At 43.7% G+C, this 65,443-nt stretch overlaps 2 protein-coding genes across 4 annotated transcripts; one reads left to right on the top strand and one right to left on the bottom strand.

Moving 5' to 3' along the window:
- Positions 1-17,225: 17,225 nt before the first annotated feature.
- Positions 17,226-35,081, bottom strand: CHST10 (carbohydrate sulfotransferase 10). 3 transcript variants are annotated; one of them, XM_084526980.1, is made up of 7 exons: positions 34,754-34,989; positions 31,229-31,322; positions 30,239-30,373; positions 27,490-27,587; positions 24,302-24,536; positions 21,501-21,606; positions 17,226-19,916 (listed from the first exon to the last, which is right to left on the bottom strand). In XM_084526980.1, the coding sequence occupies exons 3-7, from the start codon at positions 30,348-30,350 to the stop codon at positions 19,379-19,381; spliced, it is 1,089 nt and encodes a 362-aa protein (XP_084383106.1). In that variant the 5' UTR covers positions 30,351-30,373; positions 31,229-31,322; positions 34,754-34,989; the 3' UTR covers positions 17,226-19,378. The 3 variants fall into 3 exon arrangements, with proteins under 3 accessions (XP_084383106.1, XP_084383107.1, XP_084383105.1); XM_084526981.1 differs by lacking the exon at positions 31,229-31,322 and having other exon boundaries at positions 34,754-35,081; XM_084526979.1 differs by lacking the exons at positions 31,229-31,322; positions 34,754-34,989 and adding an exon at positions 31,068-31,172.
- Positions 35,082-47,531: 12,450 nt separating this feature from the next.
- On the top strand, positions 47,532-55,701 carry NMS (neuromedin S). Its single transcript, XM_084527009.1, has 8 exons — positions 47,532-47,671; positions 47,773-47,828; positions 47,986-48,036; positions 49,205-49,264; positions 52,812-52,847; positions 53,290-53,331; positions 54,290-54,320; positions 55,550-55,701. Exons 1-8 carry the CDS (start codon positions 47,584-47,586, stop codon positions 55,564-55,566), a joined length of 381 nt encoding a protein of 126 aa, XP_084383135.1. The 5' UTR covers positions 47,532-47,583; the 3' UTR covers positions 55,567-55,701.
- Positions 55,702-65,443: the final 9,742 nt, after the last annotated feature.

Raw genomic sequence — 65,443 nt, 5'->3', positions numbered from 1 at the left:
TCTTTCCCTAATCACTGCCTCATTTATCACAAGCTTTCCAGCTTTCAAAAGAAAAGGTCATTCTGTGATTATTTTTACCACATTTTTTTGTCAGTTTAATGAATTTGCCCTAGCCAAAATAGCAATAGTACTACTCTTATTTATTTCTTTTTTTTTTTTTTTTTTTTTTTTTATGAAAGCCTTTTTTTTCTCAGAAGCATCATTCTTATAAAAGTAGCACAGGGTAGAGCCAGTGATGAAAAAGGTGCTAGCTAAAAGCTACTGATGTAAACATGATGAAGAATCCCCCCACCCACCCCCAGCAGAGGTTAGTGTGTTTAATCCAGATGCTGTGAATCACAGGGGCTGTTTCTGGAGGTTCTCCTCCTTCCTTGCGACACCCCGGGAGACGGATCCTGTCCTTTCAGCGTGACACGCGTGTATCGTGTACGAAAGATATTACTCTTAACTACATCCTGCATGGGCTGATGGGAAGATTAAACAGATTATTAACCGTCCAACAAATCGTTAGCACATCCTATGATGCAGAAGGAGTCAATTAGTCGAAGAGCACTGCTGGACTCCCTTCAGATAGCTGCCATGTGGAGCAAGTGGCTCCTCTCTCCAAGATAAGCGCCCATTTTCCAATGGGGGAGCCACAGGGAAGGGCAATGCCAGCAGCAGCCCCCAGTGGGCTGGGGAGCAGCTGCTGTCCCAAATGCTGTGGCTGTGGTTAGCTCGATTGAAATAGGTCTCTCTCCCCTTCAACTGCTCTGTTATTCCCTAGCATAGAGGCAGGGAATTTTTCAGTCTCATTGGGTAAGCCACGCGTCAGCTTGGATTTTCAGAATATCCCAAATACTTTCCATTGTGCTGGTTCACACGCCTGGTGAAATAGCAGGACCTTTGTTTTGCTCTGCTGCTGGTGCTGTCAGGGCTTTTGGGAGGCACAGGGCTTGAGCAGGACATCTTCTTGTTGTGTTCTCCACCACTGGGTGCACAGGCTCCATTGCAGGGTGCTCTGCAAATGAACCCGCAGTGGAAATGGGTGAAATTACACCAGCATTGCAACCTCTTTTATTTTAAGTGGGGTTTCGCACAGCCCAACCCTGCTCCTGCTCTGCTCCATGTTCTTCAGCTCAGCAGCATCTGGATCCAGCTGGGAGCTAATGGCCCAAACACGTACCTGGCGTGGGTGAAAAGTGCCGCCGCCAGGCTCAGGGCATGCCAGCACATCCTAAAGCTCAGGGAGATTACATACACTGTGGCAAGGGACCCTTTTGGTACCTGGTACCCGGCTTGTTTTAAAAAGCAGGACTGCACATCGTGGTTGGTGGCGTGCCAAATCCCTTCGTGTGCCAACAGCCCAGGGTGGGTGCTCCTGCCCGCAGGCGTTGGGTGGCACAGGGGACATTGAGCATCCTCCAGGGCCTCTCCTGTCACTGCTTCGCAAACAGGTCTCAGGCAGCTGGGCTGCCATGGAAATGCAGATGGGATCCATGCATCTCAAGGTACTGTCCTGCAAGGACGTAATTATCTTCTCAGATGTTTTATCTCAGCACGCTCGACTTTTGTGTACATATAGCCTTACACCCCACTTTTCACTTGGTGTTTTTTTTTTTTGCAATGAAAGACATCTCATTTTCTGACTGTTATTAGCAAAAAAGTGCCCTTGATATGTAGTATTTCACCCCATTTTAGAAGGGGCTCCCCTGTAGCTTGACAATGCAGGTGCGACACCACAGACCATCAAGCCTTCCTTGAGGCCATGTGCTCTGAAACACTTTTCCTAGGAGTCTGCCATGCTCAAGCATCCTATGGCCATGGTTCCCCATGGTTTGTGTGCTGAGGCTCAAGACCTACCCTTGCTAATTAGCAGCATGAGTGTTTTCATGTGAGGAGTGCTCAAAGGCACAGCTGGACCTCGGGCGTGAATTTCTTTCCTCACTTTAATACTCTTAGCTGCTGGTTGCTTGCAATCCAACATGAGCGAGGTGGGTAACGTCAGCTAGACGTGCGCGTGAGACACCGCTCTGCCCGCAAGAAAGTCTCTGGTCCTGTTTTGATCACTTCTTCACTGTGAGTCAGCGTATGACACATTTTCCTGAAACTCCCAGACATTATGCGTACAAAATTAAATGTGGGTCAGATGAGAAATACATTAGGAAGAGCTGACAGTGCCGAGGGAGAAGAGATCACAGTCCTACAGGTGGAAGGAAGCTCAGTGTTTCTTTGCCCCTGGAAACCACTGATCACCCTCCCCACGACCCCAGCTCAGGGAACACCGGGGATCCACGCTACCATGCTACAGCAATCCTATTTTAATCCTAGAGTGATTTCTAGTGGGGTATTCAGCGTAGGCCCTTCACAGATTGCCAGTCACTTTGAACCTCATTGCTATAACCAGCTCAAGCATGAGAGGCCTCCCAGTGTCATCCCTGGCCCTCAAAGCATTGAGCCTACAAAACGCACAGGCAGGTTGGGGGATAAAAACTGGAGAGCACATAGCAAAATAATAACATGCCTGTTACTCTTTGCCAGTCAAGAGCAGACAGGACAAGGCAAGTTTCCACCTCCTGAACAATGACTGTTTGTCTTTTTTTTTTTTCTTTCTTTTTTTTTTTTTTTTTTTTTTGGCAGAGGCAAGCATTGGAAGAAGAGCGTAGTGGCTCTTCAGATTTTGATTAAAGGCTGCCTTTGGGTCACCGTAGCAGAGCAGCTGCTTCAGCTGAAAGGTCAGCCATTTGGTCCTGCAGGGTGCGGCCGAGGGGATAAATTTCCAGGGCATCTCTATTTCTGAGTCAGAGCTTTAGGTTTTTCCATCCAGTGGGCTGGGCCAGGGGTTAGGGTTAGGGTTTTCCATCCAGCGTGTTCAGGGCAGGTCACTGGATGGTCGCTGGGGGGCTTGAAGAAGGAGCTGGCTCCAAGTGTCTCAGCCAAGAAGTTGGTATTTGCTGCCCTGGGGATGAAAACCAGTGCTCTGGGCTTCTCTAGTAGGTGCTGAGATGAAGAGTGAGGTTACGTGGTGAGGGGGTTCCCACCAGGGAAAGGTTCTGTTTGCCCCTGCCTTCAGCCAAGGAAAGCCAAAAAACCTGGCAAAGAGGGATAAATGAAGTTATGGAGGAGACCAAGAGAGGTTTCTGCTTGTGAAGAGGTGAGGCGGTAGGAGGACATGAAGAGGAATAAGAGAATAACCAACAGGGCAGGAGGTTTGAACAGCTTTTTAGTGAATGGGCACCTTAGATAAAGCAGAGCCAGTCCCATGGGAACAGCATTGCTGAGACTGGGAAAATAGCACAGGAGTGTGAACAGATGTGAGGTCTTGTTTAGAAAACAGTGCGGGAAGGAATAAAGAAATAAAGACAAAGTGTGAACATTAGGGCCAAACCCTAGGAAACCAAGGCTACAAGTCTGAATAACAAGAAGCACAATGATACAGGCAATTGTGATGAAGCGTGAAAAGATCTCGCCTGTTGGCCATGGCTAGCTACCCACCAAGGGATGTCAGGAGGACATCAGGGTTTCTCTGAGCTGTGGGGAGAAATAAAATAATAGTCAAAGCTGTGTTTGGGGCTGACAACACCCAGATGTGCTCTGGAGAGGAAAGCTAAGGGCAGCCCTGAGGGACAGCATCCTCCTGCCCAAGCACAGAAAGGACTAGGACCTGAAAGAAATGGCCACAAGGAGACAACGGTCATCAAACTTCCAGAGATGATGATATAATAGCAAAACACATCATAGAGGGGACAGAAACAGATTAGAAGAGACCTGAGAAGAGGAAAGTAAAAGTTGGTGGGTTTATGTAGCACGCTGACCATGCTTGGTGGTGAAGGGCAAGGAGGCAGGAAAGGCAGTGAGTGCCCTACACAGAGGGGCTGGTCAGTCTGTTGTGTGGTGTGTGCAAGAAATGATGTTTTCCACATCGGCTGGTGAGAAGCTGAAGGAAAGAATAAGGCGAAGGATAAGAGAAGGCAGCAGATGAGAGGCTGCAGTTGCTGGGGAAAGAGAGGCTGAAGATATCAAGAAATTATAAGCTCCCATGGCAGGAGCGCCACAGGGGCCGAACCACAACGGAGTCCTTCAAAAAGGGTTGGGAGGTCTTCCTGAATGTCTTTTTGCTTCAAAGAAATTAGCAAGATTCTGAGCAGAGAGGATTGTGAGTAAAAAATACTGAGTTCAGCTTCAAGACCAAAAAGATGGAGGAATGGAAGAGGAGGAGAAGATAAAATGCTTTGTTTTATTTATTTATTTATTTTTTAAACCTGCCTCCACTGGAATAATGTATTACTTACTTAACAAAATTATGTTAGGGAATTGGCAGGCAAAGATAAGGTTGTGTGTGTGTGTGTAGGTTGGCTCAGATGCGCCAAAGATAAATCCCTCATGCTGCTTTACTCAATATCTTCACCCGGATTAATAGGGTGTTATCCAGCCAAGAACTGACCAGGTCTAAGATTGATACAGATTTTAAGGAAGCCAGTAGTAAAACTTCAATCTCTTTAATGAAATAATTGCAAGCAGCTCTGTATATCAGAAGGACAGTGCAAGCAAAACGTAGGTATCAACTCTGTCACGAACAAATGAACACTGGCTATTTTGTGAATCGTGCTGTCTGGTAGCTAAAGAAGAACTCTGGAAAGTGAATGCCAGTGTAATAATAACACTATCACCCCCGTTAAAGCTAACAACTTGGGAAAAAAAAAGTAAAACAAAGAGGGAAAAAGCACTTTTGTGATTAATTTCAATTGCGGTTCATTACCTAGCATACAGCTTTCCCGAACAACAAACCTTCAGAAATTGAAAAAGTACAAAAATGGGGATAGCGAGTTTGGAGCCCTTTTGATTCAAATTAATTTTTAATGAATGCAGGTGTGATCAGGGTGAGTAAAAACATGTCAAGGATCTCTCTTCCACTGAGAATTTTAGTATAAGAACTGTTACAACCATTACGGTTTCCAGTGGAATTTGTTCTTAGCAATGAACGGGTCTAAGCAGAACCAAATATGGCTTTCAAAGGTGTGGGAAGCTCACACATAAAGCTCATTCTTCTACTCACACAACTGGATGAGTAAAAGTCTTGTAGTTTCTCAGTCAGAAGCACGTGGTTCTCACTTTTAAGAACTACCAGGCGATGTACTTTAAATAGTTGCCCCTTTAAAATCATAGTAAGGACTACCTACAGCTGACTGCAAAAGCTGACCGTGAATTTCTATGTTAGCACAAGAATAAACCCTTCTCCAGCTCCTCCTGTGCACGACCTATTGTCTACCTTGATTCTCCTTGAGCACGTACACACATCGATTTTCTGCTTTTATGAATTTTGTAATCTGCAGGCTTCATGACTCTCTTGTCCCTTCTAGCCGCCTCTGCTCCCCAGACTGTTTGGCTCAGATCCTCTACAAACTTTATTTAGACAGTGTCTTTCAACTTCCTTATTTTTCTAGGTGGGGTAGCAAGCCCAACCCTTCAACAAAGCCAGCAGATTTCAAGTACCATGGAATCGGTGTCAGCTAGCCAGGTAACGTAACCCAGACAAACGTCACCACCGAGTTACAGCCACGTTTGTGACTAATTAGTTCCGAGGTGTGCTATAGCCAGCAAAATGGATCATTTCAGCCTGAAATTCAAACTGGGCCCTGAGAAAAAGGCTTGCAGCGTCTGGAAATCTAATCCTCGCATCTCTGTTTTGTGAGGTCAAGGAGAACAAACAACAGTGCCGTTCATGTGAGTAAATGCAGGTGATTTCCAGAAAGATACAAGCTGCTGCCAGACAGCTGCAAAATTAAATGTCTTCTCAATAGCATGCAAGTGGTTTAGATTTATGCCACGAGGGAATAAAATCGCTCCTAATGCTTCTCTTATCCCAGACTCGGCCAACCTGATTTGATTCTTAAAGCAAATTTCTGGAAAGAGGGCTGGAGAAACAACGTTGCAATTCAATTTTTTTTTTTTTTATTATTATTTTTGTCTTTTAAATTTCCCCTTTCCATTTCTCTTGAGCCCATGTATCATGGGGCTGACATATGAGGTCAAAGAAGCTGAAAAGCTGACAATGCGTTTGCAGTCCTTGCCAAGAACAGAGCTTTGCTCCGTGAAAGGTTACATGAGCTGTGACATATGTGAGAAAATTAGGGAAGGCAAAAACCCCACCGTTCAGGTCAGTCCCAGTTCTTCCCACCTCTGATGAGCATTATAGTAATGTCCACAATCCTCCAGAAATGATATCACATCTAGTCTCCTGGCCGTAGCAAACTGAAGCATCCCAAGTTTTGACAGATGAAGGCTGAAGAAAGTGTGGACTAGAAATAATAAACACTTAACTGTGATGATAATTGAAGGTAATTAACTGTGAAGGTAATTAAAACTAAGACATTTTACTAAGGGCTGTGATGAATTCTCCATTAATGGACTTTTGTAAATTCAGGTCAGAATCCTTCCTCCTCCTCCTTCCTAAACGTGCACCCTCAGTCAACACAGAATCATTTCAGGACTATTGATAATGGCTGTGTGATGCAGAAAGTCAGAGCAGATGATTACAGAGTCTCTTTATAATCTCTGTACCAGTTCAGGAGACAAATCCCTAGCACAACTTTTTCCTAGCCCCTCTGCACTCGCTCTGGTTGGATACAATCCGTGCCCATGTTTGGGTGAAGTTTCACTTGGGGCTTGTGCAGCGGCATTAATATTGCCCTGTCTTCACCAGAAATCCCTGAATACATGCCGAAATAGCAAACACTAGGCACAGGAGTGGTGACAACACTTGACTCCCTGCCAGAAGATCTGCAAAAAAGCATTCACAGCAGGACAGCTTAAGAGTATTCTGACTTAATTTAGAACTCAAGCATTTTTCTTAATTAACAAAAATGACTCTTTGTTTCCAGGGTCTGATGCTGGACCTCCTCCCAGCCTGTAAAACAAACAAACAAAAAAAAAAGATCTACCCCATAGGGCCAAATGAGCAATAATGGTAGAAGCTAACCACTACACATTTACAAGGATTTTCTCCATGCATGTTTCATTACCTTCACACCTTCTGTGCAAGTATTATTAACAAACAGAGGGGGTTGCTTTCCTACCACACACTGAACGCCCCAGTTGCTACGTGGGTGCCAAGCGAGAATCAATACAAGCCTTAGCAGCCATCATACGCTCGCTGCGTGCTTCTGAAACGCACAGCACATGCACGGTGAAGCTCAGGTGCACGAGCAGGACTGTCCACGGGTAACACTCGGCCCATAGCAGTGGCTCTCCAGGTGAAAAACCTGCCAGTGAGTCAACAGCGTGAGCTGTCAAGCCGGAGGAACTTCCTGACAAGTGAAATTGCTGTTTGCGTTTTGCTCAGCATGTCACACCCAGTGTATGCCACTTTGAAAACAGCGTGTGAGCAGGAGATCACATTGCCAGGGTAAGGAGGTGCTCATGGAAAAACAAGGTAAGGAGGTCAGGAGAACAGCTAAGCAAGCATTGTTTCGTTTGTGCCTCAAATAGGGGATCTGAGGTCCAGGGGGGCTGGTGAGAGAGGACATTAATCACCTGGAGAGGAAAGGTTAGCAGCAGACAGGACCATGTAAGTCTCCCTAACACACTTGGAATAGATGAAATTTGGCCAGCATTTCATCTTCTGTGTTGACAATGTCACGGAGCTGTAACAGGCATGTTCCATAGGTTCCTCCTCCTCTGTGTAATTCCTGTTTTCAAAAGGAAAAGGAGAGAAAGACAAAGAAAGAAGTAAGAACTGTGCTTCTGCCTCCCCAGGCCATAATCATAAAACCTGTAAGGCTGCAAAGGATTTCTGGAGGTCACATACTCCAAACCCTGCTGAACACAGGGGCAGCCTTACAGTTAGATCAAGAGGCTCAGTCAAGCAGATTACTACATCCAGATTGGTTTTGTATATCCAATAGCCCAGTCCTCAGGCTTTTCAGTGCTGCTCTACCATCCAGGACACCCAATTTAATGCCAGCCACAAAACAGCTGAAGGTGCACACTGCCTCATCACCAGTGACAAACATATCGACCAACACTGACCCTTGTATTGACCCCGCGTGGCTCTGCTTGTTACGCCGTGCCACCTGGACGTCCTGCTGTTGATTACTTACCTCTGAGTCTGGCAGTTCAGCTAACTTCCAACCCACCTTCCAGTTCCTTACTCAGCCCACGTTTCTCAGCTTTCAGATGAGGATCCTGTGTGAGGTCATGTCAGAAGTCATTTTAGAGACGAAACGTATTACGTGCATTGCTATCCCCGTGTCTTCAGAGCCAGTTGTTGCAGCACCGAAGGCAATCAGGCCAACCAGGCATGATTACACACGGCAAATCCGTGCTGACTGATGCTGATTGCCACCTGGCAACTTCATGAGCCTGAAAATGAATCCCTGGGGCACGTGCTGCGCGATCCTCGCTGCCCAAGGCATTGAGGGGAGGCTGGCTGACTGTTGCTCCCTAGATCCTCGGTCATTAGCGTTATCCCTCTACCCACCACGCGGCAGGTCTCCATGATTTTCTGTAGTTGATCGGCAGCAGCCTTGCACTCACGTCGCCCTCTGAATGAATCCCATCCAGCCCCAAGGATTTGTGAGAAAAATGCCTGCAGTACGTTAATACTTCTGCAGTGCACTAATACACATATCATATTGGAACAGAGACAAACTTTTTTTTTTTTCCTGGAATTCAGATTGTAGTAAAGAAATTTGTGTATTGTAGCCTTATTTAGCACGTGCTTTTCACATATTCACCACTAGAGTGAACCAGTGTGACTGTCCCTCAAGAAACACACCGACTCTGTCACTGCACACACTTACCCACACCAACACCTTCCTCCCCAAATTCCCTAAATGCTGAGGCTGCAAAGTCAAGGTCAAGGTCAAGAGTTAAGTAATGCTAAAGTTAGAGCGGTCCAAACAGGTGTGAGCTTACAAAGAGATACTAGGGCTTTATCCTCACTGGCAAGGACAGAGTGACTGGAGTGGATGTGCAGAGGAAGCTGCATCCACGCTCAAGGCATTTCCCTTCAGACTAGCTCTAGCTTGGCATCAAGGGGTTGTTCACAGTAGGACACCTCAGGTGATCTCGGATTCAGTTCAGGAGCCCACCTCTGGTGCCCCAGGACCAAAGCACACGAACCAGAGAATCAAAGCAGGGTCAGTCCTGAGCTTCATTTCAAAGGCGCGCTCCCGACCCAAACTAAAATATTAAATAGACACTCTCTAGAGGGTCAGTGATTTTATACCCTCATAGCCATCATTAATGCAGCAGCACTGGCCTCTAGGGAAATGTGCATGCTGTCACACAATGTGATAATGGTGACTACAAGGTGCCCCACGTAACCCCTGGACTGCCAGCAAGTTTCCCAGCCAGCAATTATGTTCCCAAAATGCCAGTGAGGCGAAGAAACACATATTAACCCAGCTTTATATACAGGTGAAAATCTAACATCAGAAAGCCTAAGGAAATAATGTCCACCCGTTTTGGAGTTTCATCTGAGTTACCTGAAACCTGATTTAATACTGTGTTCAGTCTACAGCCTTGACTGACTTCAGCTGCAGCTGCAGACAGACAGTGCTTGTGCAAGTCACATCCCAAGGTCAGCGAATGAGGAACCTGTCAGTGACCATTTCTGAGAAGTCAGGGTTATATCACTTACTTAGCATCACGCAAAACTTTTGTGACAACTGCTGAGAAGATTGTAAGATTATCTTTGTCCTCTCCCCTCTCTCAGTACCCATCTTCTAGCTTCTGGAAGAGATCAAGCAGAACCACAGGCACCTTACTCTTCTTCACGACAGGAGCACCCATCTCTCTGGTGCAATGAATGAGACGTGGATTCTGTGAAAACAATAGCATGTGACAATGCAACAACTGCGCTAAGAACAGAGAGGGCAGGGGAAAGACACTGCTTGGGTCTAGCACCAGGGGCTGCTGCAGGCTCCTGCAGTGAGGAGCAGTGACTGATGGAAGAGCTTTCTTCACCATTTGCAGGCCGAGACAGGTCATACCCGCTAGGAAGAGTTTAGACACTAGGGCTTTTCCCAGTTTGTGTGGCCTGAATTCTTCAGGCTTGCAACTTCTCCAGTGGCTTTAGCACACAAGCAACAAAAGCACGTTTCAAGCAGTGACCTCACCTTCTCACTGAATGGTAAGTCTTTTATCCCTTGCAAATAAACAAATAATAATAATAATAAAGGATAGCACAGTGAAGTTTGTTTTTGTTTTTTTCTTCCCCTCCATCAAGGGCACAGCACAACCTAAGTAGTTTTCCCAAATGGTATTCCCAGAAATGGCACAACCACTTCAGCCTCTAACAAGCTCGCTTAAGGTAGACACCTGCTACAGGAGATGCCAGCCTGATTACTTGCAAGACTATCTAAATTATAGGCAATCAAAGCCAGAGATTTAAAAAGAAAGTATTTAGAAAACCTAATTACAGCTGGCACTGTCAGCAATGCATCCCATATAGGAAACTGCCTCAGCCAAATGCCTTAAGACCGTCCTAACCTCCTCAGAGTTGCAGACGAGGTGCTCTAGGATCCAGTCCCACTTGCAGGAGTCTCCACAAATAACACATGTACGGAACATAGCAGAACCCAAGTAACCCCACAGAGCCCAAGGTTCCTGACTCTCACCAATTCCTGCACTCTCCTGTGTATTTAAATCATACTGCATTCATGGAGACCACGGGCTAGAAACCAAGAGAGCACAAGAACAGGCAGCAGAAGAAGGATTGCTCAGCTCTTTAAATCTTTCCCCTTTCTTTAGCTCAAGTAAAGTGCAAAGCAGACTTAATACGTTTCAGAATAAAATATTGCAAAGAAAGCCCTCAACTACACGTTAAAGTTTCCAGTGGCTAATGAAAGTATCACTCATCGTCTGGAGCACTAGGTTGCGGCACTGGTTGCAAACACATGCACCTCTGATCATTTGTGTGCCAGGGCGAAATTAAAATAATGCATCAAATTAAGCCCCTGACAGTATTCAGTGTAACCCGCATTAGCGGTAAGCGCTGGCAGCCTACATGCTAAAAATTCACCCTGCGTGATTGAACCCAGAGGTTACAATCGTCTTTTAAAAGTATCTGCTGATAATGGAGCCATTAATATTTTATTCCTGCTCCATCTCCTATAGGAACTTTTCACCTTCTCTAAACACGTTACAAATATCTTTAATACTCATGGCCTCATAGGGAAAGTATTGTTTACAAGGTGCAGTCATCAATAAATCTGATTTGATGTATTGTCCCTCCAGCAACTGCTCCTTCATTTCTGACGACAGCAGCGCCCATCCACAGCAAGTGCTCATCATTCCCCCTGTAAGGGACAGGGAAGAAGAGGAGGACTGAAGCTTTGCGATTCATTTTCAGGAGGCCGTACCTGTCTGAGCAGCATCGGCAGAGCCTGCAGCTGCAGTGCCTCACTGAGGTCCTTCCTACCACAAGGATATCTGCGTGCCTGGACCACGATGAGGGCTGGAGTCAGCCTGGTCAGCCAGGGATGGGATCTGGACTTGGAGCAGAAACCCAGTTTTGGTGTGCTGCCCTACCTCGCCCTTGGATTAGGGAGGGAGGACAGGGGCTCTCAGAAACTTAAAGGGGGCACAGTAGTCGCGAAGGGTGGCACTACATCCCTGACCAAATGAAGGAGTCACTCCATGATGCTCTTCCTTCTCTCATTTCCTACCAAATCACATTTGTTTGTGTCAGACATCCAGCTCAGACAAGGACAGGGTGAAGGACCATAAGATTTACACCACAGAAATAAAGTCAGGCAATTAACTTCATACCACTGTCTCTTTACAAAGCTTCACATTTCTTCCAACATCTCCAGCTACAATTAGCTTGTGCTAAAGAAGTAAAGAGGCAGAGATGACAACAGCTATATCATGGCATATAAGAGTGGGATGAGCGTACACAGCTGTGTGAGATCAGCCCCATCTGCCCCTGCTGACCCTCCTCCTCCTGGTCAGGTCTCCCACCCCTCGCACCCCAACACTGCTCTGCTGTGCTCACAGCCACGGTTCACTGGCTGGAGAGAAGAGATGGGACCTGAAGGATCAGAAGGGATGTGAAATTTGCTGCTTCAACAGGCAGTAGCATAGCACCCCCATGTTATCTTGCTTTCTGTGTGTACACCGAAGTGGTGATGTGGAGCCTCAAGGTCGGAAATGTCCTACTGGTTTCTGGCCAGCTCAGACTAGGTTCTCTTCATGACTGAGTCATCTTTTGGCCCTCAACCTTTTCTGGATATGAGCTTCTCCCATCACTCCTTCATCTTCCCCAGTATGGTTTTAGACAGCAATAAATCCCCCTCTCCTTTCTTAGGCTCAGCAGGCCAGCAGCCCTGCTCTCCATGCAGCAGGTAGGCCCTTCGGCCCACCTGAAGGCTAGCGGCGCCTTTCTGCATCTCTGCTGGATCCCCCGATCACCACTGAGAAGAACTGGAAGCAGGAGGCAAGATGAGGTCTCTCCACAGCCTTATTCACCACATTCACATTCAAGGGACAATACTGGCAATATTTTGCTGGATGCATGCAGTCAGGTGGCAGCTTTCTCAAAGCCCTGTTACACTGCGGGCATACTGCTCTGCATCAAAGTCCACCGTGGCTTCACATTGTCCTTCTGACCTACCTGTGGACCAGCTTACACAATTTCCTTAAATTTCAATGTAAAGTGTTTAAGTCCAAAGCAGTTCTATCAGAAACTACAGAAAGGAGGCCCAAAAACAACAGAAATATAAAAACTCTGCAAATAGTACTCTTGTACAGGAGATGACAGCACAAAGTAAATCTGCTATGCTGTATTTTAAGCCCAAAATCCATCAGTAAGAGGATTACAATAAAAAAAAAAAAAAAAAAAAAAAAAGTATCACTATCTAAGGAAGTGATTTTTCTCTGGCAAGCAAACATACGATAGACCCTTCCTTACCTGGTGATAGCAGTAACACACTGAAGTTGTTTTCCATCAGAATGGTATTTCAAAGAATTTATTAAGTCAATTGTAAGACCACAAAAAAAAAAAAAAAAGCAACTTACTAAAATGACATACGCAGAGATGTATTCAAACAGTGTGTTGAGATTAAAACCTGCCTGAAGTTCTGTTGTTTTCACTGGTCAGTTTCCAGAAAAATGAAATTAACACCGTCTGCTATTCAAGAGGAGCAAAGCAATGCACTGCTACTGCTTTCATTTTCATGAAAAAGGTGGAAAGCCCCTGCCCCAAGCTTCCCCCCCTCCCGTTTCTTACTTCTAGATGCAATTCTAACACTTATAAATCAAGAAAATGACACTGAGACACCAATGGGTCCCAGAAGTATCCAAGCAAGAGCATAAAAAACAGAGCAAATGGGGTGGAACGGTGAAACAGATGTGGAAGACATCTCATGCTTTTTCCTTTTTTCTTGCTGCAACTCTTTCCCTAACCCCTTTACTCCCACATTTCTCAACGTGTAATTTTAATCATAAATACACACCTTGACAGGCTTTCTGGCAAAGAGCTAGACTGAAAAGACAATGAAAGGAGAAGAGATGCTGGCAGATGAAAGCAGCTTGTGAGGCAGACAGAAGCATACACGTACAGACGCACTTTGGCGTCCTGTTTTCTTCAGAATGTTTGCTGCAGCTTCTTGTTCGCTGCCTTTTGAAAGGAACAAAAGGTAGGCAATTTCAAAGAAAGATGGAAATAGGGGAAAGAGAGTAAGCGCAAAGAGTCTACTCTTACTTGAGTCAACACTTAAAGCAGAATGAGAGTAGAACAGGCAGATCCAAAGTGAAGCTGCTGTACGGCACATTTCAGATTTACTTGTAAAACCTTACTGGAACTCATTCAAAACATAAGAACAAAGCTTCCAAATACAGAACAGAACAGCAATAATTTTTCCTTAACTCAATTCCTGACTAACACATGAAAGACCTAATTAGTAGCTCATGCAATCTGGATGTTTCACCACCAGCACCACAAGCGATTGATAACAATTCTCTGCTCTGAATTTCCTCTTTGTCCACCCCAAAAAATTACAGAGAACATTTTGTATTTCCTACAGCTTCTCCCACACAACTGACAGGAGAAGAACGACGTGTCATGCTATTGCGTATCATCCAAAGACCTCCCAGGGCAAGGGAGAGAAAACTGAATAAAAAAGAAAGGCTACAGAAAGGAGGAAGAAAAAAAAAGATCAATAAGACAAAATGTTCTCACTTCTTAAATCCCAGTAGGTGTCTAAATTGTAGTTGTTGAAAGAGCTAGTTATTCCACAAAGGCTTTTTCTTCTTCTTGTAAGCTTCCAGCATAGCCATACACTATTCCTAGATGAGATCCATTTGTTTAGGCATGGCTGGGAGCCTTGGCTGGGTTCTCAGTATTAAATAGCTTTCCAGAGGGTATGCAGGTGCTGCATCATGGTCCATGTACACCCTGTGTGCAAACTTACTTTCGTCCCACGAGCTGTTGAGAAATGATTTACACAATCCCAAAGCAGTGTATATGGCAGCTAGGTGGGTACTGCATTTCCAAGTGTGTGACCTTCAGGATTATTTTTTAATTAATGCTTTCACTGGAAAAGAAGTATGTTTTTTCCCCCTTTTTGTGATTTCATGCAGACATTTACAGCGCATACTTCACGTTTTAGGTCTGCCACGTGCATTTTGTCGGCAGCAGCTTCTCGGGTGTGCAGATACACAAGGCAGGGGAGCACATTGCTTTTCTAACACTTTCTGCAAAGCTTCAGCAAGTTTCACTCAGCGTGGAGCCCAGCACCTCCGGGGGCTTTGAAGCGAGTTTCGCTGCTTTTTTTCAGCATTGCTCATCCAGATGTTGTTTGGGTTTAATAATCAGGAATCTCTACCAGCAGGGTTTCTTTTTATTACACACGGCTTTTTTCCCTTTCACTCCTTCCTGGATTGAAAGGGAAAATAATAACTTTACAGTAGCTAGCCCTGAGAAGCACCATCTCTGATCTTACGCTGGCCTCCTGCCACCAGCAGCATGACTAAAGCTGCTCCCTTCATAGAGGAAACTTCTGCTGCTGCCCAGCAAAACAGGCTGCAGACCTTTCAAAGGCGCTCTGGTGGCGATGAGACAAGGCACCCCAGGCTAGAGCCACACGCAGGAAAACAAACCAAGAGCTCAGTTGCACGCAATTGCATTAAAAGCCCAGAAATAGAGATTTATACGAGGCTGCACCAAAGTCAGCAGAACACATCGGCGTGAAGGAGGGAGCGTTCTGCCCTCACCAGCCTGGGCACGGCAGGCTTTGCTGCTAAGAGGATAATTTAATTCCAAAACCTTCCCCACAGCAGCGGCCCAGGAATGCACACAGCTAACTTAGGCTGAAAGGGAATTTTCCACCACCCACACGCCTCTCTTTACTTTGCAGAGACTTTCTCAAGTGCAAGCCATGAAGGAACCACAGCAGCCTCTGCAGATGATACGTACCAAGCAATTAGCCAAGACAAATCTTCAGGACCCAATTCCTACACCGAGTTTCCTTTACACCCTCACATTTCAAACAAGCACAGGTAGGATTTACACCTCCTTTTGGGCCCCTTCACATTGCCATAATAGGATGGGGCTTCCGTGTAAATCGCTGTAAGACCATGAAGTAGAAAGATCATTTACCCCACTGTTAATTAAGGGGTATCAGATACAGACTCACTGACAAGACATCCTTTTTCATCTAAGAAGTAAGCTTAAGCAATCCCTATATAATCACTCTTTTCTTCACAAACTCTCTGGAGCGCAGATAAGATCAAAGGTGGCTTTCCCAGCCAACAAACGTATTAACACCTGAAGGAAGAAGCGATGTTACAATAAAGCCAGAGCTGTCTGATGGCTTCCTTTATCTGACTACAGAGCAAGTGCGAGCAGCAGGGAACTGTTACCCTCAGCACAAACAGGGCGACATCTGAGGAAATACTGAAGTAATGAATAGAAAAACAACAAGGTTACCTGTGAAAAATATGTATTTTCAGGACACTTTTGAACTGCTCCTTCTTTCAAGGAACAGTTCCCCAAAATAAAAATTTGCATGTGTATGCTGACTACAGAAAAACATCTTCACGGCACGTGATTTACAAAGCACACTTCTGATAATCCGTAGCGTGAAGTTAAAAGAAAAGAGGACAGCATCACCCTTTAAGCTGGTTCACAGGGAAGTAAATTCTGGATCCACTTTTACTGCAAAAAAGAGGAATACACACATTAAAAAAAAAAAAAAAACAAACAGCTTATGTCAAGAAGTATTCTTAATTTTATATGGCACATGAAGACAACGGAGCCACGGAAAACATTTTAATCCACTATTTTGGTCTTTGCTAGCTCAGACCAGAGGGCAGACTCAGAGCATGAGGGAAGGAAAACTGAGAAACAAGGAGTTCAGTGATGAGCAGAAGCAGCAAAGCTCAGTTTCCTGCTTGTACTTTTCCTAAAACTAATATACAGCACGGACTCCGATGTGCAGAGAACACTTCTCTCCTCTCCTGTTTTTGGGAAGATGGCTGCAATTTGTTCTCTCTAAAAACTCAATCTTCCTCCGTAAAGTGCGTTTCCAATTTGCCAAAGGATAGAAAAGCTGCTGAGAGACAACAAAAAGAAACAGGCAGATATTCACAAGGTACGGATGCAAGTTTGTTTTCTGAAGCTGTAACATTAAAAAAAAGAGAGAAGCAACAATCCAGGCCACCAGTTCCAAAAATATGACATAAATACCACCTGCAATTTGAAAGCAGTATGCAAATGATGTCCCAACAGCATTCATACATGCCACTGGGACTAAATTTGTAAGTCTTGAAGAAAGTCCAATTAGGTTGAAACAAACTGCAAGCATTTAATTCATCATAACTAGCAGGGCAAGCACTTCCTCCCTGACCTGCACCAAAGCTGACTAATTACTTCAGCCACATGAGAAAAAAAACAAACCCACAACCGCTTCTAGAAATAAAATACAGCTTGGGAGGGTACCACCGAAAGGAGAAAGTTCATGTCTGAATTGAAGAAAAGGTGAGGAGCACGCCAGGGCCAGCCTGAAAAGCAAAGGAGCACAGATCCAGGGGGAGCAGTGCACAGGACGTTTTGCCAGAGCTTGTTGCATCATGTGGAGCTCTGCCACATTTGCTGTCAGAAGCCCCAGGGAATTCAACTCAGAGAAAGTCATTAGAAAAAAATGTGACTTAATACTTACCTGGCACCTTCCACCTGCAATTTTAAAGCAACTGATACATTAAGTAACTTATCAAAGAAAACAAAACCAGGTACAACTGTGTTCTGTGTGATCAGTAGCTTATGCTTCCAGAGGAAAACAATTCTACTTTTATCTTTATTAGAATTAAACTTTAAGGCCTGAATTCACTATACATTATTCACACTGTTACATTTTAAATCGGCAGAGAGGTAATCAATCAGCTCATTAGCTCCAAAATGCATTTAACAATACATTTTGCTAAGCTCCCATATTAAGAAAAACACAGAAAAACCTGGAGCTGTTAACGTCTCTTTATCATTGGTTAAGAACTAACAAGTTAGGGCACTGTAACTGCTGCTGCTTTTTCAAAGAATAAAACAAGAAAATCTCACCTTCCTGTTATGCCACCTTGGACTATTCTCTTGCTAATGATGCTTAGTCAATGAGTCTCCCTAATTTCAATTCGTCTGTCGAGATCTCTCTGAACTCACATCCAGCCACAACATGGCTTCGTTTTTGTGGACAGCAGAGCACATCAGTTTGCCACAACTTTCCTTTTCCACAAGTGCAAGATGCTTCCTCGCATTGACAGAGGGAGCTATCAAAAACATACTGTGGCTGGATCCAAGAGCAGATTCCACAGCACTGACCACCACTAGCTTTTCTAGCCTGCAATGCTATACTGATCTGAAAAGCAATCCTTTAGGACCAGGATTTTAGAAACAAAAGCTCGCATGCACACCTGTGACAGACCAGTGCCTGTAATTTGGGTATGTGGTCCCTCCCATGTGCTGCAGGATGAGGCGGCAGCACGCTGAGTTTTATTGCTGGTGAACTCAAACACAAGACTTCTCTTTACCAGACACAATGCAAGCACGGGCAAATATTATGGCTGCATTCATTCAGTTCTGTTTTTTTTTTTTTTTTTTTTTTCTTTTTGATGTATAAAATGTGCACAGAAATCTCAGTGACACTCAAACTCCAGGCAGGTTGCCACTGCACCTATTGGTAACACAGATGTTGGGCATTTTTAACCCAGGACACCATGACAGTGAATAACTGGAGGAAAAAAAACAAAAAACAAAAAACAAAAAAAAAAAAACCACAAGGATTCAAAGGATACTGCCTCCTTCAGCAGTCAGGAGAAAGAAAGTCGGGAGAAATTTCAGAAAGAAATTTTCTGTTCTCTAAGGTACTGAACACTGAGCAATGCAGGATACGAGAAAAAGGTAGATCATTAATCCAAGTAACCTCTAGCAGCTCTTTTACAGGATATCCTGCTTCTGTGGCTTCCTTATTAATCTTAACTGTTAGAAGACAAAATAAGTTAAAGTGTGTGATATTTAGAAATCACCTTCGATTTCTATATGTACTCCCACAAATACAATTAATTCTTTATTTTAAATTAATTATCCCTAAGGTTTCCCTAACAGTTTTTTATTTACTCTATGCTCCACTTGCGTCTGGTGTTCTCTGATAATTTACACAGCTGGGATTTAAACAGTACTTTGAAAATCAAAAGTAGAACTATGAGACTTGTCAGACCAGTAGTAAGTACAGTAAACACTTGACAAAAATAGAAAGACAACTGGCTCTGGAACCAGCCCCTTTATGAACAGTTCTGGAGCTTCAGTCAAATTAGGTTCATTTTGAGACAAACAGAAATGGGATTAGATCAGCATTACTATTATTATAGCAGCCACATGACAGAACCTAGATGATTTTACTTGTAAAGCATTCAATCAATTTTTCGTCCTGTACTGGCCTTTAATTTTCATAGCTCATGGGACTACATGCCTTTCTCATGAGCATGAATCATCAGGTTCACCCACATGTCAGAGTTAACCTACAATGGAATTGCCATCTTTATAAATACTTCGCAACGTTTTTAAAATTGCATTCTCTCTGGGAAAGAGAGGGGGAAGATCGTCACCCACTCGTTCTTCCTCTTTTTTTTTTTTTTTCTGGAGGAAAGAGGGGAGAAGTAGAACTCTGTGTTTTAGATAACAGACTTCATTCCTAACAGATTGCAATGTCACATATTGAAAATATGGTCAGTAAACAACAACTATAAGCCCCTAATTGTTCGTATGACAAGTATCTCACTGAAAAATGGAGCGACGTCAAAAAGCTGGAAAACAAATGGTCGTTCTCAGCTCTGTCAGTGTCGCAGCTGGTATTCACCCAGGTTTAGATTAATCCATTAGACGCTTCTCCGGAGCTCGTCCCAGGTGTCAGTTAAGCAAGAAATCTGGCTCCCGATAACCAAAGAGTTTAAAATCGCCTTCGAAGCGAGCGTAGAGGCGCCTTATGTCCCTCTTGCTAATTCCTGAAAAATAGCGCTCTACTTTTGTTCTGTTGTACACTGTGATGCCTGGTGGAATCGTGGGGTACGACACCAGATGGTCGATGCCAGCTGCTTTCAAGATGTATGGAGCATCGTCCTCCAGGGTTTCGTGGTGCCCGATCACACTGTACGTAATTTCACAGGGGGCACACAGTTCCACGTACGTTACCCAGTGAATGATGTGATCGCCAAACTGAACGTCCAGCCAGCGGTGGTTCGGGTCGCCCAGATAGCGCACAAAATCCTCGAACTGCAGCCCTCTGGTCTCTGTGCGATTCTTTCTGTACTTACGAATGATGCCAGGAGCGATTTCGTGCCGGTACCAAGGTTCAAAGCGAGGATTGTGCACAAATTTGTCTTTAAAGGCAGAGATAAGTCTTTCAAATGGATCTCTGACGATAAAAAACTTGAAGTATAAATTCAGTCTAAATTGAGGAAGAAAGAAAAAAAACAGAAATTGAATAATCAAAGAAATGTAAGAAGCATTTAGCACAGACTTATAAACCATATATAAACTCTGACCACAGAGAAAGCAATGTAAATCCTATCCCGCTTGCATAGCATATCAATAATATAATCAATAGGACTTCTGTATTTATAACTAACAGCTTTTGTATGCAGTACAGAGTATAAACAGTGCTTCCTAGATTTCACGTTTTATTCAAACTGAGGGAGCTTAGTTTGTCTCAACACATAAACAGGAGACCAAATCTTCTATGATGCTGAAAGCTCTGAATTCAAGGTATTTAATGTCACGAGATTAACCTGAAAATGAAAAGCAAAATACACACAATGAGACAGAAAAAGTGGTGCAGCTAAATGCAACAGAGGGTTGCATTTTTCAGTGGCAGGTAGTTAGACAAATCACTGCTTCAGTACAAAAAAAAAAAAATTACTTGAAATTTCATCATGCTTTCAGTAATGTCTCAAAATATTATTTTAATGAGACTAACAGTTTTCAACAGAATTTCACATTTTGTTGTGACACCACTGAAATGTACGATTCTGTAATCAGAGATTATCTGTAGGGGTAAACCAAAAATAAACGTTCATTTCAGTAAATAACAGGGAAAGGAGATGTAAAGCCCAGTCCTCACTGAAGTAAGCGGATGGACACTTTCCAGCCTCAACAGACACTTGAATCAATCTTCAAGTTCTCCTGACTTAATCCTAACCAAGCCAGAGTAGAGGTGAGCAAACTAGATCAACAACACTAGACCATCAACACCATGGAGCTCTGCTAGCTGACACCTCGTGTAGAAGGTGCTAACTCTTCAGAATGGCTCAATATACACAGCAACCACGCAAGCACAACCTTGCAAGTGTCCACTGTCAACTTGCTTTCTGTTTTCTTTCCATGCTGTAACACCCCATGGGGATTATTTATGGAAAAGGCTCTACTAGAGATTAAAGTAGTCAGAGTCAAAATCTAGCCAGAATAATTTAAAAGATTCTACTGCAGAGAATTATTTATTTATTTTTTTAATATTTATTTATTTATTTATTTTAACTCTGAGAAGAGCTACAAGCACTCAAAAAGGAAGATAAAATGTTTCAGCTGAAAGGACAACACTCTCAGGCTAAGGAGCAGTAACTTTTTAGACCTACCCAGCTCAGTCCTGGGAAGCGAATCTGACTGCGATGACAATCCTACACGTTAAGATCCAAGATTTGCTCAACAAGTGTTCAGGGTGGAACTTTTCACTAAACCTTCCCCCCTCTGAAGGTGAATTAAGCAACAAATAGGTGTGTGCTGAACTACAGACACCCTATACCAAGAGGGAGTTGGCTGGGTTGCCTAACTACATCAACAGCTACCTTGGTGTTCCCCTTCAAAGCCAGCAGAGAGGTCGCTCCAGTAACATTGAAGAGGATAAAAGAAAAATACAAGTGGCAGAACAGAAACCCCATTGTCCTCAATTCCACGTGTGGACTTCACTGTCCTAGTGACTGTTCATCCCACCCATGAATCCAAATCCGTGCCACCCCCCTGGGAAGCCAGCTCTTACCGTTTTTTAATTTCAGAGTCACTGAAGGAGGACAAGCGTGGAAGGCCATTCTTCTCATGATCGTGTACAATGTTTTCTGGGATATCTTCTATGGAAGAGTATGCTCCTGGACAAATTAAAAAGAGAGAGCATGAGAATTATTTCAAGGGAGAGGAAAACAGAGTCAGCACCAGCAAGCAAGCCTTTGGCAGAGAGCTCTCTGGTTTATCTGTTTCCTGTATGTTTAGTGTTTATGGTTTCTATATTTAAAACTGTTAAATGATAAGAAATTCCAACTGTAAAGCTGAAAACTTAAAATTCTTAAGGGTACATGCCATAAAGATCGAAGACCACATGGCTTGAAAACCCTCAGAAACATGTTACAAATACTTCATCAGCAATTATACCTAAGCCTAGAGCCCCCCACCGCACCGTCTCCCCACTCCTTCCCTCTGCCCACACATACAGAGTAAGACTTTGAGAATTAACTCCAAAGAAGGAATGGGATTTTTGGCTCAGTTTCCACCAGCAGCAAAAAATAAATGCTGTGGGCTGCTTTTGGAACCGTGTCAACACAAAAGCACTTTGCTGTCAGGATCCATGAAGTTCCTTTAATGACTACACTGTACTCAAACAAAAATTCCAATCATACAATATTACACAGATTAAAAAGCACCAAAATTAACAACAGAAAGCCTCCAGCTACTCTTTTTTTTTTTTTTTTTTCAAGCACATAAGCCGACAAGAAAAATAACGTCACTAAATTCTAATGCATTAATTTGAAGATCCTGATCCTTGAAGTTATAATGACCTTGAGAAATATCTCGTGTGGATGCCTGGACTCAGAAATAAACCTTCAGACAACAGCATCAATTCAGAAAAACAACCTGCAGCGAGAACAGGCTGAAACAAAACAAGCTCTTCAGGTAAAAGCCTCTATGGCATTCTCTCTTCCAATACTCTTACCACGGGCATAATGCAGATAATTAAAGTTTCAATAAAAATCGTAGGGGTAGTCAGAACTGCAGTGAATAAGCCACGCCACTCAGATTCTTGGTTTTCTAATTGGGGGTGGAGGAGGGGGCAGTATTTTATTACATTTTTCTAATTATATTTTTTGGTACTCTAGGGGAATTACATGTGCACAACAGATGTCAGATTAGACATCCTCAGAAACTGAATGCTCATACCCATCCCGAGCTGAGGTTCAGTACAAGCAGTATCAGAATTAGCTTCCCCACCGTGCCACAGATGTGTTTCTCCATCCTGAACCTCAAAATACCACTTTTAGGATGCAAAGCATTTCCCACCAAGTATCAATTCTGTCTGTGGAAACAAATACCTAAAAAGGAAGAAGTTACAATTGCAGCAATAGCCTTCATCAGCAGACACTAGCACACTGGCAACTCAAGGCAGAACAGACTGGTGTTCACACAGACACCATTTTCTATCACTATCCAACATGCCAGAACCAGGAACCTCAGGGTGACAAGTACCCAGCTGATAGGACATGAGTTATCCTCCACTGAACACAGCTAAAAAGCTCTGCCTGTCCTGAGCAATTCTTTGCATGTTACCTCTGTTAAATTCCACTAAGAGTAGGTACCTCTAATGTTCTCATATAGTTTCATACTAAGTATTTTCTTCAAGTGTGGCTTTCATAGGCATTTAAGACACATGTGCGTACCTATGTGCATCCATACCTCTTCTGGACTTTCAGCTCCAATCCATGTCTCAAGATTGAAATTAATATTCAAGTCTTTAGAGACATACTCCTTACTACAAAAGTTTTCATGAGGAAAAGGAACAGTTCATTAGCCAGTTGTGACTATTTCCTCCTTGACGCGTGAACTACCTCACACAAGGTAAAGGAAATACAAGAACATAAGTGCAGAGGTGGCTGTTCTCAGGGTTCTTGTACCAAGAAACGTGTGTTTACTGTGTTCAGGTCTTACCCACATCTTGCTGAGCTACGCCACCTGCAAAACCACTGAAGAGCCCCAACTGACTCGACTATACATAGGAAGGTTGCAGCCCTGGTGCACAGACAAGACGATCTCCTATGTCAAAAAATGGTGTGTTATATTAAATACGATCACTTTAAGTTTGTGTGTGCACAGTGGCGCAGTAGAAAACCCTGAGGAAACGAGTTATTTGTATTGGCACGCCATGCTACCAGAAGAGTGTGCTAGGCTGCAGGCAGATAGCGGTAATCACCTCACAGACTGCTGTTCAAACACACTGGGTCCCTTTACTCCTTCTTTTAGTCTTTCATAACACACCTATGCTGACAACAGCATATCCTTAAACACATCAGTCTCATAACTCACGTGATGGCTCAGCGATTACACGTACACAGGATTTCAGCACTACAGGCCTAAAGCAGCTGCTCAATTTTAACTAGCTTTCCTCATGCCTAAATAAGCTAAAGTTAGAAGTTGGCAGGTTCAAGTCTGAGATTTTGTATTATTATTGCTTAGGGAATTGTGATACCTTTAATTTACTTATTTCACATTCTTTAAATTAGTATTGCCCCTTCTAATATAACAATTCTACCTACCACACACATACGAGTACTCTTTTATGACTCAAAACACTTTTGAGCCAAACAATAACGTTTTTTTTCTACAGAAAGAGCAGGTTTATTTTCTGTAAGAGATGTTTTGAGAGGGCTAGAAGCAACTGTGAAGAACGAGCAGCTAAAATCAAGTATCAGTGTACAGAAAAGCAGAAAGAATCCATTTTAATCTTGTCCCAGTTGGACCAATTCTGCTCCTTCCTCCTCTGCAGAGAAGCCCACACACCCACAACTGAGTAGATACCATTTAAAACGATCAAGACTTTTTTCCACTGAGTGTTGCCCACTTTCGGCGTCTGACAAAACAGGATCTTGTGCTTGTCACACACAAATATTCGGTCCAAGACGAATTTGGAAACTGCAGTGTGAGAGAGATTTCTCAATGCAGCGTCTCTGCAGACATTCCGGAGAAGCTCAAGCCTTTCCATATGAACCAGGGGCTGGCGTATCAGATTTCCAGTAAAAGCTTTTCCAGTTGGCTTCATAAAATAGAGAAAGAAAGAAAAAAAAAAAAAAAAAGTGCAGAAGTTTAGTTTTCTGATCAAATTCTAAGGCATAAAAATCTCCAAACTATGCATCCTAATGACTCCCAGGCTCATCATAAAAACATGACTGGCTATTAACTGAAGGAGTAGCACTGTTCCCTCCTGTGCTGCTGCTGTAGATATCGGTACAAATAAGCCATTACAGTAGTAAGAGCATTTCCATACAACTTGAAGTTCATTGCAGAGCAGCTGGGTCTTATTCCAGTCTTTGCCTTCACCAAAGACTGGAACTCCCCCAAAGCTTCAACAGCAAGTAAGAAAACTTCTAAGGGGTTGGTACAAGAAGGCAGAATTATTACTTTCAGCAGAAATCATGCTTTAGTCTCAGAGGAGGTGGGGCTTCAGGCAGCTAACCCTTCTGTCTGGGAAAGAACTATTTAGGATAGAAGTTCTGTGTTGTTTTCTAGCATCCGCAGTGTTATTTTCACAGTCCTGCAGTAATGTTTTCACTTACCCAACCTGCAACAAAATCAAGTGGACAAAAATTCACACAAGCATCAGCACTTACTGTGGCAAATGCAAAAAACATGCAGCATTCCACTTACCCCAAAATGGATGACCCGTTTTTTGTGATTACAACCACAAGCCCTCTGCCTCACAGTTAATAGGGAGACAGGAGGAGTAAACTTGTTTGATTAACATATGACGTGAAATTTAAAATTTATGTTGAAAAAAATCTTCATCTTCCACTACCTAATTTACAGAATTGGATCTGGTAAAGGAGGGAGTTAAAATTGTCTTCAGAAAAACAGAACGTACACTGTCAATAATGTGGTTTCCTTTCTTGTGTGTGTGCGGGGGTGGAAGTGTCATTTCTTTGTTTGTTTTAAACCCTAGTTGAGCACAGAAAAACAAACCAACTACCCAGATAGTACTCTTTTAAAGTCTCTCAGTTGCACCGACTCATCTTTAAGCATGAGTACAGCATCTTTAATAGATGAGTGAAGTTAGCTGAATTTTACTCTGAGAAGCCATGCAAAGAGAGCAAACATTACAGACATTCAGCAACTTGGTTCAAGTTACCTGTTTTATTTTTTTCCACATTGCTCCTCTCAAAGTTGGAGAATACTGGTTTCATGAACTTTGCTAAATGCGAATTTTCTAGTTTTATGGTGCTTCCATGTGAATAGGAAGGGGTAAAAAAAAATCTACTTCTGCTTTGACCTAATTTGCCAGCTGGAGAGAATGCGCATTTAGAAACGGGCCAAAATTTAACACACAAGGAAAATTCACTTACAGTTTTGGCATAGCACAGCACATTATGGTGTCAAACTGTTCTTCGCTTTCATAACTTCCTCACTTAAATGCCACTACCTTTTGCAGCAAGTATGATGTTAAGAAGATATACTGTAAAATGAAATAATTTTTTCTGTCTCATTTTCACAAATCACTCCCAGACATTCACTGTGCTGTGGGAACTTCACTGTTACCCAGGTAAATTTAAGAGGCATTTGACTAAGCCATTATATCCAAGCTTTGTCATTCCTATCTTCACACAAACAGTCCTTTAGATACAGCGTCCAAGCACCACATGAAAAAGGGATGATTTTACTTTTTGTCCCAATTCTTCATAAGGAAAAGAAATATCTTATCCTGCTTTTTGTTTGCTACTCCTCCCCAGTATTCCCTGCTCAGGACGTAATCTGGACAGCCCGACAGATTGCTTATCTGTCAAAACAATTCCTTTTGCATATGACCGGAATTAATATTACTGTTCTATGTTTTATGCTGTCAGGAAGTCAAGAGGGAATAGTTTTGGATCCAGAAACCTTATTATCCTCTTCCATTCAAGTAAGGGAAGATATTAAAACTTGCTACATAGATCTGCCAGCTTTTCAATTGAAAAAAGCCTTTCTCCCAAATGTTTTTGAGGATAACTTATATTTCATTTTTTTTCACAGAAGAAAACAAAAAGTGCCATGCTTATAGAGAGAGCATCTTTGTAGCAATTTTTCATGCTACATTACAAAAATACTCTAAACCTTAGTTACTTATTTAATCAACAGCAAAAATAAATTGGCCTTAGCCCTCCACGCAACTAGTTCACATTTGCATAGAGAATTTTCAGAGTTTCCTTGTGAGTTAGCAAGTACCACGTTTGTTCTGCTTTGTTTCTGAAAGCACAGAGTTGTGCACCTGGATCAATTTGTATTGAACACTATTGTAGTCATGTTCTACTTTGGACAAACTGAGATGTGAAGTGCAAAACATGAGGAAGAAATGGAGTCTGTTAAAAAGAATCAGAGAGATTGGGCAAAGAACCAAAAGGAACTAAAAGAAGAGGCAAGACACAGGCCTTTCCTCAAGGACCATAAACCTGATGGCTATAACAAGGCAAACTACAGGTGACCCAAGACTGGGCCATTATATAAGAAAGGCTAGCAAAAAAATGATTGTCGTGACTTGATAAAGTAGCAAGGGGAGTTTTAGGTTGGATGTTAGGAAGAACTTCTTTACTGAAAGGGTTGTTAGACATTGGAACAGGCTGCCCAGGGAAGTGGTGGAGTCACCATCCCTGGAAGTCTTTAAAAGACGTTTAGATGTAGAGCTTAGGGATATGGTTTAGTGGGGACTGTTAGTGTTAGGTCAGAGGTTGGACTTGATGATCTTGAGGTCTCTTCCAACCTAGAAATTCTGTGAAATTCTGTGAAATTTTCTGCTAGAAATGGAAACACACTAGCTTGAATCATTCTGATAAAACAAGATTGAAAGTCACCATAAGAAACTAGCTTCGTGAAGCTGAAATGAATTCTGTTGGCTCTATGCAAATAAAACAGCCTGAATAATAATTCCTGACTAGCAATTCCCTTAACCACAGGAAGCCCTTACTTAATCCTCCTTTTCTCCCACTCCTTATACATGTAGCCCTTATCTCAACGGTATGCACCTGGAATTCTTCAGGCCAACGCTCTTCCTCTGGCTTGTGTGCCTCCTCCACTTTTGTCACAGCTGTCAGTATTACTGGCTCTTGCTTGGCACCATAGCCTAAAGAAGGAGGAGAGATAAGAGCATTATGAGGGAGAGGAGGGGGGAACTGTTTCTGTTTTACAGCTAGCACAATGGAACAACACTTTCTGCACTAAGCATACGAAACATTAGGATTTGTTTTCAAATGGGAAGATACTAGAGACGACATGAGACAGGCTATGAATATTTTAAAGTATGTGCTCTATGGGAGTTTTGGATGCAACTTTAATTTAGTTTCATCAAAGAAACACGACCACTGTATTTTATTTTGGTCTTTTTAAAGCAAACTGCCTACAGAGAAACAGTCCTAAACCCAAATATCAGGAAAAAATAATTTGTTTTGGATATGTTTTAAATGTTAATATATGATAATTTAATATTCTTTGGTAGATGAATAACTATATGGACATGGCAGTATGAGATCTTTTATTTTTCAATAGCTTTCCTGCAGCACATGCAAATAAAAAAAATGTAATTTACCAGGTTTGGGCTCTCCTCACCCCTGTATCAGTAGGTATGTTTCATCTGTTGTAAACTCTTAGACATTAACAACAACAAAAAAGCATCCTTAAGGAGCATCTTTAATTTCCTCGGTGCTTTAAGTGATACCTCTAGCCAGCACTTAAGAATACAAGATCCCTTTTCCATTTATTACTGAATGATGGCCTTCCTTTGAGACGCCCACGAGGAGAAAAACAATTCAGATAATACCCTGGTTCTTTGATAATTATTTTAGAGCAGCTAATAGTTTGAGACCAAATTGAAGTATGTAAAGGAAAAACCTCCTGCATCTTTTGCGGTTGGCATGCTGCTACAGGGAAACCAAAAAATAACAGAAGACTGTAGCTTTATTTCACACAGTGCAGAGAGATCAAGAATAATTTGAAGCTGCTTTCCCTAACCACAAAGGAAAAGAACGTGATCTCTCCCTGAAATTTATTTCTATCCATACTAGACTTCTTTTCCCTTCATATAGTTTGTTCTTCTGTGAATCAAGTTTCCTCATCTGCATCCATGATGGCTTAGTTTTATGATCAAGAAAACATGCACTGTATATGTCCCTTTTTAAGGGAGTACTCAAGTGTGCCTACATTGGACTTCAAGTAAGGACACAGATGAAAATGCAAGTTAAAGCTGAAAGCAAGGTTAGCATCCAATGCTTGGATGCACAGACTTCATTCATAATACCCTGTGGTTTTGTTCTAGCTCCTAAGTAGGCACATTCAAATAAGGAAGTTTTCTGACAAGCCACATTGCATTCAGTCTATGAGCTCCTCCAGACCTGGCCATCCTGTTCAGACTTCCTCCAAACCTCTGCTGGTACATTCACTTCACGTCCCTTGACCAGTCCCAACACAAATGCTGCTATCCCCATCCATACACTTAACCACAGTCATGCCTTTGCAGGACTGGAGCTTCAGAAATTAGAGTCTCTGCTCAGAGAGCTGTTCAAAGAGGAAGGAGGATTCAGCATAGATGAAAAAGATAAAAAAAAAAAAAAAAAAAAAAGGCAAGACAAGATAATAAAAGCATAAAAATGGCAAGACAGATAATAAAATGCATAAAAAATGCAAAGGGTGTACTCTAGTAATTTTTTTTTTTTTTTTTTAAGTACATTTTAGTTCCCCTGACAACTTCTGGTGGAAATAACTACTCCAAGAATACCTGAGCTCAGAAACAAGAGTTGGCACGGCATGAAATACCGGAACATTTAACTACCTAACATAAAACTGGCTTGTTTGCAAGATGTACTAAGGCTCAAACAGAAATGAGGAAATCCATGAGGTTGGCCTACAGCTCTCATCTGTAAGACCTGCTGAATAAATCTTCACAGAGGCGTATGCTATTTTAAAAGGAGCTCCTAGCATGTTTATCCGCCATCAAGCCAATGAAACAAATGGCACGAGTGATCCCAGTGCTTCAAAAATTACACATTTTTTGTATATCTCAGAAAGATGCTGAAGTACAGATCTCTTAGGACTGTATGTAGGCTGCGTCATCACCCTCACCATAAACTCCCTGCAGGACTTCTTTTTTTTTTTTTCTCCTAACAGAAGCTCCTCAATAGACAGAAAGCTGTAGCACTCTGTGTGGTGTCATCAAATGGCTTAAATTCCTCTCCAGCTTAACACCAGCTGGGCTACTTATGCTAAGCAAAAGCCTATAAGCTGTTTGTCAGTCAAACAGCAGAGGATAAAACTGAATGCAAGAAGCAGGGTAGAAGTGGCTAGGCTAAGTGTCAGGACGAGCAGTCACAAGAAGACAGAAACCAGTCTCCTGGGAAAGGGACTCTAATTCCCAAGAACCTCCTCTATCTTTAAACGGGTAGTTTTGACCACTGTTTTATACACAAATTCTCCTCCTAGTAGATGAAGTTACTGAATACATTTGAAAAAGTAGGCCTCACAAGACAGAACTGCAAAACCTGTTCCCCTCTGTTCTTAAGCACGAAGGAAAAAAAAAAAAGACTCAGCGTTAGTTCTGCAGACTGCTACCAAGAAAAGCAGAAATTGAGTATCAGCACTGCTATTCCTATAAATTTATCTCTTCTGTTCTCAGTCCTACTGAAGAAGAGAGGTAACGTGCTGAGAACTGCTTTGCACAGGAGTATTTGTGTGAACCACTAATTCAGTTTTCTCTTTCTCATCAAATATTAAACTTGAACTTACCATCTGGGTCTTTAAAAGTCAATGTGATAAACTTGCTAGCAACCATGAACATGAATATCACCCAAAAGCATGCAGCTAGCAGCAGCCACTGGTGGTGCATGTTGTCAGACATGAGCCATATAAAGTTGTTGCTTCCTGTCAGAAAGAGGAAAGATTGACACGTTAATTCTTTTTGTTCCACTTCAGAAAAACACTTTCCATTACCAAAATGACAAAACTGTAATTATACACATGGGTCCTGAAACATAACAAAAGCAGCAGTTTTCTCCTTCTATTTTTTGTTCTTTTGGCTGGGTTTTTAACTGGTATTATTAAGCTTAACCTGCTGCTACATTTAAAGGTAGTAACGTTTCTTATTATTTTGCCACTTTTTTTTTGCCAGTAAAGGATCAACTGGAAAGTTTTTGATTTCCATCATGCATTATCCACATAACCAGCAGAAGGGGGTTCCTTGCAGCAGTGCCTACTACCTGTAGCTGAATCCACGCACGTATTATGGATATGACCTCCCCAGGAGCACAGGAAGGGCTACCCAGGGAACTCAGACCGCAGATTTAGTGCACAAAGAACCAAAAGGCACTGACTGAATCGAGCAGGGGGGAGGATGAGGACACAGCACTGCACTGCAAGCACGTGGTGTACGGCCTACCTTGCACAGCTTGTACGTTTAGGGGAGTGCTCCCAGTACTTTTTAGCTGGAGTTTAGAAAGCACAACCCTGGTAAGTTTTTTTAATGGTTAAAAAGTAAGAAGCAATATTAGAAAGAAGCCAATTAGAGAATAGAATAAAGTCCCGGCTATTAAGACAAATGCATAATTTTAAACTGCACCTTTTGCTGAATATTCAGCTTCTGATGGGCAACACATCCATGGAAGAACTGGGGCTGACACTGAGCATCTGCAAAAACCTCACTGCAAAATTTAAGCTTCCATAACTTAAAAAAAAAAAAATCATTAAAATAGAAATCTAAGAGCAAACACCATTACCTACCAAAATCTAAGGCTGATCAGGCCTGAATATTTATCTTGCAAAAATAAAGCACTGCTGTCTCAGTTGTTGCTGCAGAGGCAAGACACCTGAGGGGCTGAACACAGGTGATGGGAAGTTCAAATGTCAGTGAACTCTTCCTTTTGAGGATACAGGTGATAAAGCAAAAATCTCATAAAATTAGATTCTTACAAGAGTCTTGTGAGACTTGTCCATGTAGCCACAAATAAATAAAGAAAGAAAGACAGAAATCACACACCTAGCAACAGGATCAAACTCAGTCCTAAAGGAACCAGGCACAGCTTGAAAGATAAGCACACCTGCATGATCCTGTGATCACACTTTCTGCACAGCCACTGGAGCGAAATGCCAGACAGTAAGTGAGGCCCTCATTCATTCCCAGCTAACATCATGCTAGTTTATGCTTCTGAGCAAAATCTGTATTAAGTTTTTGATTGTATACTAGAGTTTCACCTTTTCCATTCCCACAAAGCTTAAATAACAGAAGTAAGCCTATTTTGACATTGTTCCAACGCATCCACCTGCTACATCAGTACTGCTGCTACAGGTGCTGATTGCTTTTCCAAAGAGCTTTTGCCTTCGAGCAATGCAAGCGCTTCCAGGAAGGGTTCTCACTGTAGCTGACAGAAGTGAAACGTCTTCAGGGTACGCTGAAAACCTGTGCAGACAGGCAAGCAGTTCAAAATGGATTTGGGAACCTAGGGATCTAAGTGAAATGGGCGAGAGGAGGAAAAGAACAGAGCATCTCCCATTACAGAAACAGAACTCGCAATTTTTAGCTTGGCTGGCAGCATTCAGGCCTATTTTTACTTCCTCAGAGCAGTATTTTTCAGTTTGGATTTGAAAGGCCCTTTATTTCCACCTTCCTTTAAGATTTTATTTCTGAAAACTTCTTGAAACACCACACTTCAGTAAAAAAAAGATAGATCAACTGTCTTTCAGACAATTACTGGTTTGACTTCCATGAAGATGATGACTGTCATCTCCCACTTTCTGCTGCAATTCCCTGGTTATCAACTAAGTATGTGATGTCTGAGACACTTTATTCTTCAGCATCAAAAGCTGTTGGCCAGGACGGGCATATCCCACAAGAGTTCTAGAGTATGGACTCTTTCCAGCTCAGCAAAGCAGTTTCATTCTCTTTGTACCTTTACACTAATGCTGAAGTTGCCCAAAGATTCTTGCTGGAAACCATCAGGTCTCAGAGGTTTTCTTTTTCCAGCGTGCCACGACATCTGCTCTCTTCTGTTCAAGCACTAGAGTTCACCATTTCTGCTTTCAGACATGCCAACGATTTGGAAAATTTACTGACTCCCACAGGTAAGAGAGAAATGCAAAGCAGACATCAGGCACAAAATGTAGCAACGACATTTTTACTTTTTGGGTAGCTCTACTAAAATCACAAGAACCATTCAACATGCAAAACACTACTGAACCCTTCTTCAAGGCAGCAGACTGACAGCAGCTTGCAGAGGACACTGCCTGCAGAAGGAAATTCTCTTCAACCATCAGCTGCTGGCTCTTCAGAGACGTGCTGAATGGTCTGGGACAGACCCTCCTGTCTAACCCATTGCATCTGCTCTACATAAAAGGGGCAGAAGTGGGCCTACTACATCCAAAGCATCCCCGCCCATCTGAGGAGTTCTGTGATGGTGATGGATACGCACCATTCAGTAAGAAATATTGATCTCTATCTCCTTATGTAATTTATGCACTGAGTTTCTAAAGACGCTGTGCTAAACGACATGGGGAGAGCAGTTTCAGTGTGCTCTGACCTGAAGAGTGACAGCAGTAGCACACACAGGACCCTGCAGCCAGACCCTGTGCTCCAGACACCTGAGAGCATCGCTTTATTTACCTTGTGGACACGGCTCAGAGACCAGAATGGGGACAGAACTGCAGCCACATCCATAACGTCCACCATCATTACCCTTCACGATGTTGGAGAGGAAAGCATTAAGCAACTTAGCACGCAGCAAATCTACACCCAAATTCACTGCGTTGTCAGAGGATTTATCATAACGTGATTACAATGGCTGGCACTGGGGCTCTCTTCCAGCATCCTCAACAAAAACTACATCTATCTCATGAAGCAGAACTATTCAAAATGATATAGAGAAGTAACTCGGTCGTTATTCTCACTTAAACGCAATGACCATTAACATTTCTAAGAGAAGCATTTATGTTGTTTCCTGTTCTCTAGCTTTTTCTTCCCTAATAGATAGCTTTATCATTTTTACATACAGTAATCACTTCCTGCTATACCTCCAATTTTACTGCCTTGCTCTTGCCCCTCTTTTTACTTATTTTCCAGTGAACATATACTAGCTTCTGTTTTTACTCTTTAATTGTTTCCTTTGGCTTCTAAATGTAACTTTTACTTCTTACTGCCTAAAATGTTTTTTCCTTGCAGGCAGAAAAAGCAAGGAAGCTGCTGAAGTCTCAGTCCATCTTCTCACAATTCAATACACAGGATTCTCAGTCTAATTGCAATTCCATATTTTAGGAGCACAAAAACAAAAAAAGAATCCACTCTCTCTGCATCTATTACTCCGTCTTTCCTTCCCCAAACAACATGCTCAAACCCAAACTGGCACATTTCCGTCCTATCAGCCAGACACCAGTTTCAGTGAAGCCCATGCAACGTGCAAAAACGCGATAGCAAACACACGCACAGCCACGAACCAAGGAACGGCACATGGTCTGAGAGTAACATTAGCTGGAAAAAAACACTAGGACTTCGGGGAAGACTGATCCTTTCCATGTGAATGACAGAACAAAGTGCAGAGGAGTTAAAACAATTTTAAAAAATGATGCACAGGCCTGGACAGGGGCTCCCTGGCAGGACAGCCTCTGCACGCCAGTAGCCTCCGACTACCAAGTGCTCGCCCATTAGCTCGCGACTAATGCTCTAACCCAAACTTGTAATGAAGAGCAAACAGCAGCTAGCTGGGATACCCCATTCACTTTCTTCGAGGCCTCCTTTCTGTTATCTGAAGAGATCTGGACAATTTCTTAATACTTTAAGAAAACATATAGACTAAAACCTATTGCATGCCCATTGGAGGGGTGCTGTCAGATGTTTTAACGCACGTTATAACGGGGATTTTGGGAAGCCAACTCTTTCCGAAGGCTTTCCACCACCTTGCTGGCACTGCCAGGCCCACGGTCTCTGTTCCTACAGCTGCTGCTGGAGAGCCGAGCCCCCGCTGAGCACGCAGGATCCACCTGCCAGCAGGAAGGCACCAAACCCTGCAAGCACTGCACGACCCACCTCACCCACAGACAGGCTGGGCACCAATTAACCCACCAGCACCCCAAACGCCATCCCACCCAGGCACCTTCTCCACGCTGGGGCGTGCTGAAGGGCTCAGCAGCGGGTCCCTGGCAGGCAGCAGGTGCAACGTGGCAGGCACCATGCTGCTGGGGGGCCCGGCAGTGCTGCTGCTCGCTGCCTCCCCTGCACCCACCTCTCTCCCCCCCACCCCGACCCCAGCCCCAACTCACCGGCCTCACTCGGCGGCTCGGAGAAGCGGTCCCGGCCGCCGCATCCCCCCCTCCCCGCCCGGCTGCGGGCTCAGCTGCTGCTGCTGCCTCCTCCTCCTCCTCCTCCTCCTCTTCCTCCTCCTCCTCCTCCTCCTCCCGGCCCCGCCGCCTCCATTTCCTCCGGCCCCGCGGCGGGGATGGCAGGGAGGGAGGAAGGAAGGGGAAGAAGGAAGGAAGGCGGAGGCCGGCTCGGCCCCGCTACGGGGAGGCTGCGGGGCGGAGGCAGGAGGGAGGGAGCAAAGGATGCGCCGCCCGCCCCGCCATCAAAACGCCACGGGGGCCCGGCCTTCTGGAGGAAGGGGTGGTACTGGGGTAAAGCTACCCCGTTTTAGAGCTCTTTAGATACTGAGGGTGCAGCTTGCAGGGTGAAATCGTGGCACAACACCAAGGGCAGGCCCCCAAAGACGCGCTCCTGCGATCTGACCCCTTGCAGAAGTGGTCCCGTCCCCTCTGTCCAGTCATAAAAATCGATTTGGGTGCTGGGAGCTGGTAAATGAAATGAGGGGCACAGGGAAATCCCATCTTTCAGATGAAAAGTCAGAGTAAATGGCATCCTTAAGAGTCTTGTTGATCAGGCAAAATGAGTCGTACAGACATACGCATACTGCATACCTTCATCTTTACATCTCTGTATCTTCCCCCGAAACATGCTCTGTCCTCAGGAAGACCCACAGGACAGGTGAGAGACCCAAAAGCCACACAAGGAATAAAACTTGACTGAGAAATTTAGGTTGATTTTCAAGCTTTGAGGAGAAATCCCTGATTTTCCAGACAAAATGATCTCATGTCCACACTGTGCAGGGCTGGCTCCCTCTGCAGTAGTGTTATAGTTCATGCTATGTGGCGCTTCACCCTATTTTTCCTGTAAAATCTCATGTGGTGAACCTAACAAATTTGCTAATTGCGTGATTGTGTAGATAAATAAATACCTAAATAACACCCAGCCCCTTGAAAGTGATTTACAGTGGAAGATTTTTTTTTTCTTGCCCTGAACCCTCTAAGGTCTATGAGGAGCACAAGGAAACCTGCTGTCGGGTCAGCTCAAGAGTTGACAAATTCAGAAGAGACAGAGTTGTAGAAGTTTCTGCCTATCTGTGTCCAGTTACCAATTAAAAAAAGAAACAGAAAAGCCAAAGGACTCCATGAGCCTTATTAAATGTCTCTGGCCAAGAGGAGAATTTGGTCCCTCTAATCCGTGCCTCTCCAGACTTGATCACCACGATGTGCTACACTGCAGCCTGGCCAAGAGAGCCCAAGGAAGCCCATCTGGATTAGATCTGGAGCAGATCAGGCCAATACAAATGTATTAACAGCAGTGCCTTCGGTGCTACGCTGTTGGCAGAGAAATACCAATGAAGCTACTTTGATCTCACTGTGAACCAGTGGCCAAAAAACATTAACCAGAAACCCAAGTCCTCTGCCTGACTGTGCTGTTTGCTTGTACCAGCATCCTGGGACACCACACCCTCATCCCTCTAGAAACTGTGATAGTTACCTTGCTGGTGAAGCACACTGGAAGTCTGTGGCTGTCACCACTTTGAGCCTTGCATAGGCTAGCAGCTTTGGAAGTTGCTTCTTTCCACAGCTGCAGCCACATAGATACATTAATAAGCAACCTCCAGCTGTGGAACCAATTTCTGACAGATTATCAGCCTCAACCCGAGCCCTTTAACCTCTCAAGTATGTTGTTACTGACATGTAAAATAATTAATCCTGTATAAAAGGAACCATTTTTTTCCAGACTAAGCACAGTTAATAAGCTTTGTTTTCAGTAATTGGCCCTGAAAGCGTCTGATGAAGTTGAAGAATGTGTCTCATAGGCAACTGTAAAGTTGGATTATACAGTTGCTAGTCCAGACCGACAGGATTCTTGCTACTAGGAATGTGAAACTGTAGTGGGGTTTAGTGCTTAAATTGGCAGCAAAATCAATATTTCAGTCCTTTTTTTTTTTTTTTTTTTTTTTTTTTTTTTAATACTAGAGAATTTTTATACTATCAAAACAACAACAACAAAAAAAAAAACAATTGTGCTGGTGAAAAGCCACCCTGCTCTCTCTGGGAAGTTCTAGGGTGACCACAGCTTCCTCAGAGATATACAAAGCTGGTGAAGAACCTGGAGCACAAGTCCTGTGAGGAGCAGCTGAGGGAACTGGGGGTGTTCGGTCTGGGGAAGAGGATGCTCAGGGGAGACCTCATTGCTCTCTACAACTGCCTGAAAGGAAGCTGTGGGGAGCTGGGGTCGGCCTCTTCTCACAGGTAACCAGTGACAGGACTAGAGGGAATGGCCTCAAGTTGCGCCAGGGGAGGTTCAGGCTGGCAATGAGGAGACATTTCTGCTCAGAAGGAGCAGTCAGGCACTGGGACGGGTTGCCCAGGGAGGTGGTGGAGTCACCGTCCCTGGGGGTGTTCAAGGAGAGGTTGGACCTGGTGCTTGGGGACATGGTTTGGTGGGTGACAGTGGCAGTAGGGGGGTGGTTGGACCAGATGATCTTGGAGGGCTTTTCCAACCTGAATGGTTCTGTGGTTCTGTACTTCTGCATCCAGGGGAATGATGCACCCATACTCCTCCAAGGATATGAGTCTAAGCTGGAAAATTTGATCTTAATAACACTTGCGACATTTGTGCCATTAAAAAGGCGTTTGTGTCCTAATAACTCTTGTATAGTGTTACTGCTGGTTTGATGTTTCTCCCAGAGGAGTCCTACTTGCAAAAGCTCAGTATCTGCAGGTTGGCCGGTCAGAAAGACCAGGTGTGGCACTGGGCATCTGAGCTGCAAGAGGCACATTCAAGCACGTTAAGAAATGACTGTCTGTCAGCAGCAGGCCCTCTTGACTGCTTTTGGTATGAGTTAATCCCAAATAGCATTTAAACATACCTGCATGTTGAAGCAAGCCCCTGGCTTGGACAAGATAAGCAACCATCCACACTGCAGTTTGCATTTGTACGCATCCAGCCTAAGCACACTGCTGAATCACAGATTCATCAAGGTTGGAAAAGCCCTCCAAGAACATCTGGTCCAACCATCCCCCTACCGCCAATGTCACCCGCTAAACCTGAACCTGAAGGCAGGGAGGGGACTTTTTCACAGTATTCAGCAAAAGCACAGGCTTGCCTGTATTGCTAACCTTATGCTGATTTTTTTTTTCCTTCTCTCCTTGTTGTTATTTCTGGTTTTAATCCAATGCCAATTACTTGGATCAGTCATGCTTTGCCTCCATAAAAGCTGACCCTAAGACAAGTCACCCGTTCCACATCAAGTACTCGGGAAGAATAAATCTTATTTAAATCAGCAGGAACAGATGCTTTTCCTCTCATTACTGGTGAGGTGCCATTATTGGGAAGGTTACAGTTCTGCTTCATGGCTGCACTCCTGAGGCACGGCTGATCACGCTTTGCCACTGGTCTGACATGGTGCCTCTGGCATGTAGTACATTTATTAGGGTGTGATCTTCATCACCAGCTTCGCTCTCTTTCTGGAACTTAAGCAAGGTAATTTCATCGTGGATCTGGTAGATGCAAGATAGCATACCTCGTGGCATTTACAGCCATTACACTGCAGCAAAAAAAAAAAAAAAAAAAAAAAAAATAGGCTGAGGAATACTGCAATACTAGCAAGGGTGTACATCCTCACATAGATGCAGGATTCACAGGTATGGTCTGAACAGTAACTCCTATGAGAAGTGTTATAAGTAATGTCATACAGCAAAGTGTTATATATTTCTTCAATTATTTTTCCATAATAATAATTGGAGCAAGGAGTCACCTATGAGGTGCATATCTAAAATAGCTGGTATATAGGAAGGACTGAGCTAGTTAAGTGTTTCTGTTAGTGGGGAGCTTAGGGCTGATAACCATCAAAATCCTCTGGTAGGAGCAGGATCAGATCCATGAGCAGCAAATGAGACTTATTTTCATTCGAAGATTAAGCCCACTTTTTATTTCAGGGTAGAAAAGTTTATCTCATGATAAGAGCCTTGGAAACTGTTAAACCTGTACACCATTAGATCTCATTCTGAATATGAGACAAAAAATGTAGACTGAGGTAAGTAGGTCATTAGCTGAACCACGTAGCTTACCTTGATTTGTTAAGACTTTCAGTCTGAGCTGGTCATTTGAAAGAGAAAGCAGCTTTGTGGGGTTTATTAACATCAATGAGCCTAGCATGTTGCCAGGACTGGCCTAGAGTAGCTAAGAACTACATTTAATTATCAAATCAATGTCAATTAAAATTGAACCCAATAATTCTGGATTAATTATATAGGTCATCAAATGAGTGCAGCCAACAAGCAAACTATCATGTCAATGTAGCAAGATAAGTCAATTCTTAAATAAATAAATAATAATAAAAAAGAAGAAATAACAAAATAACAATTGGGTTGTAAGCCTTAGTTATGGGTATTTTCCCAAGTAGAGAAATTAAAACCATTGATTGAATCAATTAGTATTCAAAACAAGCTAGTCTGCCTCAAACCAACCCGCTATGCTCTCTTAACCCCCTCCTTTAGCCGTGTCCTGAATCAGACAGCTGGATTCACCGGCTCTCGTTTCTCTCCGTGGCTGACAAACTGACAAGCAGCTGAGCCTTGAACTTGATCCACCATCAGGCAAATCAGCAAGTGCAAGTTGCTCGTGCCTACGTGGGGTAGGCACAAAGCAGCAGAGCTGCTCTGGGCTCCAGCCAGGTTTGGGGCATGCAGAAACACCCAGAGGAGGACTCAGGGACAACTTTGGGTCACAGGAGTGTGAGCAGAGAAAGGGACATCATGAAGAAGGTACAGGCAGAGAAACAGGGTCCCATTTGCTCATGGATGCATGTAAGACTGGAGTTTTACATTAAGTGGGACAGCTTTCACAGGGCCACTGAGTGCTTCAAATAATTTATAGCTTGCTGGTTGGGGCTGGCTCTTGGGAAGTGGCTGATGTAGTATCTATCAGGCGGGATCTGAACATTTGTTTCCCACATCCCAGCAGCCCAGTAATTAGCTAGGAACGGCACCACTCCTGCGAAGGCAAGAAAAAATGTTCATACCAGAAGCCCTAGGGGATGTAAGTCCAGAAGTGCAATCCTAAAATGACAATCGCTGCTCTGCAACCCAAACTTAGGACAGCAAGTCTGTGAGAGCTGGGGCTGTGCTTCATAGCTCTTCTTGGCACAGCCTCCCAGCCATGGTGGTCACCTTGGTGCTGGCCCTCTGGGTGGCATGGCCATTAAGGGTTAGGTGGCACACAACATCCAAACCTTGTGAAGGTAAGCTAAGAAGGTGTAATTTTGGAGTTATTTATATCTGAGTGTTTTCAATGCAAATTAAAAGCCTACTTTTTTCTTCTTTTTTTTTTTTTTCTTTTTTTTTTTTTTTCTTTTCCCCCAAAGTCAAGGCCTAGTCCAGAGTTTCCTTGATCCTTTTATTTTAAATAGAACTGAGAAACACAAGGTGGCAATTCCTGGATGTTTCCAGGGGATTACTCCTCTGCATTCTCAACCATGAACTATTAATGATGTTACCACATGCATGTTTAAACTTCCCCTGCGTGTTCACATGCTGAAATATTAAGAGGGGAAAAAACAAACAAACAAACGAAAACAACAGGGAACTTCCCCAGTCAACATGTAGGTGGAAATAGGAATAGGAGGAAGAGTTAAGGTGGAGAAGAATGTGGCCTTTGGACCTGCAACACAAAAGTCAACACTTCTTTGGCCATGGAAACTTAGACATCAAAGTTTCTTCCCCTTGAAAGACATCAGGCCTTCTGACCCCTCACAAAATCTTCTAGCTTTACCTTGATTTTCTGTTGAGAATTCTGGTTTCCTTCAGAGTAACATTGCCCGAGATATTGGTGCACAGCAGGTCTTGGGCTGCACCAGCGAAACCTTCTTGACACTGAGGTGAGAATGGGAGGCTGTATTCATAGAGTCACAGAACCATGGAATTATTTAGGTTGGAAAAGACCTCATAAGTCTTAATTTGAAAGGTCCTGCATTTAAAATGAGCGTATTTTAAACTGTTATGGCAGCAACCACCAAGGAGAGCCCTGACATGTGAGGGGCTGGGTAAATGTAGAAAGTATTCTAACACAGCTTTCAGCCTCACTACAAGGAAAGGCTTGAGATTATAAGATAATTTCAACATTTAATATAGAGCTTTGGCACGTCCTCAAGTATAATCGATGGTCAACAACCAACTGCTCCATTTATTCAACTCTTCCCAAGAGTAGCTGATGTTTTGGATCTGCTTGAACATCAAGCCAGATATGAGGACTCACCCTGATAGACCAACCATGAGAAAGACCACGGCATTTTTTCACCTAAAAGGAGGGAGAATGATTTTATATCTTCTTGCTATCAACTATCTTCTCGCTTCCTACTTAAAAGGAAAAAGGTTAATGAGGTGAAATCTGCGCTCACAGGCAATCTCTCACGAGTATTATAAGTTACTCAATTACAAAGCACACAAATAAATGAAGTCATGGTTGCCACTGCAGCTGCTGCTTGATAAATAGCAGTATTGAAGGTGCCGGTTTTGATTTTATACTTCAAACAAAGAAAAATGTCATTGTTGTCTAATGTATTAGACTATGCTTGATGTCAATCACTGAAGTGTTCAAACAAGTATCAGGATGTGCTTTTTTTTTCAGCTGATGTTGCTCTAAATTACAAAATCTACAACTGAACTCAAAACGATGAAAGAAATTTAAAAGATGACCAAACAAACCGAAGACACAACTTTCCAATGTGAACTTAGTAGTACCCAAAAAAAAGTGTTTTTGTGAATGGTCGAGGAGATCTTCTCAGAGCACAGATCCTAACTCTGTCCTCAGCTCCTATCCACTTCCCATATTAATATTGTGCTTAGCCCAGATCAGCTGTGCTAAACATTCTTCCTCTAACATAATAAACTCTTACTGAATACAATCTTTTTTTGACCATTCAGAGCCAAACCTTTCCCATTCTTAGGCTGTCAGCTCTGGTTGCTGGGCACCAGGTCCCATGTTCATCCTCAAGCCCTGCTCACAAGAATCTCACAGAACCACAACTATTTATTTTTTTAGCATAAGGGACACCCCAGCCCTGCATTTCAAAGCATCACAGGATTTAGGCACGTTTCCCCAGCAACACTGTATTTATTTTAAGTTGCATCCCCAGAAAAGAAGGAGGCTGCCATCCATCCACCCACTTACAATTCCCTCTAGACATTCTGTCCTTTTATTTTTGACATCACTCAATGAGGAGGTTTTCCCTGCTTTCAAAAAAAAGTACCAGAGCAGTTAGCATGTGCTTTGCTGCAACATCCTTATTTCCTAATTTACATGCAGCTTCCCTGAGCACTTACTTCATTAAGGAAACCATGCCACCGAACAGTGATTTGTTGATCCAGGCAATGCGAAGAGGGCAGATTATTTTGTTCCCCACTAACAATAAAACCAGCAGCACACGAAGCTTCATTCTGTTGGACAACTCATGGTGCTAAATTGTGCCTAGCACTGTTGTCGTGTAAATGTGTTCCTATTACAGAAGTGATTGGGTCAAATCAATTTCTGCTGTTCTCTCAGTGATGTTCCTGGGGTTGCAATAGGGAAAAATCATTTTGGCTACGTTTTCTCTGAGCAGAAGTTGAGGGACCATTGCTTGATTTCATCTGCCTTTGTTTTATTGTCACACTATAGTCAGTACGAGGTTAATGTTAAGTCACCAAACACGTTTCACCTTGTCCAATTTCCCTTTCCCTGGGGAAAAAAAAAAAAAAATCCTTTTTTTTTTTTTTTTTCACTAGGATTTCACTACTGGATAAGTGAAGTGCATTATTTATTCCATGGTGAAAACAGAGCTGCTCTAAAACACGTGTTAATGGTAGTTTGATACTGAAGTCATTTCAGCACTGCCTTTCAGACTTTCATGGAGAATCATGGACTGTAGCAGCATCAATGTTGTGGACCAAAAACTCAGCAAAGGACTAGAACCTGTCAGGCTACACTGCAAAGTGAGTGTATATATATTTTTTTTAGTGTAAAACCAGCTGAAACTGTATTCATGAATATGTTTCTCACATAGAGCAGGGCACATACAAGGAGATTTTTCAGTTGATAGCTTGGGTTTCGGAAATATATCCTATACACCCTCTAGAATTTGCTTTTGAAATTGTGTATCACGCATCATGAAGCTTTAATATAGTCTTTATTGGCTTCTTTAATGTTCTCATATATCTTACCATATTTCACCATAGATGACCTAGATGTTAATTTTGCAGCTCTCCTTATTTCTTCCATTAAATACTACCTTCTTTGGACATTTTATTGCTGGCCAGGAATATGCGTGATAACTTTTTCAACTGAAAGAAGAAGAAAATTTTAATTGAATGCAATGAATTTTCCTTCCTGCCTTGGGACCGTTCATCCAACTAAATCAACTCTCTGCTCTCCAATTTCATATGACTCCATGAGAGTCACGTAGCCGCAGCCATCTAAAGTATTTGGGGGCAGCAGTGATAAGCCAGACAGAATTCACCAGTTACTGCACGGTATCCTTTTACATTAACAAGTGATGAGATCCAGTCCCAACGTGTCATCTCTGCTAAAACCTCTCCCCAGAGAGATGTGCTTAGGAAGGAGTGCTTGACAACCACTGCAGTGGCTGCTTGTTTCCTTTTTCAAATTTTGGCTTTTAGTCCTCTTTGAGGAATTATGCCTTTTCAGGTAATAACCACATGTATTCTGCTTGATTCTAAGTGTGGTGTTGTCCTGGTTTAGGCTGGGATAGAGTTATTTTCTCCCTAGCAGCTGTATGGTGCTAAACCAGGGGAGGTGTCCATCCTGTTTATATTATTATAAATTATATTGGCAAATTATACTGTGGAACGAACAAAAATGAAATCTGTTTTCTCCAGTGATATGGAGACAAGAAAGGTAGAGAGACTCCAACCTCTGCTTGTGCAGCAGGGCTGAGACTGGCAGATACAGGGTTTGCCCTAATCCGAGGGATATAACACTCCTCACAACTCTGTTTTCTCTGTGGATATTCATGCTGAGAGACCTGGCTCATCACTGCGTCCTTCATCATTATTTTCCACAAGTCATGCTTGTTTTCTCTCATTTTTTTCCCCTTTCTTTTTCTGGCTTTAGCATAATTCCTTCTTTATTGAGAAGCTTCAGAGCCAGTGAAAGTGCAGCAGCTGTCATTTAAGACAAGAAGGATGCATCCTCAGGATGTGTTGCTACAGAAGGGAACAGAGAGCTCACCTCACTGCATGTCCTGCACACTAGCGCTAGCTCTGAAGGACATCCAGAGGCATAAATGTCACAGGGAAAAACTGGGACACTCTGGCCAGCAAGTGTCCAGGTCATAGCTATTTCTGCCAAAGAGCAGAATAAAAATTAAGTCTTACAGCTACCAAGAGTCAGTCAACTAGTTATAAGAGTTCATGCAAATGAAATTTAACATGTCAGGGAAGCCATCAGTTCATTTTCAATACCAGTAAAACTCTGTATAAATCTCTCCTACCTGAAACAGAGCGAGAAAATTAATTGCCTTCATATTAAACGAGTCAAATTACTTAACAAGAAAAATACAGATATCTTCAGAAATAATTGTAAGTGACAGAGTTTGAGTACTTACTCACTTTGAATGCCACTTGACTCACATCTCTCGTGGGAGTAAGTGCTGCTAGATACGCAGAAGGGAAGGAAGCAAAGTGTTGGGTTATACTCCTTGCTGTCATACAAGCGTAACTCGGGGTGCCCAGGGGTGTAAGCTCCCAGTTACACAATAGTATAACAATCATTATAAGGTATCCAATACCACAGACTGTGATGATGTCTCTAAACACAGAATTATAATTTACACACAGTACTGCTTCCATACAGTACAACATAGTAGTATTTGTAAATATTCCTCTGAAATTGCTTCATTTCAGAGGAATTTCCACACCTCTGGCTGAACCTAACAGTCATAAAATCACCTTTAGCCAGGAAATAGCGAAGAAGTGATCCAAAATAACATAACAGTTTGGATTCCCAGTCTAGCTCCTCACTCCTCCATTTGCACTACTCCTCCACATTCAGACCCTCAGTTAGCTTGTCTTTGACCTCCTACTGTATGATGCATGCTTGTATTGATCCTCTTTAAAGACTTGCTGACATAATACACTTTAAGACCACGGCCTTACATCTACAAAGTACAGCAATCCAACCACAAATGAAAGAAACCTATCCTGTACCTAGTGCTGGTGTGAGCAAGGTTTGGGTCCACAGCTCTGAGTGCTGAATTGAGCCTTGCCCAGCTAGAAACAAAAACGAGACGAGAGCTTTCACTGTTTGGACCATTTGTCTGTGCTGGCAACGCAAATGCATGTTAACTTAAAATCATATTAAACTTCAGTGTAAGCAGACACTGTCATATTTAATCCAGGATGAGTACTGGGAGATGTCTGCAAGCTTTACGGCAGGTTTGCCTCATAAATATCCTGCAACTTTTGCAGTTTTTTTCCATCTTTCCCAGCGGACTGTGGCTTGTTTTTTACCAAGTAGTGCCAAGCTGCAGAGGGTGCGAGGCGTAAGGAGGCAGCAGCAGGCAGTTCAGATGCACTTGGGAACTGCACGATGGTGACATTTTATGGATTGTGTCCTCACTGTCCATGATAACCCGCTGATTTCATTGCAGAGATCATTTACGAAAAGGAAGCCAGCCCTCACCCGTACGCCTGCTGAAAACAAATTTTCTTCTTATTCTTCATTTATCTGTCACAGCATGTTTTAATCTAAAATTATGGGTGCCAAAATGTTACTGGTACTAAATATATACCAAGCCTCCTGACTCACCATAAAAAATCCTCATTTCCCATTGACCCCCCTACCAAAGCTTCATTTTAACTTGTTCATGAATAACTGATAATAACTCTTAACCTATTTCTTTCTCTGCACGCAGGAAGCCGAGAACCTTAAAGGGGGGATTTCACTTGTGCAGTAAAAGTATGGCTCATTAATCTGTCTTGATGCTGATATATCCATTGGCAGAACTGCACCCGAGCTAACACCTACGAAATGACATGTACAGCAGCAGAAGAGAGTTCAGATTTAAGGAAGGAGGACGGGTTCACAATTTGACACATTCAGCTCTTTGAAGTTTTATTTTTAAACACTTTTATCCATTCGTCTCTCACTCTGCACTGTGGCTGATAAAATCATATTTTCAATTTGTTAACAAGTTGTACTGTTTTTTTTTTTGATTGTTTGTTTTTTAATGGAACTTGTATGATTTACTTTTTATTTAATCTTTAAGTATAAGCCTCACTTGAAGCAAACGAGCAGCTCCACAGGCTTCACAGGACTAACATGTAGGCAAAATTTGCTGAAGTGTACGTTTAAGGTACTCAGCAGAAAAGGGTGAAACAAAGCAGTGGATGCTGCATTGTGCATGAAAATAAGGAAGGAAAGATTCAGGCAGCATCCAGTATTTTACTTCAGAGAGGGGTAGGTCTTACCCACCCAACACGATCATACGCCTCTTTCCTTATGCTACAGCAAACACTGCACACTCCTGAAATTGGACATACTTAAATAGTTTGAAAGGGGCTATTATTTCACAGGCTGCGTGGGATGGAAGCGTGATTTTAGGCAGATAATGAATACCCTGAGGAAGAAAGCAGCAGGCTGTGCCTTTCTTACCAGACGGGGAAAGCCAGAGAACCACGTCCCATTACAGTGAATAAATAGTAGCGGCTTGGTAGCCTCTAATTAGGGTACAATACAACTAATTAGTATTTAAAAGAATTACTATTTAATATACTAGTGTTTGAAAAGGTAGCAACTAACACCGAATCTGGAATTGATCTATAGGATGCCAGGTTTCTGTACCCTGGGAGTGATTTGGGTGCACAATCTGTGAAAAGTGTGGCAACAGACACACTGTTGACAACACCAATTTTCAGTGTGGTTAAAAGTAAAATGCCAAAGGACAGGGGGAAGATGGTTAATAGGAATTGTGCAATCCATCAGAGTACCTTTACCATCTATCATTTTGCCGTCTACCTCTGACGAGCCTAGCTCACACCGGTAGGGCTCTGCTGTCATGTTTCTGTGCCCACATCAGCTTAAATAAAATCACACCAAGCAGGAACACGCTTCTTGCTGCTGTCAAAATTAAAATGCCATCCTCCCGTGCTGAGAAAATTTAGCAAACACAGAGTGCCCCTTTGCTGGGGCATTGCCTGACAAACCCCTCCATGTGTTACAAGTCGGAGAAAGGGAAATTACGCCTTTGTTTCAGCTGGCTTGAAGTTTGTGAGGAAGAGTTGAGGACTCTGAGCATCTCGTCTCAGCTCTAAGGGAAAGCTTTGCCCTGAGAAGCAGCACAGAGATAACGGGGAAGCACTTCCCAAAGATGAAGGGAACAGCTAAATTGGGAAGAAAGGCGAAGCGCCACGAGCAGCTCCTTGGCTTTTCCATTGCCATACCTAGCAGGGGCTGGAAGTGGTGAGCTGAAAGAAAAAAAATAAAGAACAGAAACATCGTCTTTCCTCACGAAGACCGATATAACAGAGAGCCAGCACTTCGTCGGTGCCCAACTCCTTCCCGAGCAGGCACACCTCCCTCCCCAAGCCCCCCAAGCCCTGTGACAGCCCCTTCCACGCCACTGCCCCAAGGACGACTCCTCCACCACCAAATCCACCACCGTGGCCACCACCAGGGCCACCACCACCACTCCTCCTCCTCCCCTCAGCCGCCCGGGGGCGGGGGCTCGGCGCGGGCCCATAAAGGCGGCGGCCCGGCCCTGCCAAGCCCAGCCCGGCCGCCCCCCGCCATGTCCCCGCCGCTGTCCCCGTCCCCGCCGCCCGCCCTGCCCTGGCTGCTCGCCGCCTGCTGCCTCTGCGCCCTGCCGCGGGGCTCTGGTAAGTCGGCGACACCCCCTCCCCTTCCTTCATATTTATTAATTTGAAGGTAAAAGGGGTGCCTGCTAACTGTACATGCTGTGTCCTTCCCCTCCCCGCAGGGTTTCCCCAGCCTTTCGCCCGCTACCGGGACGGCGCGGAGCTGCCCAAAAGTCAGGTAGGGCTCGTCTCCTCCTCCTGCTCCCTCTGGGAGCCCTGCTGGGGGTCCCAAGAGCCAGGCAGGCTCGTAGCCACCCAGTCCTGGCTCCTTGGGCTAAATGTGCCCCCCCGGCTATGCAAAACCTGCTGTTAATATATGGTCTCTACCCCTCAAGCAACTGGCGCTGTGCTTCAGTCAGTGGATGGAGCTGTCTCACCAACCCCAGGTAAGCTGCCTTTGGCAATGGGTTTTCTCTGCTGCATGCTGTGGGACCCCTGAGAGCCCGGCGAGCTTGCTGGATGTGCTGTCCTCCCCGCAGGGCTAGCTCGGTCCTAGGATCAGCAGGTGTGCTCGTCTTCCCATCGCAGTAGAGCACAAAGTGCTGTTGAGTGCTGTGGAGGATACCAGTGGGGTCCCAGATAGTGCAGGGGGGGTTTCTGAGGTCCTCAGAGGTTTGGGGAGCAGGGGGAGGCTCCGCAGCTTGTGTCTGCTGGCCCGGAGCTTGGAGCACTTCAGGCAGCAGAGTGACTTTGAAAAAGTAAACCCGCTTTGTTCAGCACCGAGCCCAAGGGGCATTTCCATTCTCCAAGGGTTGAGAAAGTCTTCGTAGTTATCTGGAAAATTTGAGCTTTTTTTTTTTTTTTTTCTGATGGATTTCAGTCTTGTAAGACTGCTGGCAAATAGTTCCCAAAGTCAGTTGTTTGGGTGTCTTGCATTTTATCTCCTGTGCTGTAGTTATTTCTCATCTGACGTGACTGTGTACATGAGCAAACCCTTATTCTGTACAAGTCAGTGTGGGACCCCCCCCTCCCCCTTCTTAGGGTGTCTGTTTCACCCCCACCTTTTCTCTCTTGCTCCTTGGGAGTCCTGAGATAAAATCCATTAAAAGAGCTGTGGTAATTCACTTCAGCAGAGTTTCTCTCTGGCCCGTGATCACTTATCCTACAGGTGTACAACCAGATCTTTTTAGCGTCTTATGACAGAAATATCCCTGTTGGATGTAGTGGGCTCTGTGGTCAAACATACCGAACAGCTTCCCCTAAAATGCTTAGAGATGAAAATGTGTACATTCAATATGCCAGAAAAAAACAGCCAATTCTTAGAACACTTAGCATAGGAAAGTGTATTTTAAATATGAAAGACTTATTTAAATCTCTTTATAGCAAGAGACTCTACTGACAACACGAGTAGTACTATATGCATTCTGCTTGTGCAAAATGCTTGTTTTTCATCTCATAATAGCTTTAGGAAGTCTTACCCTGCTCTGAGTGGTTTGAGTGGAACTGCGTACAATTTAAATTGCACTGGGATCACAATTGAGCCTGTTCTGTGTAAAAACCCTGTATACAACATCCCTATTGGGAAATGTATTCAACTGCTGTTTGACTTCGCAGATCTCCAGCACTGTTTTGGATCTTTGTTATTCCATATTCAACAGCATGCATACAAATGAGGTAAGGTGTAATTGCTTCATTTACTTAAAAGCATCCCTTACTTACATATTTCTCCAAGCAATAATATATAATCTAACACTGTCATGAATTAGGTGATGTGGGAGAGTAGCTATGAAATACATAAAAGAATATTCCTTTTCATTAGTGGCTTGCATGTAACTCTTCTTCCATTACTTTATAGATCAAACAGTTGTTTGTAGACCTCAGGAGCCAAAAAGTCCACTTGCAACTAGGGTTAGCATTTTAACCTGACCCTCACTTCTGAATAATACAGGGTTAAATATGCCGAAAAAAAAAGAACCCACGACATTGGTTCAACATTGATTTAAGATCATGCTGGACATGGAAACATTATGAGCTGCTTTACTGGTTTGGTTTTTTTTTTTTGATGTTTTATTTAAGTTTCTTTTTTTTTTTTTTTTTTTTTTTTTTGGTGTGCCTGAATCAGATTCAAAAGCTTAAGCTGAAAGGTTGAATTATTGAGTATAGCACTTTGTCATTGGTGCAGTCATATTAGGAACTAGCTCAATGTCAGTTCTGCTTCATACTGCTTTCTTATTATCACCAGTTAATCAACAGTTCCTTTCCCATAAAATTCATACTGCCTGTAGGTATGTTATGAAAGCTAATTCACTTGTGGAGCTTGAGTCCTATAGTTGTGATTTAATAAAAAAAGAGCCTTCAAGACAATAATAGAAAGTATTTTAACGTGTTTTTCACCTCTCTTCTTGCCAGTGTCTTTAGCTTAGAATTCCATGCATGCTTTCTTAAAGCAGCTATAACAATGTGCAGTACTGAAGTTTATTATATAAAGATTCTAGCATTTCAGTCTTAAATGTCCTCCGAATGAATTGAGTTCAATATTAACTCCTGTGCTTCTACAGCTTAGCTAATGAGGGGACATCCAGAATCAGACAGTAACTTTGCGTACAGATCTATTTCTAGGGCTGATTTGGTTACTAAACTTGCTAAAAATTCACCCTCTGTTTTGAGTCCTTAAGACTGGGAGCTGGATCCCATACAGTATCCTTTCAAGAGGTACGACTAATACTTGTTACATATCTGCAGTAGGATTACATGTAGGTGGACTGAAGCTAAATGAGAGATGGAAGAACTAAACAAAAATGCCAATTGTTACCTGGCTGTTCAAATCTCTTACGACATGAAGCTGTATTTTCTCAGCCCACAAGGACTCTGGAGAAGACACTGCAAACACGAGTCTATAAGTGGTGCTGCAAATGAAACAGTTATGAAATCCTACTGATTTCACCTGGACCTGAACTTTCTTCACAATCCTGTATTTGTGTGGTTTTATATAAACTTTAATTCAGAGTTGTAGATTAAGCAGAGAAGGCAGATAGTGTTTCAAGAGAAGGAATGATGCTTCAGCATCGTGACAGGCAAAGTCAGTGGCAATGTTGGCATAATGGGACTTGAGCTGCATTCGGGGAACTTAAAATCTGTTGGGACAACTGACAGACTACTCAGTTTCTGTATCGAATCTTCAGGTATATCTTGTAGATGGCACTTTCAAATGAATCAACAGAAACTAAATATCTAAACCCGACTACATCGGAAAAAATCTCCATTAACCCTTTCCTAAAATCAAGCCAATATACTGTTTAAAAGCTCACTTGTTGCTGTATTTCTTCGATAGGATAAAACCATAAATTAGATAGGATATTTGAAAGTGAGTTTAAGTCATGAATTGTTGCCTCTTTGCTTGATAAACAGTAACCATCTCAGAACAAACAATCTTTGTACTCTGTCTTCGCATCCTTTAAAGCATCCCCACTGAGCATGTACTTTTCTCCTTTGTTTCATACTGAGCTGGCATTAATGGGATTTGTTCTATAAATCATTGCCTCAGGGCTTGAACCAAGAATAGGTTAACAAGGAAATCCTCATCTCATACCCCGAATGCCAATTCCCTCCTTTCTTGTATATTTTTCTTTTTAAATTCCTACTCCCCAGTTTCCCATCTTCACTCATTTCCTGTGATCTCCTCATTTGTCTTCATATCCTCACTCATTACGTGTGCTTGGTTTTCAAGCCCACCCCAGACAACTAACAGATTAGAGCAGGGAGAACTAAAAGCAACCTAAAAACACCTTCCCCCTCATCCACCTTCTTCTATGTCCTTCCCACAAGTGCTGCAGGGGAATGGAGAAGAGGGACTGCGGTCAGTCCCTAAAGCTTTATGTCTGCCCCTGCTCCATGTGGGGTCCCTCCCACGGGATGCCAGCCTTCCCCAACTGAGCCTGCGGGGGCTGCCCACAGGCAGCAGCTCTTCAAGCGCTGCTCCCACACGGCTCCATCCCATGGGGTCCATCCATCCCCGAGGAGCAAACTGCTCCAGCACAGGTCCCCCACGGGTGGGCGGCAGCTCCCCCCAGACCCCTGCTCCTGCATGGGCTCCTCTCCACAGGCTGCAGCTCCAGCCTGGGGCCTGCTCCTGCGGGGGCTCTCCATGGGCCGCAGCCTCCCCCAGGCCACATCCACCTGCTCCACCGGGGGCTCCTCCACCCATGGGGGGGCTGCAGCGTGGAGATCTGCTCCATGTGGGACCCATGGGCTGCAGGGGGACAGCCTGCTCCACCAGGGGCCTCTCCACAGGCTACAGAGGAACTTCTACAACATGCCTGGAGCACCTCCTGCCCTCCTGCTGCACTCACCTTGGGGTCTGCAGGGCTGCTTCTCTCACATTTTCTCTCTCCCAGTTGCTGTTGCACATCAGGTTTTCCTTAACACTGCTCTCCCAGAGGCCCACCCAGCATCACTCCCTGTCTCTGGCCAGCAGCAGGTCCTTTTTGGAGCCATTGGGAGCTGGCTCTGATCTGACATGGGGCAGCTGCTGGGCTCTGCTCACAGAGGACACTCCTGCAGCCCCCCTGCTGCCAAGCCCTTGCCACAGAAACCCAATACACCGATGTAGTAGTGGCTGTGGCTTAGAGCTTCTGGCCAGCCAGAAGTGTGGAGCCAGGTAGCTGTGCTGCAGGCAGGAGGGCTCCCAGACCTCACAGGTGTACCAGAGTGCAGGTTCAGAGCTTCGTTAGACACTAGGCTTGGTCTGCTCCCGTGAAGTCATGGAGAAAGTTTGTATTCTTTGATGTCAGGATGAATAGAAAAGTGGTGAATTTCCTGAAGAATAAAAAGGGTGAAGGGGAAGGCTTAAAGACAGCAACGATACCTGGGTAATTCAGAAGGGCAATCCAAAAGCCGGAGAGCAGCCCCACTTTAAGAAGGTAAGAAAGAGCTGTAAGTGCCATTCAAGCTTGAGGAATGGAGCTGCTGTGCTCACTGCACTTTGAGTTCTGTTTCGCCCCCCTGAGCTGGAAGCATGTTGAATGATGAGGTTGGTTAAAGTGAGATTTAAAATAAATCTTTAAAAAGATCCATTTGCTGCTGCTGTTCTTGTAGCTGTCTTCTCTGCTTGTACTGTTCTCTCTTCTCACACGGAGTGGAGAACCTGATCAGTGACAGAGGATTAATGTAACAAACCAAAGAAGTGACAGCATCTTGATTAATTTACACTGTCAACTTGCAGGAATCACAGATTGCTACTGCAGAGTTTACAAAGAAGGTATGTAAATGTAATGACAAGTGAGTAGCAGTAGACAGTGGTGTATGGCCATTTCTGTGCTTCTTTTGCTGCTTTATACAAGTAATTTTTTTTTAATGGTTGGGAAGAAAGCTGTGCAGACCCTGCTTCTGCAAAGAAATGCACCACGTATAAAGCTTTCTTTTCTACATTTTCTCAAGTCTGTGAATCTTTAATTATGGTAATTTAGTATATTTACACTAGACAGAATGGATAGTTGTTGACATTGCCCTTTAGGTATTAATTTTTAATGAGCATTCCAGATGAACGGGCACTGGAGACTATCAGCATCTCATTGTTTGCATGCTGCTGAAAAATGCCCTGAATTATTGATAATCTGATGGACAGACACCAAAACTTGTAAACAGATCTATGGAACTGAGCTTAAATTGTTTTGTTAATGGTTTTGTATTTTATTTTACAGGATAGTCACGGGACTCTGGGACGGCCGTTTTTCCTTTTCAGGGTATCTGAATCTTTTGCTCTTAAAGATTTGCATAACAGACAATGTTATATATGGATATGAGCAACTGCTTACCTTTACAAACTCGTGCTGCACTTGTTTTGATGAGATACCAAATATCCCTTCCTTGAAAGCTGAAGAAGCCATTTGCTTAAAAAGCTCTGGTTCAGCTAAAAGACCACAAGATGATGAGATATGGGGTAGTAATGGATTAAACCTTTTTTGCTTGGAAGAGGTGACTGCAATTACTGTCTCGAGTCAAGTCATCCAAAGAGAGAAGTAGTATGTGGCTTGTTGTGTCAGAAATGACCAAGGTGTCCTTGTACTAAATTCTCCAGACAAAACGTGCCTGAGCTGACTGTCCACGTGGTCTGAAAGGTCTGGTTAGCTAGTGATGGTATCAGGGTGAAAAGCCAAAGCAACATTACAGAGATCATTTCCCTCAATTTATTCACCCATTGGCCTGATGAACTATGGCATGGCCTAATGTAGAATATGCTGGTCTATGGTTATATGATTAATCTTGCATGATTAACACCAAACTAGTTAGTAGGAATATTGTCAACACATCGGAAAAGAAATCTGTTAAAAAGGAGATTCTGGCAGGTAACCAGAGTCCCAGTTCAGGCCAGCCAGGTACTTTCAGTCCTGGTATTTATATACTCTGTTGGTCATCAGGTTAGTACCTTCATGAAGTGGGACCAAGATCCTTAATGAGAATAATTAAAGTCAGACTATTTAACTGTTTGGATGGAGGCTGAATAAATACTTCTCAGGTTCAGAGGCAAAACCCAGCCTGCATGGCTCCCCCTGGTATTTGACATGTTGTCCCTTTAACGGAAATCTTACTGCAGCCTTTTCACATGCTCTGGGAGGTGTATTTTGGTGTGCATATAAATCTGGCATCTAATACTAGTGTAAATACCATCTTATAAACCTATCTCATTATTGTATTTTTCAGCCTCGAAATGGAAGAACTATTGAAGGCAGTGGTGAGTAGGCCATCCAAAGGTGACAAGAATTTATTCTGTTTCAATAACGATGATCCTTGTGGCAGAAGGAGTTACTGAGGAGTATTATAGTAAAAACCCAAGATACCCATTGGGATATTTCACACAGTCTCTGAAAGCTATCAGGGTAGAAGTGCTTTCTTGCATGCTCAAGGAATTACAGTATATGCTTTTGACAAAAAGACTCTTTTCTTTCTTCAAGGTTCCTTCAGGAGGAGCTTTCATCCCCTATAAAAATTATAGAAGTGATACAAAAATGATAAAGGTTGAGAAAAAATCCTTTTTTTTTTTTTTTTTTTTTTTCCCCTAGAGGGTGTAAATTGTACTTTGAACATAAAAGCTAGCCATGTCCTTCACTGTGATAAATATGTTCACTGACCTCTGTTCCAAGAGACCTTCAGTCACTAATCCCACATGAGAACCCACGAATACAGATCTCTGCATGCAGAGGGGAGTCATCCTCACCTCAGGATTAGAATCCCTTTTTGAGTAAACATTAAAAAGAGGAGGGGTGGGGATGTAAAGAAGGAGGAGAGTGAGATCTAATATCATGTAGCTCTTCTTTATCCATCTTTGGAAGGGTCTTTTGAAGGTCTTTGTTAGCTTTAATGGGAAATGCACAAAACAGGCAATGTAAATGCATCTCCTTGTTAGTTTCTCTTCTTCTAATCTTTTATTCTGCAATAAAAGATAAATATTTTTTGTTTGCAGCATAAGAATTAGATCCAACTGTTGGCTGGAAGGGTTGTTTTTCTGGGGGGAACAAGGCAGGGGAATAGCAAAGAAATAATGCAAAGAAATACAGCAAAGGTATTATTTGCTTTATTTACAAGATTAAATCACTTCGGAAAGAAAGGAGACAAAGACTGTGAGAGTATCACAGAGCAGCATTGCAGTGTTCTTGCTCTGGTCTTACCCAGAGCTCAGTGCCCTGAGTCATCTGGGCTGCAGGATCAACACTGCCTCCAGTGCTCTGAATGAAAGTCAGTGAAGTTAGGACATGGTGGAGAGAGAAGGACTGTACTGGGAGGGAGGATTCATGTTTGAATGCAAGTAGCAGACACGGACACTTACCCAGTATTTCAAACTTTCATCTATTTTAATCTTCTGGTGCTAGGATTTGAGGACCAGACATACATAAGTGAATGCTAAACCATATTCCGATCAACTTTTCAACATAAAAAGTGATTTTGTGTTATTTTTTTCTTCAGAATACCATGGAATATGAAGTTTGTGGGTCGATTTACTAGCTCGGTAACTTGATTTATACAAAGAAAAGAGACTTGCCGTTGCCCTGTTCATCTATTATGTGACTCAGTTGTCTGGAATTTAGTGTTCCATGTAATAAATTTGCAATCAGTAATTCTTCTTGTTGTCCTTCTTTATTGTAGCAGGTACTAACCCTCGTCAGGCTGTATTGTAGCATTGTCTCGTTCTAACTGTGTTCAGAGGAGATCAATCATCTGAATATAGATAATTTTCAAATACTTTCAACCATGCATTTTATATTTATTGCATATTCTTTAGTAGGGTCCTGAGTGATGAGCTGCCCTTTTGACAAGAAAATACACTTTCCTATAATTTCAGAATATACACCCTAAACAACACATTAAAATCACTGTGGATATTTTCATGAATTATTTATTACTTTGAATAATTAAGGGCTTGAGTGTGATAAATGATGAACCCAAAGCACATTGAAGGAAGTGGAACACATACTGCTGTTCAGACAGGCACTATTCAATCAGATGATACTCTTTTTTTTTTTTTTTTCCCAGCTTGCCTTACTGGCTATCATAAAGCACAAACGAGTCACTTATGAGAGATACTCTAAACATCCACCCTTTTTACTGAAATGGGGAATTAAAATCTATGGTGCAGCCAGCTGTTTGCACTGTGAGGAGTGGGATGATTTCTTTTGGAAGTCAGAGTTATTTAGGGGCAGAAAGCTTAAAGTACTGAAATTATTACTTCCTTCAGAGAAGAGTATAATAAAAGACAAGGTGGAGGTTACAAGGCTTACCTTGTGGAAATACACCAGGTTGGGATTCCCCTGTAAAAACTGTCCCACAGCAGTGGTCTCCTCAAGTCCTCCCTTATCTTCCCTTCCCCTCCTGGGGAACTCAGCCCTAGTACCATGGCATGAAACCATCTCTGTTATGCTGGCACAGGTGTCTGTGAATGGGGTTTGCCAGCTCCACGGTCTTCAAAAACATACTCTGAGAAACAAGTGGTGGTTTTGTGCGTGTGTTTTTGTTTTGTTTGTCTTGTGCGTTATTTTTAACTGGCTAAGGTTCCAATTTGGGCTGTATTAGCAGAATTTTGCCCAGTAGAGAGAAGGAAGTGATGAGTTATTTGGCTGTTGTTGGACCCTATCTAGGTTAATGTGTCCAGCTGTGGGCCCCTAATCCAGGAAAGACATAGACAAATGGAAAGGAGCACATGTAGATCCCCCCAAAACCAATGGGGCTGGAGCACTTGGCCCATGAGGAGATGCAGGGCCAGGTCAGCCTGGAGGAGGGATGGCTTCAGGCCACCTGATGGCCTCCCAGGACCTGAGAGGTGACATCAAGGGGACACAGCCAGGCACTTCATGGTGCAGGGTGGGAGCACAAGTGGCAACAGGCATTATTAGGTGAAACAAGGGAGGTTGAAGCTGGCCATAAGGAGAACCTTTTCCCCAGGAGAACAGCCAAACAGTGCAAAAGGTTGCCCAGAGATGCACTGTCCAGCCTTAGAGGTCTGTAAGACTGGAGAAGACAAAACCCAGTGTGAATTCATGCTTGGGACTGAACAAGGAAGCACAGGCCATAAATAGACGTGGGCAATGGGGGAGCAGGTCTGCTCCTTGAACCAGGACCTCAGCACAAATATGGCTTGGTTTTATCCCAAAACTGTGCCTGCACACCACAAGCCAAGCACTGGACTGCTGAGAAGGTGCAAAAATGAGAGGCAGGAGCCGCTCAGCATCCTGCCAGGCAGGGACCAGCAGGAGGGGCTGCACCACAAGGGGGGACAAGCCAGGACCCCCACAGCCTCTAATGGGGTGGCACCTGGCTGAAGGACTCTGTAGGTCCCATACCTCCACCTGGGCAGAGGGTGCTGGCGAGGGGCTGTGGGGTGTCCCAAGGGAGGCTGCTAAGGGCATCCATGGCCTGTTTGTGCCCTCATGGCACACCGCTGAGCACTGTGTTGGCAAATCCTACTGGAAGTGGTTGGGTCATGGAAAGATTACCAAAGGGATGCTGGCTTCTCTGGCTCCTGAAGTGCTAGGAGCCAGCTGGGAGAAAGCTAAGCCACCTGCAAGTGGTGGGGATGCACTGCAGTAACGCATGGAATTGCAAGGTAATGATGCTAAAGCACAGCGATGGCACTTGTGGCCTGTTTCACATCAGAGGCCAAAGCTAAAGACAATCAGGCCTTGCTCAGTTCTGCATGAATACCATACCACACACAGCTCATGCTGTGCTCTCGCCATCAGCTGCGCCTTCCTCCACCCACAGCAGGTTTCGGGAATAACGCCTAGTGGGGCCTTCAAGCTGGCTAAATAAAGGTGATAAACGCGTGGTAATCTGCAGGTAATTAGCTGGGATTCCTCAGCTGTGTTTCTGTAGTATCTGTGGCTCCCCTGTGACACGCACAGGAGAGCTCTTGTTCGCCACGCAGCGGGAACCTTTGCTCCCCGGAGCAATGCAGATGGCAGCTGTGGAAGAGGAGAGATTCATAGCGTTGACATGTAGAGGTCATCCTTGGCCCAAAACTCTTTCTGAGCATCCATCCCACTGCAAAACCCACAGCAGAAAGCTGAGGAGGCCAGATGGGTGGCAACAACAATCAGAAGGACAGAAAACTTTCAGCGAGAAAAAGGAACAACAGCTCAGTTCCCCATGTCAGCAAGAGAAGGGACAAATAAAAGGGGACGTGACAGGATACACAAAGTAATGAGCATGTTTAGAAGAGTAAATCCAATGCTTATCCATCCTCCTGTAATGAAAAGGAGCAACGGGGGAGATTCAATTACTCTGAGAGGCAATACATTTAAGCCACAAAGGGGATTTTTTTTTTTTTTCTGACACTTAATCAACTCCTGAAACTAGTTGCTGTAGCTTAGAGCATGCCGCTCGAGACAGCTCTGCTGGCTCTCAGCAAGGCAGGCACAACTTCACACCGCCTAATTTACCTTGAAAATCACTCCAGGCTGGCCCAGGACCTCCTGTGTTAAAAGCCTGGGCTGCCGGGGCTTGGCTCAGCGGCTCCCGCAGCACAGCACTGCTCAGCAGAGCGCACAGCGAGGAACCTGCAAATGGGCTTGCTGGGGGGGGTGAGTGCTGCGTGCCCTCTCCACGGGCTGCTTGCTAAAGAGCCAGAGCACGAAGCATGGGAGGAAAACCCTCCTGGCACTTTGCTTCGCTCTCTCAGGTCCCTTCATGCTCCGTTGCCTTGGACAGCCTCGCTCCCTGCCAGTCCCCTGGGCTCCATTTCTGCGCCGTAGGTGGAAGGTGAAATGCACGCTGCAGGCTTCTCCCTCAGTCCTAGGTCTGGCAGGGCTCAAATGTCTCGATTCCTGCTTCTAGCAAAGGGGCTAGCCCTTTAGCATTGCACAAACACTTTGCTGAATCAAGGATGCAAACGAGTTGCGACAGAATTAACGCGACAAATTGTATTTATTTGTTCCTGAAGCTTCTTTGCCAGAATGCAATGCACGGGGTTTTGCAGGGCTGATAGCACTCGCTCGCAACCTGGCTCCCACCAGGCGGGCACACTTACTAAATCTCCAGGCAATGGCAAGCCGGGAGGGACTGCAAGTGCTGGAGGACAGAGTCAGCATTCAGGAAGGTCTTGGCAAAGATACATCTGGGGAAAAAAATGTATGTATGGCTCATTGAGGATGAAAGTAAGGTATCATACGTGCAGAGGAATAATCAGTCACAGCTTTACAGAAACAGGGCTGGGTGACTGCAAGCAGTCAAGTATCAGTGTTTGGGAGAGCTCAAAAATATGATGTGGAATGAATGAGAAGCTGTAAAGAGAGACATGAGAGATTTTGCACTGCTTGTTGCAGGGAAGACTTACAGAGTAGCACTGAAGGAGAAGGAAGGAAAGGCAGCAGAGGAGAGCCCAGCAGAGAGGAAAGATGGGTTAAGGGAAGATAGCACCCTGAACGAAGAGGGGTGGGTTGCAAGAAGGAAGGTTTGAAGCAAGGAATGATAAAATGCTTCATTTTAAGCTTACTGCTCCTGGCACTAACAACCATGCCCGTGAATACAGCCAGGAGTAGTAAGCTTAAAGTGAGGAAGGAATCTCATTATATCTGACAATCAGGAGAACGAAGCCCTGACAGACGGTCAGAGTTATCTTTTCTTGGTCATACAAATTCTCCCGGTGGACTGAAACCTCACTTGGACTGTTCTTTACAAAAGTCCTGGCTCTGAAATAACTGTGAGCAGCACTTTCTCTCCTCTGTGTTATGTCACGGTGCAATGTTTATTGCTAATTATGTTTAATTAATGAAATGTAGTACTGTTCTTTACTTGAATATCCAGCACACCTCAGAGAGAATTTGCTCTGACTGCTTCTGCAGTGGAAGATTCAATCTCGGAGAGCTCAGCACTTAGACTTTACATGGGTGAAAGCTCATCTTGTTCGCCACTCAGTGGAAACTTTTGCCAATCCAAATGCCACCTGTGGAAGAGGAGAGATTAGTAGCATTGACATGTAGAGGTCAGTTCATCTTGTGTTAGTAAAAACTGTGACAAATGCCACCTTACTCCCAGAGCTGCGTGTACCCAGAGCTATGGGGCAGCCTCTTTGCTTCTGGGATGCATGTGTAGCACAAAAGAAGACATCCCAGTGTGGAAAAAGAAGCATATGGATTACAGAAAAAACAACAACAACAACAACAACAACAACAAAAAAAACACATGGAAATGCCCATTTGGGATCTGCAAACTCAGACTGCACACGAACCAGAGTCCTTTGAAAACAAATGGGGGGATTCAGACGAATGTCAATGGGGACAAACCAAAGGACAGTGAGATAACTGCCAGATATGCACAACAAGAAATATTATCTAGGAGCTAAACACACATCAGCTGACTGCTTGGCTCCTCTTCACAGTCCCCAGCAGGTAAGGAGACAGAAGTAGCTGCAGAAATTGCGAATCTACCTGCTGTAGATTTCAAACCATTTAACACAGCCAATCTGACAGAGGATGTGCAGCCTCTCGACAGGCTGGCCAAAAGCTCCCTGCACCCTGCTGCAGTTTTACTGGTGTATGCGAGGCCAGGGAATAACCCCCTGCTACAAGACGGATATGCTTATTGCTCTAAAGACAGCATCAAAATGTTTATTTGTTTGCTGGGCTATTAGAATCGGGCAGTGACTGCAGGATCTCTACTGGCAGCTGAGATGGATGCTTGTGTGGAGGTTGCTGTGAAGGCTTCTCCTACCTGCCTGCTCCAGACAACTCACACATCACTTTTGCCACCCGTCTACCTTACCAGACAGAGAAAAAGCCCGTGTTTGACAGGGCTGGATGGCCATAAACTGTCTTAATCCAGACATTTGTCACCCTGATAGGTTTCTCCACCGAACAACTAGAAGCAGCTGCCAAGTCTCCTTCTCCGGTCCTTTCTGCATCTACTTTTTCTACGGTGAAGGAACAAAAATGTAACTGGTCTCATAACTGGCTATTCACCACCCAAAAACTTGACATTTCTCTAGGGGGAAGAGCCTCACGCACCAAAGACTGTCTATTATCCTTCAGCCTGCTGAGAGATCAACAGAGAAAGTCTGAAGGAGAATATACAGCAAAGCTGAAAGAAAACAAAATGTTTTGAATATCTTTGCTGCAAAGGTTTTGAATGAAGCTCAGGGGTTTCTGCACAGCAGTTCAGACAGATCCTGCTGAATTCCTGCCTGGGGTGAGGAGCACACATATTTCTGGAGTACAGCCATCTAAATGTAAAGCAGTGAAAGACCAGCATACAAACTCGAATTTCCAACAGAAAAGGCAAAATACGGTACACAGATGAACTGACACCAGTACAAAGGATCAGCATCAACCCGTCAGAAAAGGAACAAAATCTGGGAGGGTAATTCAGTGCAGGACCGAGCTCCTGCTTCCTCTGACGACCCTGGGGTGCAGGACTTGCCACAGCTGCGTGGGCGTTGTGGGGTCTCCATGGGCTGCACCACAGATCTGCTATATAAATACCCCAAATATCCTTTGTTTATAACATGGTAGTCTTATACCAAGTTCTCTCCTCCAGTTCCACAGCTGTGTATATTTTGTGTATAACCACTGGGATACCCGAAAATTATTATTTCGTGACAGCCGGTACCCTGCAGCAGGGCGTGCAGCTGACTTCTCTAAGGGCACAGGATGCTTAGCGCTGCAATATTGGGGCTGGGCACCAGAGGGCAACGCTGCTAGCAAGCCTGGGATGCTCACACCGGAGGCACGCCAGGACCCTCCCCGCTCTCTGCGAGGCATCACTGCCGTGCTGCGGCCGCTGGTGCAATGTGCTCGTTTCGATACTGACTCGGGTGACAAATGAGTTAAGCCTTCGTGTACCCCTTGTACTCACCTGGACGAAGCGATCAGAGGCCATAACTTGTGATTGATTTATTTATTTCTTTATTTTCTCCTTACAAAGGAAGCAGCGACAAAGGGGGGCAAACTTACAAGCACACAAATCTCAGCACAGAGTGATCTGCAGGCACTCTGCAAAACTGTTGCATCCATCAGCAAGATCAATCCCCTAGACGGGTAGCAGAAGATCTTATTTATTTATTTATTTATTTATTTTCCAGGCATCATTTCATTTCCATGCTTCCATCTGCCCACAGCTTCATTGAATTGTGGAGTACCATGTAGACACATTTTCTAATGGTTGTTATTGAAAACATCCATTTTCCTTGACAGATAATTGCACCATAGCACAATCGAGTTAAGAAAGTAACGCTACATCAAGATAAACGTGTTTTGCAGCACTGGTAACAAGAGAGCTGCCAGAGGAGCTGCATTTTGAAATTTTTCATTGCTTTGCTTTACAACTAAGTCATGTACCAGCCTTGGCTACAGGTGACTGGGCATAAGCTGAAATGTGTAGCATGGGATATGAGGGAACTAGCCAAGTGTGAAATTACTGTGCAATTAATGTCTTGTTTCAGAAAAGTAAATGAGCAGCTCTGTGATCAGCAGACCTAGCAAAGTTATTTCTATTAGATATGCAACTCAAGGAGGATTTCCTATATTGTATTTAATGAAAGATAGTTTTTATTATCATTTCATTAGCATAATTTCATGCTGTGGCCCTTATTTCAGCCAGGGCATTTATAGGATCTCTTTCTTTCGCAGACCTAAGTCCATGCAATTGATAGGGTTTCAGCTCTCCATCATATCTGCCTACAGCTGTGGATTCAAAAGTTAATAGGAGAGGACAGATGGATAGGCAAGCAAATGGTATGCTGCCATAAATGTTGTTTTCTTAGGAGTAAGGCCAAAAACTGAAGGCAGTAAGGCAGCTCAGTAGGTAGGGCATAAAACAGTAAATTGGATGTCTGAGCTCTAGCACCGGCACTCTACATTTCAGTGCTTCACTTAAGTGCATGATTTCCATACCTCTCAAGTGCTTTGCTGAACAGGGCTTTACCCCTGTCTATGAGTTATGCATGCTACTGAAATGGCACCTGCACCTTTCTACCTCAGCTTCCCCGTTGCTGAAACGTGGGTATGGTTACTTGTCAGCTTCAAAGTTTTGTTATGACACCCAGTTCATTTCTGTTCAGAAGCAAGAACACCTATTAATCAACCTGGTTAAAACCCAGACCATCCAAGGAAGACAAATATTGATGGTCTAGATGCTTGTCTAAATTTGCTCCCAATCATTATGTCTAGGATAAATAATGACATTAATTATCATAATAAACCAGTAATATTTATTCATTAAGTTTATCTTATAATCAAATGAGAGAATTTATGTTTACTTTTAAATCCATCCTTAAATAATAGCTGTTATCTTATTACCTCTATGCACCATCATTTATCAATGTGATTAGCTCTACCCCAGTAAATGCCTAAGTACTCTTCAGCACATGTTTTGCAAAACCAGGTGCCAAACCCAGTTCAGCATTCATCCTGCTTAGACTGGTTACACTCCTAATGAAAAAACTTTTGTTGTTGTTCTATCTGCAGGTTCCCGAATAGCTATCATTTCTCTGCTGATGCGTTATAAGGCAGCAACCAAGTGTCATATTTATTTCCCTTCCTGCAGCAGACATTTGATCTGTTGGTGGCCCCTGCCAGGGCTGGTGCTAAACTTAATGAGCTACATTCACTTTTAACAAGCTGTGTGGAAGGGAGAATATGTCTGGAAAATATCAGTGGTCCTGTTGAGTAGGTAATGGAACACGCAGGTATAAATGCACAGCCATAATGGCCAGAAAGTACACCCTGACATTCATCTTGCTTGATAACTTTTATAACATAAAGCAAAGAACATCACTCAGTAATTCCTGCCACGAAGGGAATTATTCTTTGTTTTGCTTTATTCTATCATGAAACGTTACCTCACACAATAATTTTCACGTTCACTTCCTGCTGATTGTGCCGCTCTTTCCTTCACTGCCTACATTTCTCTATTTTTACATTTCTGGTCTCCTATTTCATAGTTTTTCACCACTTTGGCAACATTTCTCCCAACAACAACTTCTACATTGGCCGTCCTCATCCATGTGCCCTGGCACAGACAAAGGAGGCTACGGCTGTGCTCTGAGGAGGAACATGGTCTGAGGCAGGTACCAGAGCAAGTTTCTCAGAAGAATGCTTCAATTGTAAGTATTAAGTGATGGTGAAGTCCTCAGGTGTTTACAAAGATATTATTCTACCTGGATTTGTTCTTGCTCTCCTTGTCTTCTCATAGAAGACATCCACTTTTATCCTCCAGGGAAAGCAGAGTGCAGGGCACAGTGGCAGTGCTGAGCCAGAGGTAGGCCATGATCCACACTTCAAGGCAGCTTTACACCAGCATACGTCCATGAGTCCAAACGGATGGACACCTAACTCCTAGTGGTTTAGCAGAAGAATCAGGCCTCTGCAAGGCCACATAGGGAAGAAGCTCCTCAACTGGTAAACACAAAGCCCACAGAGGAAAGGTTCCTGGGTCTATTACTGGTGTCCCAATGAGCAGCGTACATCCTGGACCACCCTGGAAAAGTCAGGCCTCAGCTAAGTCATCTGATGTGTTATGACCCTGATAGGAGAGATCAAAAATGGGGAACAAATTTGAGCTGAGAAGGGATGTTAAAACCTGGGAAGGGAGAAGGACTGAGATGTATGACAGATGCTTAATTGTTTCTCAACAGATGCATGGGCTATGTGCGTGCTGCCTTACAGAAGCGAGTGCGTTCCTTGGTGGATTCAGCTAGCAAAGTATGATTTAAGCCTCATCAAGCAACTGCGTGTCTGAATGAATAGAGAAGCTCATAAAAACGAAAACTGTTTCCTAGCTCAAGCAGCGATCTTCACCGTCTTCTAAGCACGTCTGAAAGACTCAGAGATATCTGAGTTGCAAAAGAAAAAGTTGGCCAAGTGTTGTAATGGCTTGGCACAGCCCCTTGCTGTTTGCTGCTTTGTGTCATTAATTCAGCTTAACCGGTACCCTGGATTCAGTGCTTGCTGCAAGGAAAAAGAGCCAAGATTCTCCTCTGACCTAGATGAAGGACGGCTATTTTCAGGTTACTGACTTGCACTTCTCCTGCGTTCTGCATTATGCAAGGTAGGCGTACTGACTCTGCCATTTTATCACAACATGGTATGACCTAGAAGCATACTGGTATCACATCTGGACTGAACTATGTGAAGAAAAAAAACCAAACACCAAGAAATGTCAGCCATCGAGTAATGGAATCAGGCTCCCTTTTTTTTGCTGCCGTGTTGGCTCTGCATGGTATCTTCAGTTACTGTGAGTCCTCGGTGGCTGGACAGAACCCTAGGTACAACACCAGGTGCAGAGGAAGGCACTGGGATAATACAACTCCAATGTAGGCTGTTAGCAACACAGATGAGAGGTCTAATGCCTTGGGCTGACAGCAGCAAGTCT

Source organism: Aythya ferina, assembly GCF_964211825.1.
Source record: "Aythya ferina genome assembly, chromosome: 1".
In the NCBI taxonomy this organism is placed as follows: domain Eukaryota; kingdom Metazoa; phylum Chordata; class Aves; order Anseriformes; family Anatidae; genus Aythya; species Aythya ferina.
The sequence above is the reverse complement of the archived record's forward strand: the minus strand, read 5'-3'. Positions and strand labels throughout refer to the sequence as shown.

Bases quoted from the DNA above. Each gene is read 5' to 3' on its own strand.
- CHST10 (XM_084526979.1), bottom strand. From the start codon at position 31,104: ATGTGTTGCCCATCAGAAGCTGAATATTCAGCAAAAG. The intron at 30,374-31,067 runs GTGCAGTTTAAA...TCTTTCTGACAG, and splicing joins AGCTGAATATTCAGCAAAAG to GAAGCAACAACTTTATATGG. The intron at 19,917-21,500 runs GTAAGAGCTGGC...TCCTCAATTTAG, and splicing joins GACTCTGAAATTAAAAAACG to ACTGAATTTATACTTCAAGT.
- NMS (XM_084527009.1), top strand. From the start codon at position 47,584: ATGTCCCCGCCGCTGTCCCCGTCCCCGCCGCCCGCCCTGCCCTGGCTG. The intron at 48,037-49,204 runs GTAAGCTGCCTT...TTGACTTCGCAG, and splicing joins AGCTGTCTCACCAACCCCAG to ATCTCCAGCACTGTTTTGGA. The intron at 52,848-53,289 runs GTATGTAAATGT...TTTATTTTACAG, and splicing joins CTGCAGAGTTTACAAAGAAG to GATAGTCACGGGACTCTGGG.